A 72,089-nucleotide genomic window follows, 5' to 3' on the forward strand; every position below is an offset into this window, starting at 1 on the left:
GTTTATGCAACTATATATGCAAGTGATGCAACGCACGTATAGTATATTTTCTGCCAATTTATAGATTTCATTGCAAAGATTTAGTTAATATCAAAAGTTTCATTAAAACTAGCCGCTGTGAAATACCATTGAAAGTCTAATATATATATATACAAAATTTATTATAATATTTAACGCACATACACAGTTTATACGAAATGTCTTACACGCGATACGACGTAAGTGATATTAAAACTTACGAGTTTGGAGCATATAGTCAGAGTATTTCGGATCTATACAAATCAAATAATTTCAGACAAGTAGTTTATTAATTATATGTTTAAATCAAAATTTTAGATGAGTAGGGTAGTGAGCCAATACTTTACGATGGATCCTTTGTGGCCCTGCAGTAGACTGTTTTAATATCACTCCATCCACTCATCTGAACTTCAATTTTTAAATATTCTTAGAAGTTATAACTCATAAACTATGCTCACCAAAATTCAATTTGTATACATCCAAGTACTCAAAAAATATTATACTCTAGAATAAGGAATTAAAAATGAATATTTGAGTTAAATCATTCTCGCTGTAGGTACTTATAATATATAGTTTTCTGCTGATACATATTTCATACTCCAGAGTGCAAACATTTAGTAAAATATTAAAAGTGTTGTTAGCTATGCGTGGTAATTCTATCTATCGAGATTATGTTATATTATAATAACCCACACATTTCTTTCGAAACGCCTTTTACGTGAAATGGATCATTCAGTATAATATACCTACAATTGGAGTGTAAAGAAACACTTAATAAATTTAACAATTTATTGTATTCTAATCAATATTTAAACATTTTTTTTCTTTTAGTAATTGATAGGCGCAATCTCAGTATAACATATTTTTAAACATTAGAAATAAAAACTTTTTATTTTTATTAAATTTCTTATAGAAAAATTTTTAATTCTAATCTAATTAGTAGACAAATTTTGATGGTAGAAATGTTTATCTAAGTCAAATATTTATATTTATATTTTACAATTTAAATGTTTATTATTTATATTAAATTAATTTGAAACGCTGTACATTCTTCCAGAATTTTCATAGTGGGGATTTTCTGACGTAAGTATAATTTTAAATTATTTATTATTCATAAAGTTTTCATTATTTTTGTAAATAGATCGCGTTTAACTATAACTTTTAATTTTTTTTTTTTATTATTATTCAGTAGGTCTTTCTATTACATTCTGTATATAGTTGTCTTATTCTTGTCTGCCTATTTATATTTTTATTAAAAGTGTCATTATAGCTAGCCGCCCTGTAATTCCATGCATCCAGAGTATATATAATAACGCACACAGTTGGTTAAAAAGGTCTCGCACGCGATAGACGATACATTGCATCGTGATGATCGACATCACAGTTGCGTGTGTTATAGTTAGCAGTTACGTGCTTGCAGGGTGATACGAGGCTTTTATTTATGTGCCGTCGACGTTTCGGTGCTAATTTATTACACAGAAAGACCCACCGAACATGCTCAACCCCTCGCCAGATATAATAATTTATTTAAATTCTGAACTTCAATGTTTTTAAATAGGTTATTACAACATTTTCAAATGCTCTAAGAGTGACTGGTGGAGTGATATAAAATTATTTTTTCAAATAAGAATATATGCTTTCCTTTTATATAATGATGTTCGTAATAATTACTAGGTATTAACCTACTGTTAATTTAATAATTTTTTTATTCTCGTTGCACTTAAATTGAAATTTAAACGAATATAGTTTCTGAATCATTAATTTTATATAGGTACTGAGAATAAAAATTATAATCCCTTAAAATGGTTTTACATAATATATAATATGAAATAAAATATTTTTGTGTAATACTTATTTAATCTAGTAGATAGGTATATTGATATGCTATATTGCTGTTAGGTATACAATTTTTATAAATTATAAAACTGTTAATTAATCGATAATTACTATAATTATCCGTTTATCACTGTCTTTCCCGCTTATCTTGTAAACTTATCATTTTTTAGTACCTGGGTACATAAAGTTAAAAAAAAATAGAAACCAATAATTAAAATGTTGATCAATCGTGTAGGTGCTGTACATCAAAATGTGAAATGGAGTCATCTACAATTAATATTATTAATAATAATAAATTTATTGTGGAAAGAGAGATGGTTCTCTGCGATATTGAAACATTTGAAATAAACATTTTTATCGCTATAGCACTTAAATAGCCTTTTAAAAAATCTGTGTAAGTACGTATTTGAAAATATATTAAGTCGTTATGGTGTTTAAGTAAATTTAAAAACTTCACGAGTCAGAAATTGAAAAAACGCACGATCAAAGTAAAAATGCAGTTGCAAAGCATGCATTCACCTTAATTTATATTATAATGTGGTAAGTGTAGCGCTGTTTTTTCTCATTACATTATATTATATTATTTACCGCACACAATACATAAAAGTATACAGACTGTAATATTGCTGTAGTTACGGTGTTGTTAAGTGCGAACGAAGTTTATTTATGGTAACACAGAATCATTGCATTATTATGTTGGCCGTGGTATATCTACATTCACTGCAGAATTGAACCGTCGGGGGAAAGGAGTAGTGGAGTTGTATTTAATGTTAAAAACATATTTACACAAAACTATGGAATAATATCATTGTTGTGTAACAACGAAATAATAATTAGGAGGGAAACGACTTGCTCGGGGAAAAAAAAACATAAATCAAGAACAAAATATAATAGTTACTGTAATAAAGTCAACAAATACATAATTTAAATCGATCTAGGTAATAAGTATATGAAATATTAATGTATAATATTTTATAGTGATTACCTGCATCTCGATATCAACAGATTGCTATCGATTACTATGACGATGAAGATGATAAGAATTATATATTAGTTGCAGTATTATATACTTATATAATAATATATACACCATCATAATATCATCGTATTTACGTTACAGCTACCAACTACCACTACCATAGTTATTGAATTATGACGCAGTCGAATCAACGGACGTGGATACTCGATACATTGATGTATTATAATAATAATATAAAGACGTCGTAAACGTTTATTAAATTATGTGATTTCGTTATACTATGAATCGCCTCAAACGTTTTGGAAATCCAATTGTAATTCATGGACAAATCTTGTGGTATATATATTATATTATACATTGGTAAAATATACCTACGTATCAGTATAGACGGGTCGTATATCAATATTATAACACTATTGTCTATTATAATAATAATATGTAGAGCAGCTTTTGATGTTAAACTTGCACTATAGTATTGGTATCGATTAAGTATATAGATGCAAAAGGAGCAGCCTTTAAATGTAAAAGAGGATTAAAAGATATTATTACTAATGCAATGATTCATAAGCGTGCGCAGAATTTAATCGCAGATGCAGCACACTAGAGTTATAAATTTTAAATACTTAAAAATTGAAAACCATATTCTTCTTAAAATATTTCAATGAAGACAATGAAGTTAAAATTTTTTTTTTTGGTTTATCGATAATGATTTATGAATATTTTGTCAACCGAGGCCAATAAATTACTACGTACGTTAATGGTTATAAATTAGGCGTAAATGGTGTTATATTCTCGGTTAATATTAACAATATTAACTATAGTTTTCTGTTGGATATTAATGATATTATAATGACTATTTATTTATTAATAAAAGTATAAAATAACTGAACTATTAAAAATTTTCTCTTACTGTAAATTGATGACTAAGCTTTGAGATATAATACACAGTTTTATTTATTTTTATTTTTCCATTTAATTGACCCAAAAATATTTTGCAGCACATGAAACTTATTGCGCCTTCGGTAATACAACGCTGTGGATACGTATTGCCATCGAAATGATAAAACATGTTCTAAAATGCAACGTATTTTCAAGCGACAGTGTTTTGAAATTCAGCGCATCGAATGCGTTGTTGCATCGAAACATCGTAGTTTCCATCATAACTAAAACCCGATTTGTCTGATGGATATGCGCTTAAAATCACTGATAAGGCCCGTTATTATCACTAACCATTGTCATAATTATTATTATTATTTATTGTATTTATCATGTAATAATTGCCTTGAGTCTTGACGTCTGATATTAGTTTAGTTAAAATAATTTTAATTTCGGAAACAAGCATTCTTCCAACTGTTTTTCTGTTTCAGTCGTTTGAATAAAAGTCGCTATATACTTGTAGCAACAGCAGCTAAAACTTCATTACTTGAGTTCATTCTAACGTTTATTCAACAAATACTAGGTATAACCATAATATAATATACTTAAACGTAAAATAGAAATAGAAAATTTTAAATTTAAATACAATTTTGAAAATAATCGTTATCGCATAAAATTAACTGGTAACCATTTTTACATTGATAACTGATACGAATAAATGAAGGTGTTCTGAAATAAAGCGATTTTTACCGATTTCATGTATCATACAGTATTTCCATCAAGAATTGCAGCGTTGCATTACCGAAGGCGCAATTATACTGCACCCTTGCACACGCGCCTATACTATGTAATGCTTTTCTATTATGGCCTAGGTATATGTAACCGAATCGTAAGTATAGCACGGTGTTGTACACTTGTACGATTGAGAACGTTTTACCTTTTTAGCAACATAATTGAAAACGATTGTCGGCAGATCTAAGAAACAATATTTTTTATCTTTTTTTTTTTTTTTTTTTAGCTATTAGTTGAAACTATGATAGCTCGACAATTACGATATTTTTTATCTTAAAGTCAAAAGATTGAGAACGATTTGAGCGACGTTGTTATTAATCTTAACTTTTAGTAATAATTTTTAGGGCTGGGATTTTGATCCAAGGGCATTTTTTTTTGGTGTTTTGAAATGTTGCTGATTAAAACTGATTTTTTTTACATTTTTTTTTTTGTGTGACTGTCATCACGTTTTAGGGCAGTAAAAGTGCTTAGATTTTTTACTTCAGTACCTCGTTCGATCAGAAAGTGAATCTAGTAAGTACTTTGGGGGGTCATAAGTAAATATTCTCAATATTTTTCAAAATAATCGGGATAAAATTAAGGGGAAAACGGGAAATTTTACACACAATTAGTTTTCAATAAAATCGATTTTGGTTTTTGATATAACTTTAAAACAAATGACCATAGATACATGAAATTTTCACCGAATGTTTATATAAGTATATTCTATCCACCATGCAATTTTATCAAACATTTTCGACTTAAGTTGAAGTATTCATAGCATAGGTTTTTGCAATTTTCGATAATTATTAGTTTTTTTTAAATTAATATCGATAAAAATTTATTTGTTGGGTAGAAAAGCTTGAAAATTTAATAAAAGGCTTCTAACATATTGTTACAATAGCACTTGAAAAATATTAAAAATACATGGGCATGAATTTTTTTTATAAGCATTTAAATTTCAAATTTTGACTAAATACATAAAAATTACAGCAATGTTCAAATTATCTTAGATAGAAATTCAAAAAGTTTTTCTTTTTAATTCTAAGATTTGAAAATTTAATACAAGACTCCTAAAATATTTTTACAATAGCAGTTTAAAGTTAAAAGAAATACATAGTCACCATTTTTTTTTTATAAGCATTCAAATTTTGAATTTTGACAATATATGTAAAAATCACGAAAATTGGGTAAATTATTTTATGCTAGAAATTCATTAAAAATTTTCCTTTTATATCTAAGATTTGCAAATTTTTAATAGTCTATATTAATTCTATATTATATCTTAGACAGATAAACCGTCTTCGCTAAGAATCGTTTTTCGTATACAATGATATAATATCATTGGATTCAAATTTAATTCCATCCATTACAGTAACCCGCTTGTACCTACTTTACAGCAGAGCGACATCCACGACTTACCCGCTTTTTTGTGATTAAAAATTAGATTTTCGTGTATTTTATAATCATTGTAATTTTTGACTAATTTATAATAACTTGAGATTTTGTACTGACTAATGAAAATAACAAAGGAAGTAACAATAATTTTAAGCTATTTAAAATCATACCTTGGATTTACTGACAACGTTTTCTTACTTAACAGTATTTAAGACTCCCAAATTCCGTGGATTAATTCCTAGCCTCTTTCGGATATAATTATTTCTATATCTAATATAATGAACGAACACGACACGAATGAATCACAAATTTTAGTGCACGTCTTTTTGGTGGAGTACAGACTATACGAATTAAGTTGGTTTTACATAAAATTTATATAAATTTAGGATAAATATTATAGATAAACATGTAATTATATATTTTATTCTATATCGTATATTTGTATCTTGCCCGGCACTGGCGTAATAGAAAAAAACCACTGATGTTGACCTTATATGATTTGAATTGAAAATAAAACAAAATTTTGTCAAATATTACTCAACATTATTAATGTTTTTGAAATATTATTTTACATAGTTTCAAGTTGTTAAAAAACCAACGTTTTTATTAAAAAATTATATTTTTAAATGTTTTTTATCCTTATAATTTTTTAAGTTTTTTACTTTTACGACAACATACAGTTTTAATTTCATATTCCAAAGCAGAATATTTTTCTAAGTATTTTGATTCATAAAAATCGAATTTAGGACGACTAGTTTATGAGTTATAAGTATTTAAAGTTTAGATTGGCAGAGTGGAGTGGTACGGGGTTACCCCTGCAAAATGTTTGTCCACTACTCCGCTTGTCTAAACTTTAAATACTTATAACTCATAAACTACTCGTCCTAAATTCGATTTTTATGAGTCAAAATATTAAGAAACATATTCTGCTTTGGAATCTTTGGAATATGAAATTAAAACTCTATGTTGTCATTCAAAAAAGTAAAAAACTTAAAAAATTATAAGGATAAATAATATTTAAAAATATAATTTATTAATAAAAACGTTGGTTTTTTAACAACTTTAAAAGTTTAAACTATGTAAAATAATATTTTCAAAAACATTAATAATTTTTGAAATAATGAGTGTTCAATGATAAAAGAATCACCCGGTATACAATGAAATGTTTTATACAAATTATAAAATATTAATTTATTACTATTAATTACTAAAACTTTCAAATCAAGTCATTATATTGTATCACCATATCCAATATTTCCGCAATATCATGAACTATAAATTATCAATAGAGTAGGTACTTAATGTTTGATAACTACTATTGCTCGAATTGCAATTAAATACATCATAATTTCTAAAATAAAAACCATCTGTCAAATAATTTACAGTAAGCTTATACAGGGAAAAAATATAATCCACAATCAAATAGTTCCAGAATATTTTGATTGGACAGTATTTTCAATATTTTTTGTTTATGCATTGATAATTACTGGTTATATTTATACGTGCATATTTTATATTCATAAATTATAATTCTAGTAATCATTCAAGTTTTTAAGCATTTTACGAGTTTTTTAAGCCCTCTTTGCTATCCAATAATTAATTTCCAAATAAGTATTTGTAGTATAATATATTTATTTAATGTTGACTAATGCGATTCAATTAAAAACATAAATGTTTCTCACGAAACTAGAATTGTAGATTTGACTGATTTGAGATGTGGTTCTGATCATATTAATACAATATATATTTATTGATGCGAATCAAAAATTCTAGAATTCGTTTCCCGTGACCATTCAGCCGAATATTTATTTTAGTTCTCATCATTGCAAAACCAACGTCGTTTCAAATATCGAATCATTCAGCAATAATAAATAATAATTGTTCATAAATCATTGTATGTAATCTATTCTGTCATATTATATAAGTGGACATCAACTTCGTGAAAAGTCTGAAAAGTATCCATATCATGAATAATGCATATCTTTCAAGATATATATGGATGATCGCTTTTTCCTTTTGTCTAATCACGAAACAGATTGTATAAAAAACATACTTTCGCACAATTTAATGCGTATAATATAAGATATAATCTTTCATGAAAGGGATAGTTTTTTTTTCAATGTCGTAAACTTGTAAAATTATTTTCAACATAATTCGGATTTCAATGTTAGCGAGCAGGTAAGGTACTTGTATTTAATTTATCATGTTGATTATTATTAAAATACATTGGGTTGAGATTACATTGACAACTATATTATTTTACAAATTTCATATTTTATTTTGTAGTTCTGCCTCTGTGATGAACTTGATGGTAGCTGAAAGTGAAGAACTGTTTTGACCGAGTGACTCCGATAAATGTTCTTGAAGGTTTGAGGCCAGCCTTGATTCGGAATTAAAATAAATTATTTTTACAAGATTGTATATTTTATCCAAATCGTTTAGATAATTTACATCATGTAATAAAAACGTATAAGGTATAATAATATTCCAATACATCACAATATTTCATAAATTTAATTTACATTTGATATAAAATATTATTTTATAGGTAACATAATATAGTGGGGTACTATATTCCTAACTTGAGATAAAATAAAATAAATAAGGGGGACGAGGTGGCCGAATGGTCTACCGCGTCGGCTGTGGCTCAGCCAGACCGGGTTCGATCCTCGACCATCGGGCGGCATTTTTCTCCGGGCAAGTCACGGTGTCCGGAGAACAAGTGCCGCCATCCCCCACTCAGGGTCATGGCAGAAACCTACGGGTGCCCCAATAGAAATTCTGCCAAAACTCTCACCCACGTGTAAAACCAACCTACAGTTCCATAAGAACCTACAGTACTATCCCCTTCCCAATGGCCTTAGTTGCCGCGGGATAATTAAAAAAAAATAATAATAATAAATAGATTTATGGTTTGCAAGAAAAAAGTAAAAAATCTAATTAACCATATTTTATTGTAGACTGTCTTTATTCAGAAATTTAACTAAAAATATTAAAAACAAAATAAGGTAACAGTTAAAGGTAATTTAGTTTATGTTAGTAAAAATAATAAAAATAAAAATATTTATTTTATTTATTTCGATCACACCGTGAAATAATAAATGTCGCCCTAATTAATTATAGGTAGTGCCGACAGAACCAACAATGGAAAGTGTGTTTCAATTTTACTATACATTTTAGGCACATTACAATAATACTACTAACATTATATTATATAAGTGAATTGATGCTTTAGAAATTTCACACTAGGCATTTCGTCGAGTCATAATATATTGCAAGGTCATTATTTTTGAACTTTCTTACTATATGTTTCCGCTCTATTTTATTGACTGCTATACGTATGCAAAAAGGTAATTTAGATCAAATAGGGCAATTTGGCAATTACCATACTCAAAACTCGACCTCTACCCATGCCACCACAAGAGAGTTTAATAATAATTTTACTAAGAGTAATTTTGAGATTTATGGAATTTAATATTTTAATTCAAAAATTAGCCATTAAGCATTGATAGTGCGTCAAAATTTGTAGTACCTTAAATTATAGAAAACAAAAAAATTGTTATTGATAAATGTTTAGCACATTCAAATGTTTGATTAAGTCATTATTTTTGTAAAAAAAATAATTCAAAACATTTCATATATATTTGATAACATTTAATTTATATATGATAATTTAAAAAAATATATTTGACGAACGTTCAATTTATAATATAATTTCAATTGCCATGAAATATGTGTACGTAGAATTTTATGCACTATATACAGTGAAAATCGTGAAAGCATATAAGTCAAGTATGCAAAAAAACAGTTTAAAATTTTAAATAATTTAAAATAAATTATCAGCTAAATTAGTTACATAATGGCTATTTCAAAGAAAATTATTTGTTTTGTGTAATTGATTAACAAGCATTGTTAGCATTGTAAACATGCGAATCTTCACTTCCTGTTAAAAATGATAAAATTTGTATTAATTATTAGTTTACCGAAAAAAATTGGTTCGTAGTCAACAGAATTTTCTACTGGGCCAAATATTATTTTAAGCTTTTATTAGAATATTTTGAAAAGCATGAACATACAATTTAATTTCATTTAATATATAATAATAATATTCAATGTTTTTAAGTATCGTTACACTAATGACAATACCACGTATCTACATTTTACCAATTGTTCAGGAGAGTGAAAAAACTGAATAAATATCAACATATATTATATACCTATTTTTTTTTTCAAGTTTAAATTTAAGTTATGATTTTTTGACATTATTTTTAATAAAATTCTTCAAATTTGGTTACTGTTTAAAATTTAGTGTAGTTACGTGGTATTTACTAAAGTTTTTGTGAGATACGTGTTATTGAGCAGTGCTTTTATATGGTTGAAATTTATAAAAATACTAATAGTAGGTTCCTAGCATAATATTATTAAATAAATAATACAATATTATTTATTAATGTTTATACTCATTTTAAAAATATGGATAAATAAAAAAAACATTTATATAATCAACATAATATCAATGTGTAGCTTCTTGCTTACTTTTATTTAAAATAGATTTATTTTTATTGCACATTAGTTACCAAATTACTTGGTATAATATAAAACTTTAACACTTAAAAGTTTTAATAATTCAACATTGGTAAGGATCTTAACATTAGACAGTCTTACTGTTTCAAATTAAAAATTAAAAAATTAAAATAAATAAAAATAACTTTGAAACAAAATAAAAAATAAACAATAGTTAACAATAGTATTTAAGTATTTAATTTTAACAATAAATTAACAGTCTTTTGTATTCTTATGTTATTTAAAATATTATGTACAAAATATCAAATATTAACTAAAATCACATTTTCTGTTTTTTCATCTTCTTGTATTTTCTTCAGTTGTTTTTCTTTTAACCTCTGTTACCAAAGCTGTTCCTAATACAAATGTTTCTTTTTCTTCCCATGAAGCGTTCCAAAAATTATCAAAAATAGTTTGTCTTTGTTCCTCAGTAAAATCACTACAAAATCGTTTTTTGGATTTTAAGCAAACATTAGATGAGCAAGTATCTAATAAAGAACGTTCAGACCTAGATATATTTTGTTGTACAACATTTCCTGTACGACTGAACCCTATATATGCCTCTCCTTTCATTCTTAATTTTTTATTTGTTTCTCTTTTCCATTTAGTACTGTCTGGATATACATTTCGTTTTCTTTTAATTTTACCTGAATTGGAATTAATTTCAGCACAATGATCTAAATTACTATTTTCTTGAACATCAGAAAAATCATTTGTAATAAGTTCATTGATATTAGTTTCTATATCATTAAGACAAATTATTTCACTTTCTAATGATAATGTATTTTCAGAACTCTGGATTTCAATATTGTTATAATATGGTTCTACAGGTACGTTTTCAATAAACGTATTGCCATCATATTCTATGGATTCATTTTCATTATTATTTTGTACAGTAGTTACTTCTAAAGATATATAATTATCTTCAAATACAACTTCAGCAGAATTTATTAAATCTTCATAACTAATAGGCTCAGGGTCTTTCAAACTTGTGTTATTATGAATTGCAAGATTAACTAATTTTTTAATTCTTGATTTTGATGTCATGTTTAATAGTTATATTTAAAATAAAACAACAGCTAACTAATATTATAGTAAAAATAATTTAATAATAATTAAAAAAATATTTTTTACTTTAGTATAAGGTACAACAACACGTAACTGCAAATGTATTTGTTTTTTTTTAATTTTGCAATACCACGTATCTGAAACAGTATTAAAGAAGTGATTTTATTTAATGGATTTCATAGTTTTGACAAAATAATTTATTTATAATCTAAATAGGAACAACTATGTATCGTGTTTATATATTTGAATGTAATAATTACCTGTTGTAGTGGAAGGATTCCGTACGCAAATCCGTTCTCAAATCCTTCACACGGTAAACTGTGTAGATACGTGTTGTCACAGATACAATTTGGATACGTGTTATCACTTAAATTCAATTTGGAGGGAAAATAATTTTTTTAGGTTATTGTACCAGAAAATAATTTTGTGCGCAAGGAGATTACAAATATTTTGATACCAAAAACTCATTTTGTGTAAAATGTCAGATACGTGGTATTGTCATTAGTGTAACGGTATACAGAAATATGCAACAATAATCATTATACTCAGAAATATTTTTAGAAATGTTTTTTTATTACCTCGAAAATTTAATATATGAATCGTAAACATTATTGACTTAAATTCTAGTATAAAATTAAATAAATAAAAAAGTTATAATATACAAGTGCATATATGGTATTATACATATGATAAGATAATTTTTTCTCAGTGTCACTAGAATATTATACAAAAAAAAAAAAAAAATACTACTTTACTATGAAATTTAAAAAATATTATTAATTGTTACTTTCAACCACTTCACAAACAAAGGCGTTATTTTTTAAGTAAATTATTGTAATACAATAATAATATATCCTAAATAATTAAGGACATATTATATATAGCTAGCTATTGTCATAGATTTTTTATCCTATTCGTTTTAAAAACACAAATACCATAATATTTTTCATAAATAATAGCAATTTAAAAATTTAATATAAAAACATAAAATACTGAACACCATCGGTTAATTTCCACAAATACTAAATAGTATAGATATAAATTTTGAATTAATAATTTGCATTTTTCAACTATAATAATCACCTAAAACTCCAAATTTCTAATTATTGATAACACAACAATTTCAATATTTCATTATATCATTTTTACTAACGTTTAAGTTATGATGTTTTATGAATTTAATTACAAAATCGAAATATTGAAACAATCCAAGACCACTCGTTTATTCACTTTTATGAGAAACACAATAATATCATTCATTAGATGTATACTCGACTTAAATTCAAATTGCAAAGTAAATATTATCTTAAGTAGATGGATTCGGTAGGTATAACAAAATTTAAATACAGCAAACAATCGTATATTTTAAATGAACAACTGTGTCTGCGTTTATGTTGAGTATTTGATCAATTCAAAATCATTACAATGGCACCTATCTAGTTTACAATGTATAATTAAAAAACGATTATCCAGTATTTACTGAATACACATCTTATATTTGATTCTTGTTGAACCATTGTAAATATACAAGTTTGTAAATAATCTTCTAAGCTCAGAGATATATTTAATGATACATTTCACACGATGACTCACGTAAAAATATGTACAAAATACATAATATGTCGTGATCAAGCGCGTACTTGTCCATGGGGATACTGAGAAAATCACAATAGACAATCTTAGAAATTACAAGACCTGCCCTCCCCCCCTAAATAAGTGCCAGTTACAGTTAAATTCAGCAATTTTTAAATTTTTAACAAAATTTAATACGTTTTTAACGTAATTGCTGTTATATAAAATAAAATAATAATATTGACTGTTAAAACAGAACTTTGAAATATTAGTTAATTAGTACAAATAAAACTAAATGTGAAAGTTTCAACTATTGGCACAATATAACTACTATTTTACATTTTTAAATAATTATTGTTCGTGTTTTATACAAAGAAAAGTGGAAACCTATTATGAATTTCGTATAATATGATACGAGTATATACTATTTGGTTAAAAACTATTAGCTACTCATAGTAGTCATAGTCTATTACAGTGGTCCTCAACTTGGGGGTAATTATCCCCCACCCCCTAAGGAGTTATATAGGATTTTTTTGAGAGATAAAAACTAGACTAATTTTTTTCTTGCTTGATGTACTTTATACCTATTGTCATAATAATAATTATTATTATAATTTTATTATCTTCAATTAATATTTATACAGTTTACTGTCAATTTTCCATGGTTTTCTGCGGAACGAACAATGAGTTGTCTTACAACTGTAATTGCAAAGTTCGATATTAACCAGTTAAAAAATTAAAGCACAATCTAAAAGTTATTTTTTAAAACTTTTTTAAGTAACTAAGTAGCTAATTTTCTAATTGACTATTGACTTATTAATAACTAAAGTTTATTAGTTGTCTTTATATCTATTGTCATACGTTCTATAACATTTTTCAATTAATTTAATAAATAATACCTGTGCAGTAAGTTAAAATCAAATTTATACGTATCTATTATCTTTAAGTTTTACCTAACTTGTATTGTAGTATTTCTTGATATTTATCTTATAATTTAGTTGACTAAATGTGTTTATAATTTATAAATATATTATGATTAACTAATAACACATGATATTTAGAATTAATAGACGAAGGATAAAATACTGGTTTAATTCTTGAATAAGTTTGGTGATTAGCTAACCTTAAAATTAAATCGTTGTTCATCAAGGCGTTCAATAAAATTATGTAATAATTTAAACAAAAACTAAATAATATTATTAAAGTTTAAAAAATCGGGACATGAAATCCGCTTTTCTATAGTTAAAACCGTGTTTCATTATCATACCATTGTTGTTTTTAATTATATAATTTATAAAAATATAATAACCATAGATATATAAAATATATATTTACACATAATATGTGATACTAATATCATTGATTAAATATATATATATATTTTGTGTATTTAATCAATGCTAATATATTTTTTCGGACATCTGACTATGTACAAACATAGAGTGGGTAATTAAAACATATATATAATCATATTATTATACGAACAAAATCGTTATTAACAAAATATCACGAATAAAATATTTTTATGCTCTTTGTGAAAACTGTTTTCATTTAAATTATCCAATCAAAATATTTAAGTTACATAAAAAAATTTTGTAATTTTATAAAAAAAACAACGTTTACTACTCATCTAAATTTGTATTATAATTATGATGCGTTCGTGAATCGATATGCGATTTACCGTGTGGTATATTATATTATATTATTTGACATATATTATGCATGTGGATCTGTCACGTTACAAATTGTGGTTAATTTTATTCACCAGATAGGGTTTATAGATTAGACATACTACCATAACACGATGGGATTTATTAAAAGTATAAGTATATATTACACATTTACAACCGATTTATGTGTACACAATATATCTCATAATCTGTATATTATACGAATTACAGAGACATATTTCACTGGACGTGTTGACTGGATGTCACATAAGCGCTCGAGAGTGTGGCTTTTAGGCTTCTGTCTGGTTATCGCCTATCCTGATATTTTTTTTTCAATTCTAGACACCAATTCGTTGGCCTGAAAAATACTATCTCTAAAGTCTTTTCTGAAAACTGCTTCAAATTTGGAAGTATCATTTCATTAAAACGCATTTTATTTTCTGTTTGAGTATATTATATTATTTATGCATTTTTTAGTTGGTATAATTTTTTGGGAAAAGAGTGGGAGAAATGTGAATGAATAAGTATTCAAGTTAATTAAATTTCGAGTGAAATACGTGAAACCGGGAACATATTTTAATAAGGTACGTAAAAAAAGATACCAGACATTTCGGTGTGTTTATTGTTGGAATTTTTTGTAAAGAGTTAAAATATTATGAGTCATGAGATCATATTTTTAAAGAAATTTACAAACTATTACACATATATTTTATACTATTTACATTTAATTTATTATAAATTATTGTGTATAAGCATTAGCATAATTTTAGAATCGATGACGCAAAAAAATCAGAGAAAAAATTTGTTATAAACAATATTTCCATTGTATAAATAGCTAGGTCACTTACAAAATGGTTAGCTAATCATGTAAAATACGTATACCTACTTAATACTGAAGGTGATCAAAATAGGTTAATTGGCGAGTCCTGAAAGTTCAAATACTATATGCGTACCTATATATATTATATAAATAATATTATATATTATGTAAAATACGTATACTTACTTAATACTGAAGGTGATCAAAATAGGTTAATTGGCGAGTCCTGAAAGTTCAAATACTATATGCGTACCTATATAGTCAAATAAACCTTGTGTTATAAACATACATCATGTTTAAAACGGTTTAAAAAACATTTTGTTTTATCAACTTCGATATCAAAATACGCGTCAACATTACTGTGTCAATTACATAGGTTAGGTTAGGTATAGTTTATTATAACGTCGTTTGCGATGACCAATGAGTGGAGCTGAGTTTACTGAGTAAAAACCGTGTTCTTCGCTTTTGTTGTACAAATAAAAATAGACGGTGTGTAAAATAATTTAATTTCTATTTCTATTGAACTCACTGTTGCAGACGAATTTAAACGAGCGAAGAGTCTCTCCATGTTATTGAAAATCATCCGCACTTACGCATTTCAACGTAGGATACCAACACCTGTGCACGTCTTCCATTACAGCTTAACCTAACCTAACCTCGAATCAGGTACTTACATACGTTTATCGTAAAAATGTGAATGGTGTGAATTGTGCGCTTATTAATATTATACAAACAGTAGCCAGCTAGTATAGGTATTGAAAAGCAGCGTTGATATCGACACCAGTCTAAAGGAAATTGTTGGAAATGTAATACAGATAACTTGAATCATCGAAAATGTGAAAATTATTAGTTTATAACGTTATTGTAATTCGCGATCGTCAAGAATAATATTATACTACGACAAGTATATCACATTGATGATTGATACTTAAAGAGAATGCTACCGTCTTACGAACGTATAAAACGTGGCAAATTTTCGTTCACTGGTTCCAATAGTGTACCATTAGTTTTGATATTAGAATAAATTAAATTGACCTACTATCACACTTTTACTTAAGAACATAATTATCCGTGCTCACGCGTTGAATTTCATTCAATAATTTAATTTTCAAGCGAGATATGAGCATTTATATAATTTATTATATTTCGCATACTCAAATATTGATCGAAAATAGTTATAACGCTTAACGTCAAATCAATTTTGTATAAAACCTTTTTTTTTTTTTAGATTGTGTCATCGGAAACCAGTGGTGGGACTTAAACGTTAGCTATTTCACCCCCTGGCCCCTGGCAGCATAGTCCATCGTTAATTGCAAAAATAAGCATTACATTCATGTAGATTTTTAACTTAACTATGAACTATGAAAATAAATGGGAGGTCTCTAACCTCCCCTGCTTTGGCCGTTCGGCCTACATGAGTAAACTTAACTAGATCTTTTTTAGTTAGCCTGACCTAACATATGTAGATTTGACGTCTCGTCTGAGTTAAAATGCGTAGGTGGCTGTTTTTAGTTTTGCTCACCGCGTTAATAATGCGATTCACTTATACCGTAGGAAGAAGAAGAATTAAAGAATAAAAAATTATTATTTTTATACTATACATGTTACATGTAGTGCAAGTTACTATGAATTATATATATACCAAATATTGATTGAATAAAAGTTATTTCATCTGTCAAGTATTTCTGTTGCATACTGCATATTACAAAATTATTATAATACTATTAAAATATAAGATCAAACGTACTATACACTCGTTCAATACTTGTGATGTATAGAATATAGCGTTTGGTTGTTGTTAGTGTTTGGCGTTGGATGCCAGGAGATCCATAAAGACAGTTCGGCCGTCAGTTTTTGGTAAATCTTTAACTGTCTTTGACGTTTATCGAGGTATACTGCGTGGGAGCAATTTTCTTTCACAGCCCTTTACACCCACCGTTGAGTGAGGTAAAATTTTAATTTTAGTCACAGCGACTTTTGCGTCAACCGTAGTGGAAATATCGTGACGTGGTGATGAATATATTATAGGACTTTTGACACCCACTGGTAGAATTTTTGTTATTTAAACTCATATTTTATAAAGTTAGCACTTATAATTATAACTATTAAATAATTAACTCACAAAAGCGATAATTATGACAATGCAACGTCAGACCTATTATATAAAATACGCACGATCGTCACTCCGCCAGTCACCACACAAAGTGTAATAACTGTCCCCGTGTTCTAAAAACATTATATGTGGAGAGTTCAATATTAATAAAAATTGTTAAATGACAGATGTCTCGGGTAGTCGTACTATAGTCGGGTGTCAAAAATCTGAATACCGTGATGCATATCTCAATGGGAACTTCTCTATTATCCGGTTTCTTTAACCCTTTGAGGATTTTATCAGTGGTGTCATTTCGGTGAGATACAATTGAGAACGCTACAGTATAGCGCCGCTAATATTGAGAACGTTATTTTTTGGTGAGACGATTGAGAACACTCAATTTTTTTTTTTCCAACGTTGCCTAATTTAATCGAACGATAATTTGAACCCGATAATCTGTTGATATTTATCGGATTAACCGGATGTTATTACTTATTGGTAACTCAAATCCAGATACGAGATAATGACGGTTAGGCGTAGTAGTCGTCCCTGCAGTCATCACACAAACTATTCTTTATCCATCTATTAATGTATTCATTACATTTTTTTATACATATATATTATATATTTTACATATTTGTATAAGTTCTAAATATTTTAAAATTGTTATACATATATAGGTAAGTAACTTGGTTGTTTATACACAATATTATATTATATAACTATAGGGATTTCCTTCCTCCTTGTCATTAGCTGGTCGCTATCAGTCCTGGTATGAGCTGGTATCGAGCCAGTTTTGGGCTGTAAGCCTGCAAATAGTGCAAATATGATTTATATTATTGCTAAATTAAATTTAACAATGATTCATTGCTCGTAAATAATTATAGAGTATTGATATATTATATACTAATATACTTCTAACTTATTTATATATTAGATTAAAAAAATATTGTCTGTAACACGATTATAGATACCTATAGTAGATTACCTCGATTAGATTGGCCATTGTTTGACGTTTACATTTTATACATTAGATTAGGGCTATTTGTATAATGTAAAGTAGCTGTAATTGTTATCGCGAGTAGTTCATTCAGTAAATACGCCTGATATTACATAGTATATAGCTAATAAAATCGTCGAAGGGCGAGGAGAAGGTGATGGCTGATGGGACGATCTACTCATTTCACTCATCTAAAGAAATACCGGCTATTATATTATATACTGTACTGTCTGTACTAGAGATAAGTTATTGAGTGGGTATAATGATTATGTTTTGAAGTTTAGGACGAGCAATCGGCAAAAAAAGGTCTGGATGACACAGGCCTATGTGCACAGAATCGTATCGTGTAGCTTATTAATTTCAAATTTGCATACTAACAGTTTTATAAAAATACGCCAGAAAGTTTCAAACACTTTCATATTTACCGAAGGACACGTCGGGAATTTCAAGTCGACGTACGTCAGAAACACTGTTTGCTTAATAAAAAGTTTGATCGCCCACGCAGTTATAAAATATAAGCTATATTAAAACATCGTTTGTGCTTTGTCGGCGCGTATTTTATTACCTATCTAAACACTTTATTTACGTGCGAACATTTCAATATTCATAATATTATAATATTTAACAGAATTCCATAAACATTGACCCGACGTTTTGTACATATACTCGTATAGTGAACTTATTTAAAAAAAGAAAATTTAAAGTCGATAACATACATATTCCTATATAAAAAATATAAATAAATATGTAGGTACACACGCAAATATACGCACACACATAAACTATAATATGGTTGTTAAGAAGACTTATTATAGTGGTAGATATTGCATATACATTTAAAATTGTAAAAACAAATATTATGTTAAAACGATTAAAATTTAATAAATTTAAATAAAAGTATATACATTTCATAATGGATTTATATGTAAGTACTCATAACTGATATTATATAATGTATATAATGTAATATTTTGAGATGACTATATTGGCCTATTGCAGTTCATTTAATTTTTAAATAATATAGAAAAATATAAAAGTTATCGTGAAGTATACATATATATAAAAATTAAACTGCGTATTGTGCATTATATATAAATTATATATAATTAATTATATACACATCGTGTACTGCCGTGTTTGTTAGCGTTGATAGTTTTTTCTTAACTCATTATTATTTTTTAAATTACTCTACGTTCATTAATTTTATTTTTCGTGTAATCGTGTTAATCAAGAAAGCATAATAATATAATAAAATATAAGTTATTGCAGTAATCATCCAAAACCATTGTCACGTCTCACGCAGTAGTAATTTTTAACAAAACTAACAAAAAAATATGTCGACATTCGCTTCTGTATTTTTGTTTTACAACTAAAAAAGGCGACATAGCGCACTATCGCTGAATAGTTTTCCTCGTTTGTGTCAAATTTAATTTGAAAAACAGAACGTTATCAAATCCATTAGGTATATTTAATAATATTTCTGACTACCTGTATAGATGGGTTTTAGGTATTTTTGTAACATATAGACACCCTGTGGCCTGTATGTGCACGAGCATAATGTCTGTATTCGTTCCTACACGGTTTTAAAAATGCAAAAAACACAACCAGAAAATGTATGCCATAAAGATTTGAAAAGATCAAAAGAGAAAAAGATTTTTAACGAAAACACCTTTACATACATTAACAATACAAATGGGAAGATATTATCCGGCTTAGTAAAAGTATCTCAAAGAAATCTCGGGGGAGAGGAAGGGGAAACTTTCAAATGGTTTTTTTTCTTTTTGTTATTATTATTTTCTGTTTGTCGGAACTTTTTATTTGTTTGTATTTATTTTCATTCTAATTTGTCCTCAAGAGTCATATTAAGCTTCAAGTATTGTGTCTTAGCATAAAACTCGAATGGAACGAAACGTAATCAACAATAATATATGTATACATATATATACTTATGGTATTTTATCGTGTGTGCACGGATCCGTATTTATAATGATAAAAATTAAATATTTTTGTTTCGTTTGAGTTGAACATGCCCAGTACTTAGCCCTGCTCATAAAGGTAATCAAAATCCCTTCTGCAAGATACTATCCAAACTATAATATACTAATAAATTTTACACAAATCCCGAGATCTATCAATACATAACAATAAAAATAAAAAAATTTTGGCTTTAGTTTTGGATACCATACACATAGGCACCTAACCTAACCTATTATTTTTTTAGATTCTTATAATATTAATTTTTTAACTATAAATATAAATATGAATATAAAATATATTTTTTTTGCCTACCCCATATCATGAAATATTTTTAAAACGTTTTATTTTCATTAATATAGACTTGTATGGTCCTTGCGATGCTCGTTGCACTGAGATTTTTCACTCATATCATATTTTACATCACCCGGTGCAGTGCCACGGTACAAGTATTATAATATTTCGTTGGATTTGTAATTATTCATAAAATGTTATAATAATTAATAATGGTCATTTATCGTGTATGTTATATACGTCATGTACCTACGTAGATATTATTATGTACATAACGAATATAAAGCATTACGCAGCGGCGGCTCACAACAATATTGAATATTTAGGACGGTCAATTATTCAGCGCGTATAGCACCGCAATGAGTAGCAATGCATTCGTGTGTGCACTACATTATGTACGGTCTACGACGTAATTCGTGCAGTACGTCATGTATATATAAACAGGGTGTAACAGAGAAATCTGACGAACAAAAAATGAAAATTCACACTATAATTAAACGTATGAGAAAATATAAAATATAAAAAAATAATTGTTTAATATAATAAACCTATGTCTGAAAATTCCTAAAAATAATATTTTGAAAAAAGATATTATTATGATTCAAATTGGCTATTTCAATTTTTTCCAAAATGTTGAATTGAATTTTTAATTCTTATTTTAGGCATTAAAAAAAATATATGCTGTACTTTTAGGGTAAAGTATATTGATTCCTTGTATATAAAAAAAATGTAGCTAATATATTTTATTACTTAGATCGGATATTATTTAGGTAATTTGTTTATCTGTTAAACCACGCATATACGAAAACAAAGATAATATTGCAATGGTCTGTGCATCGTACATTGCGGTGTCTGTCAGAGGTACATAATATATTATATTATTAAAATATCTGTTTACAACAAAAACACATTTAAATAAAATAACTGTAATAATTAATGACCGTTGTCGCCGATGTTTATAAGAACAATAAAAAAAAAAACACATTTAAAATGTTTATAAATATTATAATAACAATACCTGATACAACTGGTTATGTTGTGGAGATCTAAATCTTTTAAGGGTGGTTGATGTGGACATGTGATGGTAGGTGTCTTTTGAGTAGCAAATAATAATTATGTGATAAAATAAAGAATTTTCTTATGGTGATATAACTTTATGGTATAACTTTTTGACTACGCTTATCGTATATATATATTATATACTTATTATACCTACTAGGCTACTGTAGAAGTAAAATCAACTGGCGAATGGAGCTAATATTGATATTAAGGTGGCCGAAAGTAGTAATGCTATATCTTCATATAACACTCTTACCACACAGATATTCGAAAAGTCTACTCGAGATCGACTTTCCTTCATCCTTTTTTTTCTATACAAATTGAAATAATATGACATTATGACAAATTCCTCGGTCAGAAAATCACTCTATCTTGCACTACCGATGATGCGACGTCGACGTCAACCATTTCATCCTCCTCGTCGTATCGCAAATACAGTATCTAGTTACCTAAAGCCATTCCTTTTTCGGATTCGATGTGCTGTATTAGCGTAGATTGGACGACAACGATTCGGAAATGGCATAAGTACAGCGGACTGTCCCCGAACATGTCGACGACATCGATCACCCGTCTGTCATAAGAATCGGTGGCTGTGGGTTGTCATTTTTCATCAAATTACATGACGATTACGTTTTCGAGCACCTCCGCCACGGTCGTGTCGATTTCGTCGACATCGGACCGCCGCAATGCTTCTTGCAGTGAATTCGGTGTTTAATCTTTAAATAAGTAATTGGAAATTAACTATAAAATATTCTGATTTCGTTCTACACCGTTGTGGAGCAATTCAAATATCTGTCAGACGACCGCGTGACGCAACATTGTTAATTGTTACCAGCTCTTGCAAGACTCAAACCAACCAGCCAGTAATCAGTATCAGCTAAGTATTTCAGGTCCGTTTATTTTTGTAAGGACCATTTTTGTTATTGATAGTGTATAGTACACCTATATGTGCAGTTGGTATGATATAATTATAAGCCTGGAAGTATATAATATATTAATATAAACTAAAAAACTAACTATATATGGAAATATACATGCATTTATGCGCTTATATATAGAAACACTGAAATATTCCATTAAATTGTTTCTATACTTATTAAATAAATACTCTATATGTCGTATAGATGGTTATAAAAACCCTTTATTTATTTTTAAAATATTTATTTCAATTTAATTTTTCAATAATACAAAAGTAATTTGTGATAATATGCATTTATAACTTAAATCAGCCCATCTGCAGATACGAGGAGTCGAGGACAACTACTTTTATATTATAATTATTGTCATGAATCCGCTCCGTGTGATACTATTTATTGTAAACAATAGAAATTCACCTAGGATTATTCACAAATTCACCTTAATATGTTTAATCTAATATTTAATATTATATATATATATATATATATTAATATTTAATATTTAATATGTTGTCCCCTACATTATTTAACATAGCCCTAGAGTCAGTAGTGAGAGAAGTACTTGATGATGCCACGGGTCTAAGAATAGGAGAAGGACATCATATTACACTAGCTGCATATGCTGATGACATAATAATTATAGGAGAAACCGAAGAAGACTTAAAACGGTCGGCAGAATAACTAATAAGTAAGGGAAAAGAGATTGGACTACAAGTTAATGAGGAAAAAACAAAATATCTAATAGTGTCACGTAGAGAACAAGTACAAAATTCGTTAGTAGTCGGAGGATTTACTTTCGAAAGGGTATCAAACTTTAAATACCCGGGAGTAGATGTTAACCAACATGCAAACAGCCATGGAGAAATTAAAAGGAGAATAACTGCAGAAAATAAGAGCTATTTTGCGCTTGTACTTGCGTTTAAATCAAGATTAATCTCCAAAAATACAAAAATAAGACTATATAAAGTACTCATTAGGCCTATAGTCTTGTATGCCTGTGAAGCATGGGCGTCAACAAAGTCGGACGAGAAAAGATCACTACTATTTGAAAGAAAAATACTGCGTAGAATCTATGGGCCCAAAAGAAACGAGGAAAATTTATATGAACGAAGAACTAATGCAGAACTGAGGACAATATTCAATGAACCAAACATAGTGGGAATTCTTAAAAGCAGACGATTAAGCTGGGCCGGGCATGTCTGGAGAGCGGAGGGCATGATGTCACAATGTGGAAATCAAATAAAAAACGACCGATAGGGAAACCAAGACAGCGATGGACTGACCGAGTCAAAGAAGACCTCAAGCTTATGGATATTAGAGAGGGAGAACAACTGGCGAAGAACAGAGAGTTGTAGAGAGGAGTAGTAGAGATGGACTTTCAAGGCCCGGAGTAAGCAAAAAAAAAAAAAAAAAATGTTTAATCTATCGTGCAGTTCTTCAGTTGTCAAATAATAAATATTGAAGCAAAAAATATAATTTTTATCGAGTGCAAAAACCCGTATAAACGCAGGACATCATATGTGTTTTTTCAATCACTAGACTTTCGGTTACTAGATTTTCGGCCAGATAACCCCCACCCACCTAGAGGTACGTCAGTACTAATCCAATAGATACCACAGTAATAACACTAAATATATGTTTAAATTAACGCTAGAGCTACATAATCACACACAACTCAAATTTTTAAGAAAATTTAAAATTTTAAGGACATTTTAAAAATAATTTTTTTTTAATGTTCCTTCAAAGAAACTTATAAATTATAGTATTATAATTGTTGTGAGTTTTGAGTTTCATATTTATATATACTATACAATAATATCTTAATTGCATTATTGTAACATATTATAATCAAGCATTTTACTTATTTAAAAAAATGTGTCTCTATATGTTAGTATGAGATTTTACATTGATTAATTATAATTTCGGGATATATTTTACTATTTTAGTGTAATAGTTAGTAGTATAGTAGTAATTAAATGAACATAATTTTTTCGTCAATTGAAAAGTGAGTAACTCCGATTATGACTCGCAAAAGGTCAAAAGAAAGATTGAGTAAAATAAAAATAGATTCAGTAAAAAAAAACATTTTACAGTGTCATGTTAAAATTTAAGCTTTATAATATAATAATGCATATACGAGGTGTGTTCAATAAATACCCAGACTAAAATTATTAAAAATTATATTTCAAACTTACAAATTATTTAAATGGATCACCTTCAAAATAGTGTCCTTTAGCATCAATACAATGCTCCCAACGATCTTGCCATTTTTTGAAACACCTTTGAATTTCCTCTATAGGTATAGCCTTTAGCTCTTGTATCGCGTTATGAATAGTTTCGTTAACGTTTTCAAATCTGTGGCCTTTGAGAGTACTTTTCAGTCTCGGAAACAAAAAAAATCAGATTTTAGACGTAATAAACCATTACAAAATAATAGAGACCCAAATTTTGGGCCAGTGAACATGTAAATGGGCCGCTTAGAAGTGAAAATCTCGATGGGCTGATATATACCCAGAGTCCAACTTAGGGGGGGGGGGCTGCAGCCCCGGGCCCCGATATTATTTGGGGCCCCGAGCCTCTGTTGATATTTAATTATTAAAGTGGCATTTTGAAATAATTGTATGGTATTATTGGTTACGTAGTTTCGTTAGTCACGTAGGTATCGTAATGGAATTTATAATAAATTATTTTCTAATTGATAACATAAGCTAATAAGTTTTATGATAAAGTTGGTCAAAAGCACTTTATTACATTTCTTTATTTATATTCATATTTTTAATTTCATCGTTTCATTTTTATTAATATTTATTAAGTAATTAAGGTACGTTTTCCTTACAGCGTCCGGACCTTGCGGTTAGTCGACACTAGACGCGGCATTCAAACGCTGCGTCAAAACGGTTTTACAAACAGCGTCTAAACGTCGCGACCGTTCCAAATTTTTTACAAATATTCAATCGAAAATAACCAAAACCAAATGTATTGTCAACTTTTTTTCTAAATTGTTAAAAAACTTTTACAAATCAAAATCAGGAATTAAGAAGCGTCACCAATCAGTCGATCTTTATTGGACTGTTGGTCGATCGCGATAAAAGTGTAGTATACACGATACATTATATTGTATGAACTTTATGTTCTAGTATAAAAAAATGCAAATAAATAAATATATGTCGATCTTCAGTTTTAAAATTAGGAATATATTATTATTATGGTATAATTGATTTATAATCTTAAATAAATTGAATATAACAAATCTATATAGCATAAAGACTACATTTATAATTTAAGTTGATTATTTAAAATTTAGATAATAATTAATTTTGGGGCCCCATTAAAAAATTTGACCCGGGCCCCAAAATTCCTAAATTGGGCTCTGTATATACCAATCCGGCCCTGTGTGCTATCACTGGAAATAATGTAAAAACGATTCCATCAAAATCCAAGAACGCATACAAACACTTTAATATCCCAAATGTCCACCACCCTCCCAAAAAGACAAAAACTCAACACGTAGTATAAATGGTGTAGGTAGTCATAACCTATTCAATTAGTAAAAGAGGTATGACCAATGGGTTTTTTACTCTACACATTACTCATGTTATTATTTTAATCTTAATTGTAAACATGAAATTTTTTTATTATAATAATTGTACACAGATTTTAAATTGTCTTAAAAAGAAAAAAAAAGTGGGACTGTTTACATACTCTTTAAATTCGACTCCGATCGTTATTCCGGAGCGCATACAGCCATCTATATAAAAAAAAAGTGTGCACTTGGTAAATAATGATTTTTTCATAAATACTTATAATATAGAACGTTCATTAGAGATCCAGATGTTTGCCGCTAGTCGTTTCCCTTTATACAATTAGGTATTATTAGTTTCCGAAAAAAACGTAAAAAGGCCCGATTGTCATTCGGTGAAAGATCATAAAAACATTAAAAAGATAGAAAGATGGTCCTACAATAAAAATTATATACTTACATATTTCAAAGGCATAATTTTTATTAAAAACAAATATTTACAGTATTTTAGATTCTGAGCGGATCGATGAACATATTGATTGTAACAATGATGTGTGTGCAAAGGCGTAACTTGGCGGGGGCGAATGGGGACAATTGCCCCCACAGCCTAAAATTGGTGGGTGCATTGCCCCCACAAACTGAACTATAATATTAGTTAATTTCAGGCTGTTTTGAGGCCTATAATAAATAATAATACCTAAAATGACGTATATAATAGCAGCTGGTATGTAAAGGTTCTTTGGCTACAATCACATATACTATATAATAATATAGTCTATAATAGTTTAGTGGTATATACTTAATATGTGATTAGACTATGATGTTCACTATATTATCAGTTATTCACATTATCATTGCACATTTGCACATGTCATAGAGTAATATTACTCTATGGCACATGTAAGAATTTTAAAGCGATAACTGATAACGGTCGTATAGAATATGTCATAGGTTCGGTTCGGTTATTCGTATAGAATATATAGAACTATGATAGACGTTTTTACAACTTTTTTTTAACTTCTGAAATGAAAATGTGTAGAGGTTTGCAAAAATTGTTTTTGCCCCCACGTGAAAAGAGCCCAAGTTACGCCTATGTGTGTGTGTGTTTAAAAAAAAAATAACGTTTTTTAAAAAAAAACTTTAAGGGAACAAGGGAAGTAAAAATGCTACGATATTTTACTTTGACATCTTATCTAGTAATAAAGTGAATCTAGTAGGTAATTTTGGGAGTCGTAACTAAAAAATCCCTAGTGATTACCTAACGGGAACCCGACGGGAAAAACAGAAAATTAAAGAAAAACTGAGATACCTATACCATTGATTTTATAATATATTATAAAATCAATGCCTATACTTTCAATTAACCTTTGAATTAATATTAAATAATAATTTATAACGTAATATGTTTTCTATAATAAATATTGGAAAACTCTTCTTTTTTTTTTTGTATCAATCCTATTCCCTGACAGCGTGTAACGACTGAGTATGATATTGTAACATACTAACATAACTACATAAACATTCTGCAAATTGTTGTTCGACAAAACTAAACTAGTTTACCATGCCTAGGTATATTTAATATGTTACAACTTACAACAATGTATATTTTTCATTGCAATAACAATTCCATCATTATAACCACGCACACGTTCAGTAGGTATAGATAATTATACTAATTACACTAATTAGCGTTATAAGCAACGTAAAACGTTATATGTGTAGAGTGTACTTATATATAATTGCTATATAGATCAACTACGTATCAATATTATAATTATATCACACTTACATACCTATTAAATTGTTCACATTATTTGCATATCATAATATGACGCATTGCAACGTGCATTAGTTCTATTGAAATGTATTCATGTATCGACGCAATACCTGCAGACATTTTATTTAATTACTTTAATGTTTAATGTATAAAGATTAAAATACTGTACTCTTTCAAATATCGACACTGGTGTCTTACGTCAATCGAATTTCTCTATTAATTATATCTTAAAATAACAAGCAATAAATAGTTTTATATCATAATAAATTATGCATTATTTATGATATTATATCTATACAACATAAAAATATTTTTCGACCACAAAATCATATTTATTAGCACAGGAACTATCGAGACGTATCAACTTATACTTAGACTAGACAGTTAAGCTATGTCACCGCCTCGGAGCAAATTAAAATATGCCGCCCTTAATTTTTTAATTTATGTTGATCCTCAAACATTTTCCACCCCATCAAACACCAAAAATTTGCCACCTCGGAGCAGCCCCCCCCCCCCCCATTAAATGTGGCTCTGAGACCAGACAGTTCGAATGTCTGAAAACATAGGTAAGTACATTTTAAACGACTATTAGTTTCCTTTTGATTTCAAATTATTGAGAAGAATTAACTGACGACTATGTTAAACGGGTCCGATTGGAATTTTTAAATTAATTTCACATGAGTCATCGTTTTTACAACAATAAAAAGTGCATTCATCAATATGCCCGCATAATGATAATTATTAATGTTGTATTATTATGATTTCGTCAAACGATTAAAATAAATAATTACATCGTTTTCATAATCACCGACCACACATAGTTAGCATGTTGAATTATGCTTTTGAACAGTAGTTGTAGGAAGGTACCTAACTGTATTATCTGTATGAATAAATAATAGTTATGCATTATACAACGTGATATATGTGTGATTGTGCGCACTTCGAAGGGACTCAACTTGAGGATAGCATTGGTTAAACGTATAGCACACGTTTTATAGTAAAAATAATTATTATTCTTTCCTAACCCGTTTATTAGGTCATATACATAGGGTTTTTTATTCAATCGACATAATTACGATGATAAATTCTGGTATATTAACATAATTTACAACGAGTTTGTTAGGTTTTAGGTAATTGTTTATGTATATTATAATATACAGTATATGTACACTATGCACAAAAAAAGATAAAGAAAAATATACCTCAACAAAACAATCATTATAAATAGAAAAAAAATTTACAAAAAACTAACCCAGCATACAATAATAATAATTATCATTATAAACGTAGGGTATATAATATTAAATACATATTACTATTATTATCATTATAATTATTATTATTATTATTATTATTAATTTTATCTTAAAAACATTTGCGTTTCCAAAAATAAAAATAAACATATAATTAATACTATACAACTTTGTACAAACTAAAATCGCATTACCCTGATTCGTTTTATAAAGGACACTAAATATAACATTGTGTTCTGACATAAATTTACAAGTATAACTTGCATACATATACAATTTTTATCAAACCGAATATAGCACCCATAAAAAAATAACAATTATTATTACCAAGGCGTGATTCATTCAGCATAATATGAAACCTTAATTCGGTTAATGTTTTATAACTTTTAGTCACAGCCAAAAATGTAAATTATTGAATTCCTATTTCTCCATAATACTAATAGAAAATGGGATCTTTGTACATAAAATTAAAAAGTAATTTGAAACCACCTTGGTGGTTAGAACAAAAAAATTATAAAATTAATTATCAGATCTAAAATTGATTTGTATTATACACAATATCATCATTAATATTAAATTATGGCAAATCGCAATATTTAAATACTTAAATTTAAACTACTTATTTAAAATCTATAAATTAAGGCACATACAAAATATTATTCTTTGTTCTTTTTTAAAACTTTTAACAATAATAATAATAATAATAATATAATAAGAAAATAACAATAAATAAAATTTATCTAAAAAATTAAAACAATAATGTAACATTGATTACATTACAACAATATGTAATAAATCAAAACATTTTCACTTTTTATTTATTTATTATATATTATGTACAAATCATAGTCTTTGAATAACGGCAGGTGGGATTTTTTTGTGTTAGTTTACTAATAACAAAAATAGAATTAAACCTCTACTCCGTATACCCTGTCCACAGTGTATTGATACCGTGTTTCTGTAGACTTTGGGTCTTGGAAAGCTTTGGTTGGGGGAACAGGTACTGAAACGCCAGGTCGAGTAAAGAAAGCCATTTTTTCTCTATAAAACAAAAGATAAAAAATATTGTTTAAAAAGCATAATCTTCAAAAAGAATGTTTAAGTCAGCACTTAAGTGTACTACAGAGGTTTTTTTTATCATAGTTTTAAACGTTTACTCACTTGAATGAAATAATGTCAGGTTTTCCTTGGCCAGCTTTACTTTTTCTTAAATTGTACAATTTTTGTGACGCCCTTTTCAACCGTCGTTCTACTTTCTTTTCATCAAGAGTCTTATCTCCAGCCTTTTCAATATCAAATAATTTATTATTAACATGACCACAATCAAAATATAATAGAAAAAAAAACCATTAAAGTACCTCTTTAACGAGATTTTGGAATTCTTCATCTTCCAAAACCCAAGCTGCCACGTCTGTGTCACCTGTTTCTTTGGCTATTTCAAGTGTATTTTTCAGTTGTCTTAGCCTAGATATTTCATCATTTAGCGATAACAACCTAGCATGCTGTGCTTGTCTATCAAGCTCTAGATCGATAGACGTCCTTGGTGGACGGCACCAAGAAGTACCATTCAAAGCAGGCATACATCTACTAGGCGATGTGCCAGGTGCTCGTCCTAGTCTCAATGAACGACGTTCCAAGCAATTTCGACGGAACGCTATATCAGCATTACTGCCACCAATGCCTTTCATACTAGCACTAGATGATATGTGTCGTCTGTACAGGTTCATGGCACTATCACTATCACTTCGATTTAGCTAGAAAATAATAGATATAGCATTATAGAATAAATTTATTTTTCATAGTGTCACAGTTTTGATGGGTAGCATTTAACTTACTTTACAGATATATTGGTTTTTGGCTGTGGGTGAAAATGTCTGTGATCTTTTTATGACTATAGTTGGTACTCTGGTATTTTCCCCATTACTACCACTAAAAGCACATTCTGTATTGGTTTCTTTATCTTCTGTATCGTTTTCCTTGTTCTGCATAAATTTTAAATTATTTATTTAATTTAAATTAACAAATATACTTTTGCAAAATTCAAATAAAAAAATCTATACTATTGTTAATTTCTGCCTGAAATTGTGTTAAATGTAACAATAAAAAATATTCTAAAATTTTATTTTCCTTGAACTAAGAAATTTTAAGAATAATTTCATTGAATTTCCAATTTAGATAAAATAAAATGTAATACTTAATACTTACAGGAATTTCCAATACTTGTTCTAATTCTTTCTTTTCATTAACCAGCTGATAAACTTCAATATCATCATCTTCTTCATCATCATCATCATCGTCGTCGTCACTTACACTGTCATCTGAATCACCATCATCGTATTCAACTTCATTCTCATTTAAATTATCTACATTAATAAATTTTGCTTCGTTTTCTTCACAGCAACCTGATACATACATAATTGCATAAGACAATATTTTTTTTTTTATCATTAAATCAAATATGATAAACAAAATTTACCTTGATTGCGTGTAAGTGTTGACGTTTGAGATGAAATTATAGTAGAATCGTCAGAGCCACCACCATCATCCTTGATCAATATGGAAGGTAGAGAACCACCGCTATGCATGCATTTCAGACTCAACAGGTTATACCATTTGCACCAAGAGTTGTTCTCAGTCTCATTAAATTCAGCCAAGCTCACTTGAGCACATGCCTACGAATTACAACAACCATTATTAAATGTCAAATAAATGAACCAATGAGCAACAACGTTTATCACAATAAAACTTACCAAACACTCAGTAATGTCATCAGGACCTAATCCCCAGACGTTGACTTGTAGAGTTTTTGTACACAACTTGTTGGATGGCAAATTAAATGCAAAACTATCACCAAATCTTGGTTTTGACAGATCCGATATAGGCTTTGTGCAACCACTTAGTGAAGGATTTGAACCGCTCGGCAACAGTACAATTTTAATGTATCTAAACAAAAGTAACATTGAAGAAAACGAAACAAAACTCATTTTATAATATTTATTTATGATATTTACAATTGCCATGATTCCGCTATCGACAGTGCTACTACATTGCGTAATCTCTCGATACAAACATGTAACACTTGCTCAGCAATTGAGTACCTGCAAGAAACAAAAAAGAACTAAAATTAGCATCTCTATACATAATTAGAATACAATTTTATAAAAGTACCTTAGCCTGATTTGAACTTGTGAAGTTTCTGCACTGAAATTAGATTTGTGACTGGCTTCGAACACACCCGAATCACCGGCGACCGACTCATCACTAACCGCAGCCGACACGCTTCTAGGCGGCGTCTCAGATATGGGTGAGAGCGGAGGGCTTGCAGGTCGACAGCTCCTGGAGTAGGTCACACTACCACCAACATTGGGAATAGAACCGGACGATTCGCCAGGGTTCTCATAAGCCGGCGGTTGAATGTCATTTTGCAAAAGCCTCTCGACTCTATAAAATCGTCAATGTTAACCAACGATACATCCAAATCTATTTAATTGAGAGAGAGCGCGAGGTATCGATTTCGCTTTTACCTCTTATGCAAGTCAGCCATGTCGATGGGTCGGTCGTACGTAGCCGGAGCCAGACATTGGGGCCCACCATAGATGTCGGTGAAACTGAGACCACTGCTCAAGGAACCCTTGCTGCTGGTCGTGGACAATGATCCTAGACTCGAGCTTGAACTCACCGACAGGGTAGACGCCGACAGCGTTTTCAGTTGCGATTCCAGTTGTGTCATCGACCGCAACGCTTCCTTGAGTTGTTGCAACAGCAATTGTTTTTCCTCGTGCAATCTCAATCTGCAAAGCGCACGCAACGCAGATATGATTAGCAATAAAATTATGATTGTTAAGATGGCTTATATACGAATGGCATCAAGTCTGCATCCTTACCTGTCGGTGATTGCTCTGTTGGACATTTCCAATGCGTTATTCAGGTCTTGTTCAAGTTTCTTGATCTCCCCTTGAATGTCGTCCATCTCTCGGTGACTTCTCGAACGGGGTGTTATACTCCTGAGCTCCCTCAGCAGCTGTTCCTTTTCCTGGAACAGTAACAATCGGTCCTTGTCCGACTCCTCTTGACCGGGCATCACTTTTTCCTCGAGGTCAGCCAACTGTTGTTGTATATTTTGTATGCGCTTTCGCGCCTCGTCGTATTCCAGGCGCATGCGCGCCATTTCGGCGAGTCTCGTGCCCATAGGCATCAACTGTAAAGATACAACAATCGTGGTATAAATATATAAACAATAAAACAAATTATAGGCATCAACACCCGATGTCACCTATGATATGTACCCACATATATGTTTAATATATTTGCATCCTTATCATGAGCAACAATTGAATTTGAAATCCGGTGCGAAAAATAAACAGCATCGGCATTATAATGCCATTATTAAATAAAATAATCTCTAACCGTTGCATTGCCCGTAACAGCAACAAAAACAACAACAATAATAATAATAGTGGCCTCTATCCCCTGTGATCTATGACGTAAATCACCGGTTCTAGATCGTTAACCACGTGAACTCGATATAATATTATCTAATAGAATAATAAGTAGTTTTCAGTAATATGACACAGGTATATTGCCATTAGCGTGGAATTAACAAAACGAAACTTCGAAATTTAGATTGTTTGAAACACACATTTGTTGAAACACGCCTATAAAATACAACAATAAAGGTGTGTTTTTTAGTTTATATCGAGCAATAGTTTTCAATAGCAACTTCGCTGGGCATACAATATTGTGCTAGAAATTTTAACATCTATACAGGCCATAACAAAATAAAAACTTGGAGTGTCGAATATATAGGGCCACGGAACAGAAAAAAAAATTAAACGCGAGGGAAAGTATATGGCGACTTAAAATAGTATTATAATAATATCATGCCTCTCTCCCGACCAACTACAACTCCGTAAATACGCCACATGGGATAGTAATTAATATTATAATAGGCGTATATGCAGATAATAACATGTTAGTCAAATACACAAAAGTGCACACATACCTCGCCGGACAAATCGGTCTGGGAAGCGGTGCTGAGCTTGTCGCTGAGCTGCGTGGAAGACGAATTCTGTGTCTGCAGATCGGGATCGTCAGTTGCAGAACACAGCTGCAGTCGCGTCAGATCGTCTTTTAACTTAGCCAGCGAATGCATCAGGCCGGTGCGCTCGCGTTGTCCAGAACTCAGTGAATGTTGGATTTCTCGCAGCTCGGTAACAATCGCTTGAGCTTCGACCACGTTGTAACGGCTTCCGTCGTTCGACAGTTTTTGTTCCACGCTGCAACGATCAAAAAACGATTATCAATACATCATAATATACAGCACATCGATGTAATGATATCATCACTAAGTGATGACACCTGTTGGCTCATAACCAAAATTTAATTTTAATATTATAAAAAAACAACGAAACTCGACATTTAACTGACACCTGTATGTAACCAACACTTCTCTTGGTGGACAAAATAATTAAGTCTCGGCAAAAAATATATAGGTACCTAATATTTTCCTATGCATATATTTTATTTATGAATTATACCAATCCTCATGTACGTACTTCGAACCACCTATAAGAATCTTTCAATATTATATAGACACGGACAATTATATTTATCAACTTCCGAAGATGGACTACAATCTTAGTCCAAACACAAATTTTATTTCATACTTATTCATATAATATATACTACGCAAAAGTGTCACTGGTCGTGTTGTCAAACCACGGATCACGACCGATTACATACTTCCAGGAGTAATAAATAACAAATAATAAATTTACATTTTTTTAGATATTTATTATTACTCATTACTACCCCATATACATCGCTGATAACGATATGATTAATTGCACATGTTTAAATTGTTATACGCGCATGTAAGTATGTAGGAGTCTGGTATATGTACCTATATTTTTTAATATGAATTAATATTAACCAACGGCTTTTAGTTCATATAAAAGCACAATATTTTCATTAATAGATACGCACGTATATGAGTGAGTTTGACTTAAATAATTTTAAAGCCTATACCAACAACGGACATATTTGAAGGTTTCGCGACTATCTGTTATACACAGATCAAACTGTATATTATATGTAGCTATTATCTTATACATACATTTGTATCCTTCGATGACGAACAAATCGGAACTTTCGATTGTTTATATTTATTTATTGTATGCGTATATCGCAAAACTAGTTAGAATAATATTATATGTATTACAAATACATACTTTGAGAGGGTCTCCACTCCGCGTCGCGTGCACGACATCTCGACGCCAATCTGTTCCAATTCGCGTTTCAACCTGGTAACTCTTTCCCGGGCATGAGCGACGTCTGACTTGAGCAAATCGGGATCATATTTTGTACTTATATTACTGGTGCTCGAACAGACTATAATACAGCCAATGCACACGAAATTATCGTTAGAACTTAAAATCATAATTTCCGTCCGGTAGGTAACCATATATTATACGAATACCCAACTGGTATTGTATATTATAATATATAGATACGCAATTAGAAAATTTAATTTAATATTATAAGCATATACTATATACAATATACATATATATTATATAGAAGATATAATACTCACGACTTGTTCTAGACGTGTTTAATGTCGATAGAGCATTGTTGAGGTGATTGTATTCGTCTTGAGCTAAATATAACCGTTGCTGTTTTATGTCATAAATTTCTTTTTTCGCCTGAAAAACACAATTAATCACGAATTAGAATTTTTACAACTAGTATATATGTATAGACAATATTATAGGCCTAAATATGATATCATATAATTTATATTATTACTACATATTATACCTAGGTACAGTTTTTTTTTTTTTAACTTAAATCTTATTTAATTCAAGGGTAAATATCATAATATAATTAATATCTTACACGGGCTTACAAAGAGCCTAGTTTAGTCATATTTATACATTATACTTTCATTCAGCAAGTGAATACATTTTGATACGAGTACTTATAGGTAATGATTGCGTTTCATTACACTAATAACACGAATCAATTCCGATTATTTTAGTTAAAAATTATATAATATCGGTAATAACCGAAAACTTATGTTGATTTAATATTGTGCAATGTGCAGTATCAGTATGATGACGCCTTAAAGAATTAGCCATGAGGCGTAAATATGGCGCGTCTTAAAAGTCTGTAGGTAGGACCGCAAACGGAGCGAAAATTTTGAACTGAAAAATATTTGGATACCTACTTCAATAAATAATTATCATGGAACAAATTTACGAATGGATCTGAAAAGAGTTCAAAATAGGAGATAAAGCTTTATACAAAAGGTGTTTTATCAAATATAAGGTATACGTACAGCAGTTCGTGAATTGTCTACCTATAATATGTTTATTTTGAAAAATCATAATTAAGTGCATTGCAATTACGAGTAAAGAATGAGAAAATCGTCTAGACGTAAAACGATGATATATAATATAATATATTAAGGAGATATAAAATATTATAATATATTTTCGTAATTTGTCAAACGATCCAATATATTTAAACATAATTTACCATTTAGATGCATCGTATAATATACAAGTATTATTTGTTTAGACTTTGTATACAAAGACACGTGCGTTATAATATCGTAAACAAAGTAATGAGATTGAATAACATTAACTAAAATAATAATATAATGGTGGAAGTGCAGACATAATATATCCATTAAATAAATAGGTGATATCGTTCACACCGCTTTATACGAACGTATATTATATAACAAATAATAAACGATAAAAATTATTTTTATTTCGACAATATATTCACGCGTGTATAACAAAATCATTTTTATATAATATGAGACTAACGATCGTCCGAAGCGTGTATATGCGATTGAATTTTATAAATGTGTATTAGTAATTATAGTATAATATTATATTTTATAGATACTTTAATTTACGTATAAACAAAAATGAGAATAATATTCAGTCGGTTCGAGGCAGTTACAGAGTAGTATAAAAATTAAATGTTTTCCTTCGAAATAATTATAAATTGTAAATATGGAAGTAATATACAACTTGTACATTGTTTTTTTTTTTTTTTTTTGTAATCATTTTTTAATGACGATTTTCGTTTATTTCTAGGTCACTTACAGTACATATTTCTAAGGGCATTTTCAAAATATGAGACATTTTTTAAGGCGCTGATGACAGAGAACCCTATTTACAAACAAAAATTTAACCAATTATTTTAAAACCGTCCAAGCCATTGCATGCCACGATGCATCCTGCGCTGCTGCAACATAATTTAATATAACCGCGGTCCGCCCACCTATGACCTGCAGCAACCGCTTCTATATCTACAACAACTGTTTTTACATCACCCTTATAACGATTTAGAAACTTGGATACATTTGCCTGATTCTATATTAATTGTGGTATGCGATATACATGCGGTGGGAGATGCAGATATAATATGATATATCGCTAGAAAAATTTCAGTTTTCGTAGAACTGCTGCAGCAGTTTTGTCTTTTGAGTCATTACATACATTAGACACACGTACTTATATGTGGACGAACGGTATATGGTGTATAATATTAAATAGTAATATTTCAAACCACTGCAGCTACGTCATTTGTCGTGTGGCTATTATCGTGTTCCAATTTGACGTTATGTCATTCAATATATAACTGCGATCTACTTAAAAGTTTCCAGTTAGCCTCAGCTTAAGTTTTGTACGTAACATGCCAGACCACGTATAATTGTCAACCATATACTTTAATTAAGATGGTAGTTTTAGACCGCAAGAGTGGTATATGGTTCTGCCACCCGGAAAAGCTATACGACAGACGAACGATGGACAGTACACTGTGAATCGGGAGGATAGCAACAATATTATTATTTTTATATTATCGTCATTGCGACAACAATAATAATTTAATGATAAAATATTACCAGTGACGACAACAAAAATACGAAAAAAAGACTTTAAACGCGAAAATACAACAAAACTTCCATAATATAAAACTTCACGTACACCAAAAAATTTCGTAAATAGAATTTAATAAATGTGATCCTAATTTGGTATTTGGTCCTCGAAAATATTTCGTTAAACAAAAACTGTTGATAGTTAGAAGTCCTTCATAATAAGGAAGTTTCGATGTACTCGTTACTATAAAAAATGATTGGCAAACGGGTGTGCGTATATACAACAACTGTAGTGTAGTACAACTGTTATCATATAATATCCGAGGTTATGTTATCTATTTGGTATAGCGTGTGGCTTACGTAAACGCAGTAAATGCGTCCGTCGTTGTCCCGGTACAGCTGTACGTCAAGCAGTTGATCGTAGGACGTGTAATCGCAGCGCGGCGGCCAAGTGTCGCAACAATAATGCGAAAACATAGTCGTACACGCGGCGGCCGAGGCGGCGGCGCACATCACAACCCGCTGACACGCGCGAATGAGGACGAGACGCGACGACCAAACAAAGTAAGTCGAAACAAAATTTAATAAAATCGCGATCGTTTGCCACACGTCAAAAACCCGATCACTGTGCGCGGTATATTATACGCGGCAAACGCAGTAACGAAAGCGGACACGAACGGACGAACGCGGAAATGCGCGACCGCAATACAAATAATACAATTATTGTAAATATTATATTATACCAATAACCGACGGACGGGACAGACCGCGGAGACGAAGTTTTATAGGCAAACACACAACGCACACGCACGACAACGACGCGGGACTCGTGAGCCGCAGGAAGAGACTGAGGTCATACGCGCGCACAGAATCCCGGGACCGGAATTTGACCCAAGGGGTTAGTTTTTCGGTTGCCCATCCGTCGGAGCCGGCGGCGGCTGCGGCGTGCAACCGTTAGTGGTGGGGGGCGCACTGCATGACTTGACGGGACGAGCGTGCGGAGGAGAACGCGACGAAGAGGAGGAGGAGGAGGAGGAGGATGACGACGAGGCGACGCGAGGACGGGTGTCTACCTTGGAGGAATTCGGCCTTGCGCGCTCAGGAATCCCAACTATTCGGTACATACGTGTGGCGGCGGGCCGCGGGTGAGGGAACGTCGGCGAGCCGAACGCGCGCTGCAGCAGCAGCACAGCGGGACCATCGTAAATATCACACACACTCACACCACATTATAAGTACAATAATATACCTATTTATACAATATTATTATTAAACCTGTGCATGTATGCATGGGCGTACCTATTATTGTACGAATGAGATAAATTTGTATGCCTATATATCATAGTATATTATTATATATTTTTAAAATATGATATTATAGGTTCGCGTTTGAAGTACGCGTTTCGCAGCCATTCCGCAGCTCCAGATCCCGCGGTTTTCATTATTTACGAGATTCATAACAAAAATGTTTTTTGATTTATTCCCCGCCGTTGACGTTTTACCATTTCAAAGATTTCCCCCTCCCCTCTTTGTGGTTGAAAAACACGCGTTGTTGCACAGTGAACACGGAGGAAACTTAATACAGTCAATCGTCGTTTTTACCTTTATATACGAGTTATAACGGTCAATTAAAAATATTAGAATTAAATTAAATTTTTTTATCTTGTAACATTAACTATCGCACCTTTCCACACTCCCCACCAATACGCCATCCGTTTGAAAACCATGATCAAACCTATTAAAACACGCTCGGTGCAATACATATAAGTAATATATAAAACACAACGTTTGCAAACCATTTAATATTATACGCGTCATATCGTTTGCAAACACATACAAAAATGCAACTCTTCGTGAGAATTCACACCCAGAGATTTTTCTATATACATATTGGTGCCTACTATAGTATACTAGGTATCCCGGTGTCGGATCGAAACTAACTCATTGTATTCAGCCACATAATATAACCTCCTTATACCAAATGCATTGCGAAACAGTGGCACACACTCGTTTTATGTAAAGATTGCCAGATTTTTTTACAATTTTAAATTTTGATAGGTGTATTGAGCGACAATCTTGTTGGGTTAAACTAGGTAATCTAAATCTTCGTGTACTCCGCTGATGCGATGCATTCAAAATTCGAGAAGCCAATGTAATGATAAAATATATTCATGTTTTGAGAAATTCAAACAGTCCTGCGATTTTTTTTTTTTTTTGATAACGTTGACGTTGCAAACTTAATATGCTAAGCATAAATTCAGACCGATTTTACAATAAAAACGCGATAATATGTCTACGGGAAAACGTATGATTTTAAAATGTGCGGTATAGGTACTATAACTATACAGTAAGCGTGTCTACATTTACATACTTTTTACAATTATCAGGCGGCTAAACTGCGAGCTTAACTACGCGGATAGAATAAGTGTAAAACGTTGGAGTATAGATAAACTCATGAAAACATAAACCAGAGTTTTAAATTTTAATAAAGAATGTAGTTTTTGAAAAAAATGAGAATTGTGTGCATCATTGATTTTAACTTTTAATTTTACATGAATATTAATATAATCTTGCATCTAGTGAAAATAACTCCGCATACGGTTAACCGAAGGTTAAATTACAACTATGTAACATTAAAAATTGATAAATTCCAATATCCAGATTAATCAGTTAAATTTATCAACACTAACAAATTAAAACGATGTGTTATTGATGTTAAAAACAATAAAAAGGAAAACTAGAAATATAACAGTTGTTGAAATTAATGCTCAGTCATAATTAATAATGCAAACACTGTCTGTCATTAATACCTTTATTGTTTTAATTAAATAAGCGAGATATTATATTTTCAGTTATTAGAATATTATAATGACCCATATTGCATTTTAAATTACAACCGTATAATACACTTATTAAATTTAATCATTGGCTAATCACCGAGTTTTTTGCCCAACACTTTATACTCAACCTATACGTGAAAATTGTATGTTATGATACGAATTCCTAGAACTCGGTTGTTATATAATATTATTATGACACATTTATAACTTGTTTTTCACAAATTATAATATTTAAACACTCACAATAATTGTTTATACGGTTTCGTTTGTGGTTTTTTGTTTTATAACTACGAAATTCCTTAGCGCAACGATGATATACACCGAATAAACACATTTTTATCTCGACCAGATTTAATCTAACAACATATTATACATGAATACCATTGAATACTATCTCGGAATAAGTCATAATCCACAACAATTTTTTTTTTACAGATTTTATTATTTATTCAATAGGTAGGTATACTGACGTACCGTCACGTCGACACATTATATTATATTATACTCGTATAGTGTCACGCGGTGATGAGATCGACACATCAGAATAGTTTGATAAATGATAATAATTAATGTCGGCGCAACATAATATTTTGTTATATCAAATCAAACGAGAAACCTTGACACGAAACAATTATCGATAGAAATAATTAATTACTATTTTAAAATTTCACGTATAATTTACACGAGATTAACATACCGATTTATTTTTTTTTCTTGGCTCAATCAACAAACGCGAGTTTATATACCATAATGTGTACCTGTAACCTATAACCAATGTCCAATATATACCTTAATCATGTATGACAGTGCTGATTTCCTTTTCGAATAATTTGTAGGAATACATCGTGTGTTATATATTTATATAACATTTACAAATTTATTACAACCAACGGTTTACTTTATCGATAGGCAAAGTATATTGAAAAAAAAATACTTGATAAAGAAATTTTAGATATAAACACACAAGCTCACAAATAAATTTCCGAAATGAAATAATGTAGTAAACATAATAATAATTATATGTTCCAGGACATATTAAGTAGGTACACAGGTACACTGAAAAATAATACGTACTATTTCCACGTAATCACCATTTCTAAACCAGCTTAATTTTTTTTTTTTGTAAGTAGGTATATCAAAATAATATATTATAGATCTGCACGCACATACGTTCAACTTATAAGACGTTGGCTATTGTTCAAATTGTGTTGTAAAATAATATTGTAATAATTTTCGGCCAATTTTCAAAGATAAGTTATAGTAAACAAATGATCAAATACAACTAAAAATGTATTAGATATAGAGAAAAAGTTTAAATTTATACCGATATATTAAGCTCGGTAAAACGGCGACCAATGTTAGTATTGCCTATCAAATTAAAAATTCAGAAATTTAGTGATACACAAAATATATATGCATATACATATTCGTGTATTGACGTATCATATATAAACGTAAGTCGTATATGCAATAGACCAATACCGAAAATATAAAAACTATATTTCTTGTTGATTGCGAGGTAGTAGATACAAGTATTCATAATATTACACGATCGCCACGCGGTCTTATAATATTTATGAACGTAAAATATAAATCGTAAATACGTAAGACGTCAATATAACATGGATATATAGGTATTAATTTCATGTTATACGTTTAAAAAATATTAATTTTAACATCTTCTTCATAATATTATCATAGTTGCCGCGGTGATTTTCAACTCAAAAACGTCTAATGTATTTATATTAGAACAATAAATAATTAATATACTATGGCTGAGTATGGCTTGATTTTTGACATCGACTTGTCTCAAAAAACGAATACTATTCAGATCAAATGACTGCTCGTTTTTATAACGAGCCATCGTCTTATCTCTTTGTTATTTAGGTATGTATATTAAAACGATCGCTTCATACATAATTACAATAGAAAAGACATCAAAGATTATTTAATATTATAAAATATTCAATAAACAACTCCGTGAGAACCGCCGGCTGACGATTTTTACAACGAAATACTAACCACCTTCGGTGGTGGTTCGGCGGGTAGATGGTAAGAGGGTGTAATATATTATTATCGTTAGATCGATATTGGCTGACGCGATAAAATATTCATGAGCGTGATTTGTTTGATAATGGGTAAAATAATAATAATAATATTATCATTATGCAGTCGAACGAAAAACACGAAAATGCTTAATCTCTGCTATTGAATCGGAAACCGGTCGAACGCGGTTGGCTAATCGACGACGTACGGAATTTTTTTGTTTTGAAACTGACACATTCCTCGAAATCCTTTTTGGGTTATACATATTATTATAATAATACACGCGTACCTAAAACACATTTTATACGTTTCATATTATAATATTGCGCCAAGTGTCGAAAATTCAGAATCGTGACGATTCCCCTCCATTCTCAAGACACACACTCACATACCCAAATCAATTTGTAGCAAACCCAGAGACCGGCTCAACAGACGAAATTAATTCAAATTTTCAATGACGTGATTACCTTTATACATGCCTTTCATATTATAATCTAAAAAGCCTCTAAAATAATAATGATTATAATTATAATAAAAATATTTATTAACCTAACCCATACCTATATATAATATTATATTATGTATACGTATTCCGAATGGTACAAATCATTTCACCGCGGTGGAGAGCAGATGGTTCATTGTCTTCGATCGTTTTTATTTTATTTTATATATCATATATATGTGTGTGTGTGTGCGTGTGTTATTTTTTTCAGTTTAGAAAACAATCCGATCGTGTTGTGCTCGTAACACTAGTAGCTACCGCCGGTTGCGGCGTTGCCACGGTGGTTTTTTCCTTCTTTCATTTGTTTTACTTTTATTTTGTATTATTTATATATATACGTATATATATTTAGTATTATTATTTTCTTCTTCTCTTCCTTCGCTCTTCAATCGTTTTACAACGAGCCACCGCCACCATCGAGACCCGGCGAGTGTAACACTGGTAGCACACAAAGAGTGGAACCGGTGGAACCACCACCGCCGCAGAGGATTTTTATTTATTATTATGATATTATTATTATTTTTATGTCCACGCTACAATAGCTCATGCACTTATATATATATTATAAACAATAATATATATTGTACGATCGACCATCGCAAGGCGGTATGCAATAATATAATAATAATAATAATAATAATTGACAATGACGATTTCATTTGGTATCGCGCGTATATAGATCATTGCACGAGTAACCTTCCGACCCGTTTAAATTCCAAAGTTATCTTTTCAGTTTCATGGTCGGTCTTTTAAAATTGTATATACAAATATCATACAAATCTAATGGATATTCCTTACCACGGAAGCCAGTGTGATTGCGTTTTCGAATACATACCGAGCGAGAAAACAGAAATGTACACGAGCGGGTGTTTTAAATGTTTTGAACAACGAAAAAAAACCGGACGATTTCTAAACATCAAGCAGACTTGAACGGCAAACCGGGCCGACGAAAAACATCGCGACTAAAATATCTCGAGATAACGATCACACATGGAATTTTATATATATTTATATCGAGTAAAACACAATATCGCCGTCAACGACGTTTGACCCAATTATTATCGTTGTACCGGCAGAATAACATAATAATATTCTACATGTTTAATTCTATAATACTAATAAACATTAATCTCATAAACGACATACGGTTTTGAGACCAAACAGTTTTTTTTTCAAGAAGCTCACGTGTGGATATGTATTATGATAATAATAATGACGATTTCGATCAAAATATTTTAATATTTAAATACAAGTCCCAGGATACCTACTATACGTCATATTAGTAGTGGTCATCTCAAATCCACGTATTAATTATTATAATAATATTGTGATTACAATTACAAGTTTCGTCTTGTCGTCAAAGATGTCAATAAAAACTTATTGATCTTTATGAAATTTGATGAAGCACACTCGTTATTATAATAAGATATTATTTCTGCAGTTTTGTACCAGAGGATCGGTTTCCATGCCTCTGTATTTTTGGCATTCCTCTTCATTTCCTGGTATAAATTAAATTATAGATCTTTCATAACCTGACATAATATGTATAGGAATTGCAATTGCGGTCAGTCTTTGGTTTCTTCTAACCTCCCCAAGTCCGATGATAATATGACCTATCTATTCGTCTCACACTTGTTTTTTGTATCATCCCGTATAGCATTACATTTTGAACGCCGCTATTCACATCTCCTTTCTTATTTTTCTAATAATAATATATATTTTTATTATGGTGAGTTGTGGGTAGGGATGTTTGGACCGATATTCTATAATAACGAATTATTACATAATATGATATTGTTGCGATTGTGTCCGATAAGACGTGGCAGCGGTTGTCTTCTACTTAGCGCGTGCAACTGTGACGTCCGACCACCAAAAAAATTTGTGAAAAAAAATTATACTTAAATGCGCAATGAATGGAATTGAGCAATCAAAATTTATAATACGGGAGAAAGAGAGAGAAAAAATAACGTGTTATAAATTATAATGAGATATATATTCCATCGGGAGGCGGTGAGTAGGTACGTGTTGGTAACAGTGCGCGGAGAGCGCGCGCGAGTTGTGCATTTCACATTCCACATTCTAAGGCGCACGGCCGGCCGCCGACGACTCGGCAACGTTGCAGAGGGACCGCATTCTTTTCGTATCAAACAACGTCGTTGTCGTCGTAGTGGTCGTCGCCGTAGTAATAGTACTAATAGTAGCAGCAGCAGTCGTCGTCGCTGCCGCCGACGATAGGATGCGAGAGAGCCCCGCAGCGCCCACAGAACACGTTGTGCCCTGGGCGAAATATCTCTCCCCCTTCACCTCCGCCACAACGGTGCCACCACCGCAGCCCGTCACATACCAATCACCATCAATCACCCGCCCACCCTCGGGCGATACACGGCGTCGTCACGGAGAACCGGCTCCGGTGGATCGGGGGGTGGGATAAAAAATATAAAATACCGAGCCACGCGACTGCATTGCGCGCGTACGCACTATGCACCACACGCGGACTCCGCCGCGTACCGCGTTCGAGTGCGTCAAGAAGCGAAGGGGTGGGATACAATTATTTTTAATAAAAAATGTAAAAGAAGATATGTTATTATTTTTTTCTCTTACAAGTGCGTGTATCCCAGGGGTAAGGTTTATATTATTTTGAACGAAAACCTATAACATTCGTGTATGCAGTGCAGCGCATCGCTTCAGATATACACATGTAGGTACACACGTACGTAAATCCGATCATCGTAATAATATATTAAAGGCATTGAGGTATATTATATTCGTAAAAATGTAATTATTATTATTGTTGTAACATTGGCTCAAATCTCGTGGTGATCTGTAACTATAAAGTACCTACTAGTAAAATAAAATACGCATGTATAGGCGATATAAATAATTATATTATTATTATATTATTAAAATACAACGCGATATGGGCAGAGGCGATCGGGGATTAAATGATTAATTGAACATCATAATATTATTAACCGTATTATAATGCTGTGATGACGTGCGCAGGGTACTAAAACGCCGCGTTGCGTAGTTTTTGTAAAATCTAACATTGTATTGTCTTATCTGGACGATTTACGTCAGGGATGGGTCAATAAATCGGTTTATCATTAGTTTGGATATTTTTTCTTATTTTCCCTCAGTCACAAGCCGCTGTTGTGCGTGGAAAAAATGCACTGTCGAAGTTCGAACAGCAGCTGAAAACTGTTCAGACATTATTTTGTACGTCATTCCAAACGCCCCACCAACACCAAATCAGAGCTCAACCACGTTATTATTATTATTATTATTATTTTCATGCATCGCGTTCAGCTGTTATATTATTATCATCAAAGGAATTACAACGATCTCATAACACACGACAAACGTCATTCAATCATCATGATAATAAAATGCAACGAGATGAATAAAATAATTTTCTTTCACCGGAAAGAAGGTGTAGCACTGACGGACATCACCCTGTATGTACGATCGTTGTGGAATTCGAAAAATTACGTATAGGTAACACGGCTGCGGTGTTAACGTTTTATGACCAGTCAGGTTAGTCCGGTGGAATTTGTCATTGAACTAAAAGTGGGGCAGAACTATCACTAAATAATGAATAGGCCACTACATAATGTTATATGTATAGTAGTACGCGAAAAGTAACTGCATACCATATCCATAAAAAAATATATATATTATTTTTATTTTCCTCTCACGATATCAATAAATTACTGTCATCCGTCATTCTAATTTTAATTTTAATTTTCATACTATAGCAAAATTATTCCTTTTAACAATATCATGACTCATTATTATAATGTATAGTGTATAAATTATTTATTTATTTTTCAATATCGTGCATTTCTCCAAAATAATACAACGATACTATTAATTTGAGATTGTTTGTTATCTCTCGATATTACATTATACAAAAATATTAGTACGATCAAAATATATTTTAACTCCGTGACACAATATTTTTAGTGTATCCTTATAACAAACAACCACGATTATATTATATTAGCACCGTAAATAACAATGTCAAGCTACTTACTTCTAAGACGTCTTGGGCTGTATGAAGGTAATCTCTCAACATAGCTTCCTGGATAGCTCTCCATTCCAACCTTGGATCTTCCAATTGGGTGCACTCTAGAACACGAGAGCGTACATTGAATATGTAGAGATTGAATTATTTTTTTAAATAATTGATAACAATGCGTTGATTTATGTTTTAAATATACATACGGTTGAAATGGTTGATATAATAGACTCCGATAACTGGATCGATGGCCTCTTCCCATCCAAGAGGCAATTCATTACCAATACAATCAGCAAACGATTGTGGTTTGGTGTACCTAAAAAAATAAATATATATATAATTAAAAATAGATTCAGCGTTCCGACGTGCACAATATAGTCTAAAATGTTGAGTAAAAAATTATTAAATTAAATTTATAATAATGCATGATTAAAAACGATCTCATTAATTTAAAATATTGGAAATACACCGTCATAAATAAAATATAATCATTAATCTAATGCATTCACAGTTCAATCTAATATAATATTGAATATAAATACGTACTATATACACGTATCTAATACGTTTTGTTACGTATCTGGATATATATACAATATCGAATACATAATACACTATTTCAATGTATGTTTCAATGTTTAATAAATAGTATGGTTATGAAAAAAAAATGTTACACAGCGGCGTAAAATCTAACAAAAATGTCAACAAAATATATTACTGACATAAATTAAATAAATTTTTATTTCAAATCAACAAATCAACATAATTATTGTACAAATAGTATCTAATTGAACTGAAATATTTTCAGTTGAGTAATATATAATTAATTAATCAATAATAATTATGCACATAATATATATTGTACATAACTTCATTGTTTAGAAATCTACATCAATTTTTTAAATAATTTTCTATTAGTCATTATTAACCTTTCGTATACCCATTATATACATTTAATTATAATTTTAAATAATAAATAAACGCTTTATAAAAATGTGAATGTTACCGTGTGTACTACTAAGTAGACGTCTGCATGTAAGTAATAATGAACATACTACTATAACTATCAACACTGTATACAAATCTATAGATTTAAATTGCATACAATGTAAGATCCTTACCAAAAAAAAAAAATGTTTCTAAATAATAACCTTTATGACCAAGACGTGATTACTATTAATAATATTAATTAATGGTATTCTCGTTTAAAAATATTAAAAATTCCTAAACACACACAGTCCTTATTTCTTCCTCCTTCTTTCGTTTTCAATAAAATCAGGAATTTCCTGTCCACAATACACTTATTCTAATGAGATTCACCTATAACTTCTACTGCCATTATTATAATATGATTTATGACTAATGCTCAATTAACATTGTCAATAATCGATTTCTATTAAACATTAAGACATATTATAATAACAATTGATAGTTGAAATCGTAGATAACATGGCTGACAAATCTATAAACATCAATGTCTACACGGATCAGAAAAATTCATTGAAATTTCATTCACCTACCTAACTACTTTAATTTTAACAGATGTGCTAAATTATGAAGTTGACATTCAAATTGTTTATATAGTAATTTTCACGCCACCAGAAGTCCAGACATAACAAATTAAGTATGTAAACATTTCAAAAAGCTTTACATACCCAAACTGTATACACGTAAAATAACTTTTAGTAGTACTATAATTTTCACATGGCATTGAGCAATATTGAAAGATCAACACAAATATATTGGTAACTTTAATTTCCTATATTTTTCATTTTATTTTTAAATCGAAATAACATAATTTTAGTTGCTTATAGAATTTTATACTTAGTTGATTTCAAAATATAATTTACAAATACATACCTACCTATCTACGTTGAAAAGTGTTAGTAAAAAATAAAAAAGCTATAAATATTATAATAAATTATAAGTTTATGCATACGTACATGTTTACTAATATATTATGATCTAAGTATGACAATTAATTGATTAATAATCAATTAAATTAAATTATCATGAAACCATATATTATTAGGCATTGAAAATGTTGGTTTTATAAAAATTTTTATATATAAACTCACTAAATATCTATTGTGTATATTTTCGTAAATTAATTAAAAATTACATTATTATTTTGTCTAATATACAATTAATATTTAGTAAATAAAAATAATCGAAAAAATATAAAAATGATTAAATCTTTAGGAAAAAACCTCAAAACTAGAATTAAAAGTACCATCAAACATTAACTGCGATAAGAGAAAGTAAATCATTGAATAAGTTACCGATATCTGTCACATCGTCACATGGCATTATTGTATTGTTACACAATTTTCAAATTAATTAAACATTAGTCGAAAACCACTAGCAAGTACTTGGTATTCTATGTGTATAGATTACCAAATCAGTTGGCAGCATAAACACAAATATATTCTATTGCAAATTGCAATCTATAATTCAATTAACTATTATACAATTACTTTTTAAAGACTTTTAATAATAAAATAACTATTGTACTATTGTATTATAGCCTATACCTACTTTGCAACAGATTATTTCACTGTTTAACTATAATATTAATTATTAGAATTAAAATGAAACTTTATACCATTTTAACCGACTAAGATATAGGTAGAAAGCAGGGCCATAGTTACGGGGATGGTTTAAGGGGTTAAAACTCCCGCCTTTAACAAAGTTGAAAGTAGAAAATGTAAAAATGTCTAGTATATTATTCTAAAATTAATAATATTTATTTTTTTAACTGAATAAATACTTAATATTATAATACTATAGTAAATTTATAGTATAGTGCCCAAGGTGTATTGATAGTGCTTGTAGTGCATTATGATAATTAATAAGAGTTTAAAAAATAAAACAAAATAGAGACAAATTAATTCCAATCATTGAATGCATTTTAGTAGTGATTACCAGGAAATTCATTTAAGATGCAGTATGAAAGAGTTATGCACCCTTCCCATAGAAAATTCCTGATAAAAAGTTAAAATAGTTTTTAAAAAAAAAATTAAATAATTCCACAACTGTTAAATAACTAGGTGCCTAAATGGCTAAATGATATAACTATTGGCTATTAAACACAGTTTCGTTTAATAACCGAAAAGAAAAACTATTTTAAATTTTACATGATGTATTGGAACAATATTCGTCCTATAAGACAATTAGAACATTTAAAACGATACGAAAATTTCTTTCCGTTTTATATATTATTAAGAGGGCGCTACACACGTATGTGTTGTCTACTTGTCTTCGTCTTACTAACGTACAACATAGCAAAAACTGTTTTGTGCGGGATAGAACCACTCAAGCTATGGTCCGCCTCCGCTGTAGTCCAAACTAAGCAACCAAATGTCCACACTATACAAAGGAAAACATTTACAGTACAAGTTTTTATTTTTTTGATATTGCAAATACAAAAAAAGTTAGTCAAGTTTGAAATATGAATTTTTAAACAAAAAGAACTTTTTCGAATTTGTGATATCGAAAAATCAAAAACAATGTTGTATAGCAGGTAAATTTTTTACTCTTTATAGTCTGAAAATCTGGTTTCTAAGCTTGGACTACAACTTAAGACATAAGTGATTCTACCCAACCCAAAACCGTTTTCAAAATGTAATGGCGTCCTCTTAAGATCCAATAAGTAAAAGAAAAATAATACACTTATATAATATAATACATTAGTATTTAAATGTAATTAGCAAGATTGGGTAGTGTTTTGATTGTTTACTGACATCATCATCGCAATAACATTTTGGGACGAATTCAGAAATTCAGATGTTCAAATGTCGGTACGATCTTGTAGACAGCATGGCGACACAACTTGGAGAGGGTGTGGCTACTGGGATATTTATTTTTAACATAACATTACAATATTATGTCAACATACACTCGTGTGACATATTATGTGAACATGCAAAGTTAATATGTATATCTGCCCTCTGAACAAGATTCAATATAAAAAAAAATTGTTAAGGTATTTTCAATAAATGTAAAAAGGAACCGTAAAAAGAAATCTAAGGATATAGTTATATATTTTAAATTAACTGAAATTTGAACATCATATCATTAATATACATATTATACAACCGATATAATATTTAATTAAGATACCCAGGATATTCAAACATTAGGTATATTTTGTATAACAACAAAATACAAATACGGGGCAATCAAACGGTTGGTACTTTTTAAGATAAGAACGCGTTCTTTGGTAAATGGGTAACTTTATATTTTTTCGATTTTCTATGTGCCTACCTTAAAAATTTTTGATTATTACTTGGTTGGGTATATACAAATTACAAATAAATTATAATAAATTATATAAACACTGACTCCGTATTTATTTTAAAATGTAAGTTCATGTCAGAAGATTAGGTGTCTACAGGTGTATAGTACGACGCAATAACGTGATCACTGATCATAGTATTATAATGAAGCGTCGTTACTTTGAAACTAAGTGTTAAATTAAAACTGTTGATCTTTAGAACCTTAAAAGTATAACGAAAATTTAAAGATCAAATTAATAAGTATAATTCCGGTATAATTAGATATTGAAACATTTAATCGCACGTTGTTCATAATTAGATATTTAATAATATACCTAGAAAATAACAATATATATATACATATCGCGAATAATCTCAAACGTGATATAGGTATAAGTCATATCAATTGACAAATATCATTGAGTGCATTTTTAAATTGCATTCTAGTTAGGTATTAAAGAATAGTTTTAGACATTATAAATATAATATGTACCTAAACATGTTAAAAGTAAAAAAAATTTAGCATAATTTGGAATTTTGCGATTTGGATTCAATAATAAATTTATAAATTATGAAATGTAAAAAAAAAAAGAACCTCGAAAAGCCTAGAAGTTTTTACTTACACAAAAAGCAAATAAAATACACGGTATATAAACCACACAGTAAATCGTTTAAAAAACTAAAACTATAATAGGGATGTTTTGTGATTCGATTTTGAACCCATGTTTTGGTTTTTAAAAATCAAGTGATCGTCTCTAATAAATATTTAAAATATCGTCCACGAGTAAACCGAGGAGTAAACGTTTCTAATCTAATATTAAGTATAACACATATACGATATGCTACATAGATGACCTTATTGCGGGACGTGAATATTATTTTAAGATATTATAACTATATCGTATAAGTATATCGACAAAGCTACTAAAAACTGAAATCGAACGTCTACAGTATATATTTTATAGACTCTACACAATTTACTAAATAACATTTTAAAAAATACGAAAAAGTTCCCCTTGTACTGGTTTGTATCTATCATTGATTTTGTTGTTGTTTTCTATCGTAATTGTTATTATTACATTACTTAGGTGCCTATAACCACCGCTATTTAGTCACATACATTGATTTATTTTCATTATTACAACGGTGTACATAATAATAATAATAATAATATAGTTGTAAGACAACACACACGCCACACGGTTGTTTGGATAAATTTCGTGTATATTCACCAACTCGGAATGCGGTGCTACGCGGGAGGGTGGGACAGCAGGGGGGCAGAAGAGGGGGGCGGATAGTAGTGGGTTTGGCATATTTCAATATAGATGGCACTGACGACGGTTCAGGAAAAAGGAAAAAAAAATAATAATAATAAAACCGTGATGTTCCAGCCGGATTTCTGTCGAAGGAATGCGAGTGTGTGCGCATTTCACAATTTCGACCAAGAGTCGAACACGCGCGCGCATGCATAAAAGACACGCATTTGGGGATAGGGTTGAAAACTAATAATATTAGTAGTTATTATAAGAAAAATGCAAAACATTTTCAAAATACGTTCAAAATGGTTTCGGCATTTTTATTATTCAGCATAATATCATGGCCCATGGGATATACGATTATATTAATAATAATATTATTATTATTATTATTATTATCATTATCAATCTAACGATGGGCCACGGCGGTATCGTTTATAATCATTAGCCTAGGTGTAGGCGCCTATGTCTCAATGTCTGTGTTTATATTTAGTAATAATATTATCAATATCGGAGCTATACCTGTCTCTGGGATCAATCCAAGTGGTCTTTTTGGAGTTGTGGTCGATGAAGTACACTTTGCCGTCATAGTCTCTCGCGAAATCCCAACCGTCGGGCAACGGTATCTCTCCGTTCCGTCGTCTCGGCATCGTGTTTGAAGTATTGTATCCATCAAAGTCGGACTCACGAAATCGAATCCATTACATGGGCCAAACACCGCGTAGCCGCGTAGGTACGACGACGACGACGATAATAATAATAATAATAATAATAATAATAACGATAACGATAACGATAACGATAACAGCGTTTGTGGCGGCGGCAGCGGTAGATATTCTTAGTATACACTGCGGAGAACGGCGACGACGGCGAGACGATCTAATATTAAATATTATAAAAATATATTATCATGTGTACAGTAAGAAAAGACGTCGTAAAAATTAAAAATCGGACGAGATCATATTATGAACTACCTACGACACGAGTGGAGAGTAAAAAAATCGCGTTTGTTCGGTACATACGACGACTGCAGCGGGGACCGACCGACGACCGTAGATGTCACGCGCGCTTCGCCATCTTGGAAATGGTCGGACCGAGTAACGCTGCGGCGTTGCCCCCCCGTCATAAAGAAAAACGACCGTGCGCGCGCGTATATACAGAGCGTTCGCGGTGTGGCCTGCGCTCGCGCGCGCCCGCCGGCCGATCGGGCCAGCCAGCCTGCCCTCGCGCGCACCAGCGGCCGGTTCTATTATCAATCGCATGACATCACCGAAACGGTAGCCAATCAGGCCGCGGATCCTCTGGAATGCGGCTATTACCATAACACGGACCGAGTTTTGTGTGTGTCAGCGTGTGTGTGTGCGCGCATGCCGGTTTACACGTTTTGCCTCGTCTAGTTTATTTTTTTTCTCCTCTCATTTCTCCTCCGCCGTTTCCTTTTTCCACTAATATTACTTACTATTATTTTTATTAACATTATTATTATTATTATCATCATCATCTTCTTCATCTACTTCTTCTTAACTTATTTTCTTCTCCTCCTCGTCCTCTCTTTTTCGTTTCCGACGACGAACAGCTATACGGAATAATTCCTATCCTAGGTTTTTAGACAGTCACCGTCGTAGTCCGTCGCCACTCGTCGTTTTTTAAAAACAATGAATACGGCGCGCGCGCTACAGGTATAATACTACATAACAGGCCTACAAGTGCCCATCACCGTCACATCGCTTTAATAATACTATTAATAGCTACAACTGCCTACATAACCGCACAACGTTTTGTTTATTATTATTATTATTATTATACGTTTGTTTATTATTATGTATCGTATTAGGCACTGGTCTGTGATCGTCCCGCCAAGGGGCGTAATTAAGGGTGATGAGCGGGATAAATCCCCCAAAACTTTTATTCAAGTGCTTATATTTTATATTTTACTGTATGAGGCTTACCAATTTTGCTAAAAACATATAATTCCCAGCCCCCAAATCAAATTTCTAATTACAACACTGGTCCCGCCGTGCCATACGATAAGTATAGACTACCGTTAATGATGATTACCATACATCTTTAAAATTATGAAAAAATTACAACAACAAAATTGATCAAATAACTATTTATTTTTTTTAATGTGCTTAATTTAGTATTATACTAAATAAATATTAATATGGTAACATGATGGAGGCCAAAATTCTAAAGTATCCGATAAAATGTACACAAATAAGGATCGTTTTCAAGAAACTTTGACCGCCACATGTTCACATGACTATTATTGTACGTTTTCAGCAGTTTAAAAATATTATTAACCCCGATCTAATATAATAATTTACATCATTGAGTCAATGGTAGATAAAAGGTGTTTTGAGGACCAATCAAGCACATGCACAATAAAACACTTTTCACTTACGGCATCCCACCAAATAACCCGTTTAGGGAGCAGACAATAACCAACCGGACCAGCAATGTTTTTTCTACTTATAAATATCCACAATCCAATTAAAGCCACCAATTACTTTATTATTTGTTTTAGTTTCCAAGTGCACACTTGACAGCCCTTAAAAACACGTGCAGTGGTGTACCCCATATTATTACGTTTATTTTTTTGTTATATTATTATTAGCAATCGTGTTGTTTTTACATCCCGAATATTCGTATGGCAACTTCGAAACAGAGACACGAAGTACGAAAATAAAACTATCCCATTCAAAACGTATGGTCACCCTTAAATATATATACATCGACTATATTATAGATGTTATTTTTAGTTATTATGATCTAACATACACTTTTTTCGCTTTTTAAATTTGGATTGAGTATTTTGAATTGTATTAATTTGTATTGACTATAGATAGGGAAAAACAAATTTATTATATAAAATCAAAATTATAATCTTTTTTTTTTTACTAGTATTTGATACGCCAACTTGGACTTATGGCTTATTATTTTAATTCCTTATGCTATGAGATGTACCTATTTTGGAATTATAGCATCTTTTTTAGAAAATTTCATAAATCATAAGCTTTAATTTCATAATGTAATATCGTATTGTTTCGTACGACGAATCGTGATTTTAAGAATCAACTATCAACAGTTGATACATTTAATTTTATATTCTAAATTCTATTTATTTTTTTTATAAAAAAGAAAATAATATTTCGAAAATTTAAATTATACGTATTACAGCATGCCGCGCAAGTAGCAACTTACGATTATTTTATAAAAATAATAATTTTAAAATCTTAAAAATACATTATGCCTCAATTATAATTAATTAATGAACAACTTAAAATATTTATCTATTTTAAAATTATTATTTGACTACTTAACTATTACTTAATTTGACTTTTTATTTTTTTACTTGATAATGACACTGATTCTCATGAATTTTAGTTATTTTTACTTTTAAACTATAATACATTACATTTATACACATATTATTAACTATAATTTATAAAAACGAGAGCAAACAAAAGTAATGGCAACATTGAATAAAAAAATCACATGATATATTATACCTATGTGTAAATGAAATTTGCGGAATCGTGTAATGTGTACATTGTTTTGTATATTCACAGTTATTAAAACAAAACTATTCCGCAAATTTCCGGAATCGTTCTCTACCGACGATATAAAGGACCTTTTATTTTACCGCTGCTGCAGTTGCATAACTATCGCAAATTTTTAAGATATGACTAGTAAACGAATACCTGATAATGACCTTAATAGTTAATATGATATAATATTATGCAGGTACATTGTACATGTAGGATGTAGAATTTGTAGAACGATATATAGGCTGTAAACATACTATCATATAGACATATCATCGGTATGATCAGTCTAAATAATGATAGGCGCTACCTAAATGAACCTAAAAAATCCCAATACACCCAACTCTGAACTTTTTTAAAGATATTGTGCCCCTCTTCTCCGATGCAATATTTATATACTTTAAAAATTCTGTATAATATATATTTACAATTAATAATGTACAGTAATATCGGTATCTTTAAAATTTAAATTTAATTCTAGAAATATTATTCACCTACAGCCTCGGATTACAGGACCAGCTATAAATTAAAAAATAATACATCAATATCCAAAAATAGATGCGAATCGTACCTCATCTTTTTTAAGGCTGGTATCACACTTGCGTTTATTTAACGGCAAAATATCTGCAAGTATAACACCAGCCTATAAGTCTATATATTATATAGTACCTACTAACTACAGTATAAAACTACTAACTGTGCGAAAATATATATTTCCAAAAGAAATACATTTTCGATTACCCGCACCAGTATGTATATTGTATAGGTTATACTAGGTGTATAGACTATAATAAAAATACCTCTATAGTCTAAATGCATAATCAATATTACGGACAGCAATTATTATTGATTAATCTCTTGCCAGCAATATAATATCGGTACTATAAGTAAACCTAACCTGTATATAGTTACAACTTACAAGCGTCTGCTATAATATTTTATACCTACTAACCTTCTCCTGTAATTATTTAGATATTATAATATCTTTGAGCATTTACTTATCATTAGCTGATTAAACTTGGGACAAATTTATACATATTTATGTTTATTAGTTATTACTATAAATGCATGGTCTAAAAATAATCAATATAATACCAAAACAATACAACAATTAGATGGTAATGATATTTTATTTAAAATATATTATATATGAAATTATGTTTAACAATAAAATGCACCAATATATTTTTGTATGTTGTGATTATAACGATTAAAGTTCATCAACGGGTAGATTATATTATACCTTCATAAAAACATTATTCAAAAGGTGGTACCTATATATTATACAGGACGATTCAGTTAGAATTGGATCACTCCAATTTTTTCATTTAATAATGTGTTTCATAAAATTCATACTGATATTTTTAAGTATACTTAAAGAATAAGGGCAATATTTAAAAAAGATGAATTTTGCAGTGCCTATATAATATAATGGCTATACTAGATTACATAACTTATCTATTAAATTTAAATCTTATTAATTTTTTTTTTTTTAAACCAGTTGGCAGTTATTATCATTAAATGCTTAATACTCATTACGAACATACATTTTAGTAACTTAAAAACTAAACTCGTTTGAATTATGATTTAAATATCAATATCGACAGTAAAAAATGTTGGTTCTCATATTTAAAAAAAAAATTAAGTTTGATCCAATATAAAACACTACATACACAAGTGGTATACAAATTCTTAGTAGGCATTCGAAAACATGATAGTCCCTATACATAAAAACACGAAAAATCAGAATTTTAATAAGTGCATTAATATTAGAAAAATAGAGGTGGTTATGCTTGCCAATTACTTGGCAAATTAATTTGCAGGATATATTATTATTATATATTATATTTTTAGTGTATATTATAGTTTAATTGTGTAATTTTAATGTACCTAACTCGAATGTAAAACAAAAATCTACAATAGGTAGGTTTAATGGCCATAATAGGTATACTATTTAAACTATAAAATATGTAGGAAAACCGCATGAAACAATCAACCGTTACCTATTTATGCTATGAAAACGATAATTTTGATATGATAACACACACGAAATAAAATAATTTAATTAAAAACAATAACCGAGTGTTATATAGCTACAGGCATTCTAAAGAATCAAGTGAATACAGTATTCGAATGAGAAATGATATGCCTTACACGGTTACACGCAATTATTATAATAATGTTTCAACGTACACAGTTTACACATATGTATATATATAATAATTTAACAATTATTACCAAATGTATTTTTTTTATTACATTTTAAAATTCTAATAGTCGTGTAAATTATATGTTCAATACTATACACCACGATAACTGCAGCGTGTGCGAATAATTTTAATGCTAATTGTTTTATAAATTCAAAAGAAAATGCTTCATGTTATATATTTTTAGTTTGCAAAAAAATGTAGAACCGAGTTTTTGGTTTAGGAATGGTATTTGTTCTACATGTTTCGAACAATATTATATTATCAACGAAAAAACACGCGGGATAAACATTTATGTATACCTAATACATATAAAAATATACAAATGTTGTTTCTGCAGAAATAACATCTAGATTGTAGGTATATTTTATTTTAATAATCAGTTAGTACTTAATATAATATAATTATTTACTCAAGAAATTATATAAATAATTGTACAACCATTTACTTTAAATTGTTATTTATATTATTCTATTAGTTATTTTTAATGTATGAAGTATATATAGATTAACAAAGTATTCTAGTTAATACCAAGGTTATATCTAAAGATAATTTTGAGATCAGAACGACAATTTCTAAAAAATTTAAATACCATGTTTGTTTTTCGAAATCGTCTAAAAATTAAAAATGTTTAGACTAATGATAGCGATAATTGTTGAATAATACATCATATATAGTTATAAATATAATATAATATATATAGATACACAAAAATAAGGTTTAATTAATTTAATAATTCTAATACTTCGTAATATATTTCACAACCCCATCATTACAATTATTGTTATTGTATTTGTGCAATATTTATTATGTAACCATGTCAATAAATATTAATTTCAAAAAATAAAAATACATAGTAATCCAATCAATTATGTGCACCTGTTAACATTGAGCCTGGCAACATAATACACACTGCTACCAGAAGCTATGTGGTTTCAAAATGTATTATTAAGATTACAGACTCTAACACATGTTTATACTTTATACCTATAATAATGGTTTATTTATGAGTAGATAATCATTAATCATATTTAACGGAAATTAAAATTCTTAATTTAAAACCAATATATTTTAAAACAGCTATCGGTTATAATAAATAATTATAATTTATATTATCTATACCTATCTAGTAGGTATGTAGGTACTAGCATTGATTAAACATAGTATATTTAATCAATGGTACTAGTATAATGTATAAAATATATTCTATATAATATACTGAAGACTGAAACATTAAGTCAAAATTTCATTTAGAAATTAATAATTACTACAGGGATGAATTAAAAATGTACACATGCATTTCAAAAATAATTGCAACACATTTAATAACATATTACCTACTATGTAATACAATTTATTTAAACAAACATTTTTCGATTTATTTGTAAAGCAGGATAATACAACATAATATTATAGAGTAACTAATTTCTCATTTCTATAAACAATGTTAATTGAAGTAGGCAATATCAGGTACCTACCTATTATTTTTCAAACAAATTGGAAATAGTCATTATTGAGTTGATTGGAAAATTAACTAACTTGCAAAGTTAACATTTTTAAGACTTTTAATAATTCAGCTTTAATTGTTTAACTAGTTATTACCCACTTTTGCTTTTTAATAGGTAAATAGTAGTAATTACACACATGGACATATAGGAGTGTTTACAGGTATGATCTGATGAAATATGACCATGGCCATACACGCAAAATCAGCTTCTTATGGAATTTTAAGTTAATATATTAATAACATTAGTATGACGCAGATAAAAATAGTAAAATAACTATCGTATGTAGCGTCGACAAGTCAATTTTTTTAGGTTCAGATTTCAGGCCACTATAGACATCTTATCGTAGTATCATTCGACTCTATTATATTATAAGTTATTCGGCAAATTGTCCATAATACTATTGTATTCTTAAAAAGAGTTCAGGAATTATCATGCATTAAGGGATTTTTTGAGAGAAAGTCATTATAATCATTATATACATGTAACTTTGTAAGAGGTATAGGCAAAAAATTATAAAACATATTTTAGGTTTTTTTAACGGAGACTGATTCATAGGTTATTTACTTATTAATAGTTTAATTTTTGGTGCCATATGTGGCAAATTTTAGACACATGTATGCATAATTCATATATGAATATTTATCATATCGTAACTCGTAAATACCGAAAAAATTAGTGTTTCTTATATACATATATAGGCAGAGGACTTGTAGCTCTAAATATGCAAGCACTTATGCACTTAAAAACCCCATAATATGCACTTAAAATTTTTTTAACACGAATGTACATTCCGCAGAACTGACTGAGACTAAATACTAAAATATTTATTATTGTCATGTCTAGAAACATTTTATAAATAAATCCTAATCGAATAAAAGCTCACGTGGTGCACACAAAGCTGTGGTGGTGATGTCGTAGGTATTATAGTGTACGACGTTAGATCGTTATAGCTTCTACGAAAAATGTGTGCCTGTGCCCTGTGGACAGTCAAAAACCATATTATACGACAAAAAATTAAAAATAAATACATTTTTATCTAAACATTTTGGCTGTATTGTTTGAAATAAAAATGTCACAGTGGAAAAAATCGATTTAAGTTAAATATGTCTCAAGAAGTATAAAATAGCCTATAAAAGTGTATAATATGCCTTAAAAACCAAAAAAACGCAAAATATGCACATTAAAATTTCAAAACTAGCTTTGTGAAGTCATGAAATGTATTTAATTAATATTTTTTTTAGTAGTATTTTCGGTAGTAATTTTCGGACGTTCTATATTACATTCTACCACTACTGTGGTCATCCATAAACATGATTTATTGTTCCATTGATGGAGTCAACATGAGTATGCATGATATCTAAGACTTAAATATAATCATATTTTTGCCACGTAATTGTTAACTAGAGAGACAACTATCCCCATTTTATAGTGCGTAGATAGTGCGCTGAATAAATTATATTTTATGTATATTAAAACATATATTTTGAAAGTATATATTCGAATACCTATTCTGAATAACATTCATATTTATAATACATATGTGTGTGTGTGAGAGAGAGAGAGGGAGAGAGTTGCGATTCCCACCTAAGTCTATCGCTCTCGTGGTTCTGAAATTTGATATAAGAGTAATCCTTACCTGAGCTCAAAATTTTACTTTTTACAAAGGAATTTGTTGACCCACGAAAAACAAATATGTATATATTTTTTGATTATATAGGATTGCCATTGTTACAGAAAATAAAATGTAAAATTATTATAAATGAATACAAGATATGACATTAGATTTATATTTTAAACTTGATTAAACCATAATTAATATACCTAATGTGTTAAAAATATAGCTTACATTTAACGAAGTCTGAGAACACTAACCCACGTACATTTAATTCATCACGAACTACACTGTGCAAGATCACTCTTGTATTTAATATTTTATACTATAAAAAAATATTTATATATTTCAAAACTTAACATAACTCAATACTCATCAACAACATTATAATTGCGACCAATATAATTTGGGAACTTCTGCTTTATAGGACTGTAGATATAATTACTACAGAGTGCAGGGACTACTGGGAGATTATTAGTGCTTATATTGCTACATACAGTAGAACTTTGATTATCCGAACTAATTGGGACCGCACCTAGTTCGGATACGCAAAAGTTCGAATGTTGGAAATATAAAATTAAAAAAATTTATAATTATGGTATTGATTATTAATTATTTTTATAGTAAAATATTCATTATTATTATTAATATTTTATAAGAATTACATACATTAGATTATCAGAAATACATTACATTATTAGAAATCATCAAATTACATTTCCATTGCTTTGTTGTTTAATTAAAATTATTATATGTTGTATAAAATGTTATGAAATTAAATATAGAAAATTATTTAAAATATAAAAATAATTAACATTATTTTTATATTAATATTATACTTAATAATCATTGACAAAAATTGTATATCATTATTTTAATATTTTAAATTTATTATATAAATTTTTGTTTTAGTCGAAAAGGGAATCGGCCTATAAGGGAACGGTACGGTTTTGGTTGAAAACGAACTCGCCCCTAATAATAAGCCAAAAGCGAGAGCTATAATAAATTCGGGCTGCATACGAATTGCGACCCAAAATACGAAAATATACATCGTGATATCCGAATTGCGTCCGTGGTTTTTATACAACACATATCTGAGTTGCGTCCGCGATTTTTTCGCGACATGTATACAAGTTGCGTCCTGGTTAATAATCAATTAATTGCAGGTTAATAGACATCAATAGAATACATATTTTCCTTCCAATTTTTACAGACTGAGAACTGTCATTTGTATAAATGGTGTGGTTAAAAATACATTGTAATTAGTAATTATATATTATAAATTATTTATTTTTCTAAAACGAAATGTTAATTTTTATTTTTATGGAATGGTGTAGTTAAATATTGTAATTGTATATTATTTTATAAAATGGGTAAATTTTGTATGCCAATTTTTGAACGAACTAAAACATGTTAAATTTGTGTTGCTTTGTCGAACATGGAATGTCGAAGTGTGACTGATGCCGTCTGATGGCTAACATGAACAAAATTAATTTCCAACAATAAATGGTAAGGGGGTATTTACAGATAAAATATCGATAATTGAGATATCTACAACTTTTATCACTTAACATTATTCTCAGTCGCTGAAAAACCTGTGGATTCAACTCGTACATGAGACGAGAAAACCGCGGACGCAACTAAGACATGCATTAGACAAAATATAATTTACTACTTAGGGACGCAATTCGAATGCGCCGATAAATTCGATAAACCATCCGGATACGAGTTTTCACATTTGAATAATAAAGGGTTCGTATAACGGAGGTTCGGATAATTGAGATTCTACTGTATTTATATTATTTATGTACTTATGACCTATATATACTTATAATATATATTATGAGCTATGATGGAAAAATAACATATAGCGTGTACCTATAGCATACTCTACAATAGTGTATGACTATATTATAATAACAGTATCATCTTAGTGAGATTAATGACTAGTTATGTTATATATAGAAGGTATTACTAGTTTTAGTGGTTTAGAGTCTATTTTTCAATGCCAAGATTTGGTAGTAAATATTATAAACGTAATAGTTGCAGATGTAATTCATCAACAATACTCTCATATGAGTTAAAATGCATGGAATAATGTATTTTGTAATACAATAGTTGGCATTCGAAGACGTATAGTATTATAGAGAGTTATGAGTTTATGACCATTTTCCCGTTTTTCTACCACAAATATTTTCTTATGAACTGTGTACCGATCGGGTAAGACCCCGTTCGCCCAAAAATGACCCTTCGCTTTTCGCCCACGTCTCTTTTCGCCCAAATATTTTAAAACTACTTTCCCTTTTCGCCCAAGAATATTATATAGCACTTTTCGACCAAATTTTTATAATACACACTTTGAGAAACACTTACTTTAAATTATTTATATCTTACATAATAATAATAAATTTGTTATATTTAAATTATTAATTTGTGTTAATTAATTTTATAAAGCCATTTAGCATTACCCAGAGAGTACCATGAGGAGGCGGCTTCTACTACTCTCCAAAAATGTATTGTGTTTTTGTACATTAATATAATTTTTATATAATATAAGAGTAAGTTTTTATCAAAAGTATAAATCGTCAACATTTTAAATAAAATAATATTAAATAGAATAGTTAAATGACATTGATTTAATAAAATCATACCGTTCCTGCTTATATTTTTGTGTTTTTAACTAACGCGTGTAAATCTTTTCATTCTTTTTTTAACAAAATTTTTATTCATATTTCTCCACCTATAAGTGCCTGGTTAAGTGTTACTAATAAAATTCAAACTGAAGTCTACATTAAATTAAATAGTGTGCATTTACAAAGGTGTCCCAAAGATAAAAAAAAATGAAGAAAAAATATAAAGCAGGAACAATATTAATCGGTATTATTTTATTAAATCAATGTCATTTAACTATTCTATTTGATATTATTTTATTTAAAATTTTGACGATTTATACTTTTGATAAAAACTTACTCTTATATTATATAAAAATTAAATTAATGTACAAAAACTGTACAAAAACACAATACATTTTTGGAGAGTATAATAGAAGCCGCCTCCTCGTGGTACTATCTGGGTAATGCTAAATGGCTTTATAAAATTAATAATTTAAATATAACAAATTTATTATTATGTTAGATATAAATAATTTAAAGTAAGTGTTTCCCAAAGTGTGTATTATAAAAATTTGATCGAAAAGTGCTATATAATATTCTTGGGCGAAAAGAGACGTGGGCGAAAAGCGAAGGGTCATTTTTGGGTGAAAAGAGTACCTATATTACCGTACCGATCATCACCGAGATGTGCAGAACCTGTTATACTATAATTATATATCGATCCTCTAAATGCATAGCCTGAACTTATCTATAACACCCATCTTTATTCCTAATAAAATGTTGAATTTTTATGATATAAATATATACTTGATAATAAACAGATAAATCAGTAGTTCCCAAACTTGTTTGGCTCGCGGCGCCTATTTTTTAAATAAGGGATTTACACGGTACCTCTCCCTAAAAAAATACAAAAACCAGAAAAATTTTGTAATAGGTATTATATATGAAAATATTTATTTAATTAAAATTAAACATAAATCATAAAACATATTAAGTTAATGTTATATTAAATTGTAGATGTACATATTATTTTATTTGTTCATATATTAAATTAATGAGATGGACGATAATACATTCTACAGCAGTGCGGCGCCTTTATAAAGACACAACGGCAAACCGGGGCTCAACTGATAAATCATACATTTAAGTTTTCATACAATATAAAATCACATCAAAACACAAATCCATGGAAGAAGGTGATTGCTTCATCATCAACACCCATTTGACCTCATCAAATATTTCGAAGCACACGAATTATTAAAAATATATTATAATTTTGTACTTTTATATATAATACGTAATATTATATAGTTATACTATTATAATGGATATCATTATCATATAACTATAGTTACTATGTAAAGGGAATAAGAAAAGTTTTTTAAATATCGTACTTTTGACATGTTATTTTGAATTTTTGTACTAAAAAAATATATGATTTCACTCTAGGAAATTTTATTTTTTTGATTTTGCGAATGTGTATTGAAGCACTTATGTGTTTAAAATTATTTTGTTCGTGACTCAGCTAGTCAACTGCTTGCTGTATAATGTGGTATTTCTCATACTGCGTACTATTAAGTGCTTATACACCTGCCGTTGCTCGTATATGTATAATATATTTATGTATAATTGTATATATATATAATTCGGTATGACGTATTGACGTGGTAAATCATCTTAATACTTTATCACTTGCGCCGTCTGACAACCACCGACTAGTATATAGTGGCAGAAGACTGTACAATATAGCCAATTGCCAATAGATATATAATATATATATGCATACCTAAGTAATATTATAAAACTGCCATATCTCCATACCTAAGCTAATAACTAATATTACAATTCATTACATATATGATATACAGAGTGACTCTTGTCTCTTTTAAGTGGGTACACTAATTATTTCGAAAAGTATTTACTTTTTTCAAAATATTTTTTTACATGGCTTCAAGTTGTTAAAAACCAACGTTTTTATTAAAAAATTATATTTTAAAATATTTTTTATCCTTATCATTTTATAAGTTTTTTACTTTTTTGAATGTCAACATAGAGTTTTAATTTCATATTCCAAAGCAGAATATTTTTCAAAGTATTTTGATTCATAAAAATCGAATTTAGGGCTAGTAGTTTTTTAGTTATAAGCATTGGCGGATATCCGGGGGGGCTTGGGGGGGCTTTGCCCCCCCACCGATAGCCGCAAAGCCCCCTCTAAAATGTTTGCCATATTATAAAAATATTGTACAGTTCAGTAAAAAATATTAAGAAACATTTTTTTAAATATATATTGTACATTTCAGTTAAAAATGTTGAGACAATTTTCATTATATTATATACCTATACAAGGTGACACCCGTTAGATCACTCTGTATAGTATTACATTTTAAATATGAAAAAAATTATTAGACAGTCATTTCATTCAAAATATTTCGTTCAGTTGTTCAGTATAATTATTTCAATGTTAAATTAAAATTTTGTTTAAAATTATTAACGAGGGGGTGTGGGGGCGTAGTCTCCACCCCCGCGGCTTTGGTTCATAAAAAAAAATTGTAGCCCCCCACATTTTTCGATGGATATCCGCCAATGGTTATAAGTATTTAAAGTTTAGATTGGCAGAGTGGAGTGGTACGGAGTTACCCCGCAAAATGTTTGTCCACTAGCCAATTTGTAAATCTGATTTTTAGAAAAATGTATATGGTAAAAACACTAAAAACACTTATTTAAGTCAAAAAGCTGATTTTTTACAATTTTTTTAAATGTCAATATTTTCGTTAGGTGAATTATAGTAATTTATAGTTAATACATCACATATTATTAAAATAAATACAATAAAAAAAATAATTAGATTTTAACATGCACTTATTTAAAAATGTTCTTATAAAATATTTTTAAAAAAACTTTATTATTATTTGAAATTACAAGGTTTCTAACATAAACTAGATCGTAATTGACTTAATGAAAATATTGATATTTAAAAAAATCAGCCATTTGACTTAAATAAGTATTTTTAGCATATAAATTTTTCTAAAAATCAGATTTACAAATTGGCTATATTGAATATTTCGAAAACATTTTTTATCAATTTTTAAGTTTTTTATTTTCAGTATTAAAAATAAAAAATGTAGCGCAAGTGTCTATGAATTATATTTAAAAGAAATTTTTTAAAAATATTGATTAGAACAAAAGTTATTTCATTTGTCAGAATGTCAGATCTCTGTGGGACACCCTGTATAACGTACCTTCAATTTTCATACTATTTTTTTAGAATTCAAAACAAACTCCATAAAGTAAAAAATATATTAATATTTTATTTTTCATAGTGTAATGTGTCATAAATAAAATATTTATAATGATCAGAGCAATAAAATTGTTTTGATCATTATTGTCACTTATTACAGTAGCGTATTTGAGATGGGAGGGAGGGAGGTCCAAGGGTACTGGACCACCCCCCTCTAAAAACAAAAAAAATAGATACATGTTCCTGCGGTATATAGTTTTAAGTATTAAGTATAGAAATTATAAATTTATAGTAATGTTATTCTGAGTTCTGACAACGGTTTCCAGGTTGCAGCTTTAATACAAAGTGCGATAGAGGCAATATAGGTATTAGGTATCTATCCATATCTTTGAGATATTAATTTTATCGCCAGAATAACTAATGATTGATGGATCTGAGTGTATAGAAATTATATTAATATGTTTATAAATAATAATATTTCATATTATGTAGTGTGAAATATAATATATTATATACTCGTATATAATATTAAACATAATAGTATAAATGTATAATACATACGACTTTAATATGAGTACATATTTAATTGAACCCCTTCCAAAAACTGTATAGATACGTAATTATTAAAATATGTTAGAGTTTATATTGTATGATGTATGAACTGTGCATCGCCCTTAGAAAAAATTGAAAAATATTTATACTGAAAAAGACGTCTATACCATAGAAAAAATTGTTAGTAGCATTGATTATATAATCAATGTTAGCATATTATGTTCCGGTCGTTCCGGATAACCACGCATTTTAGCAATACGTCATTGAGTACTGACTGTACACGGAATACCTACACTAAGTATTTATAGAATAATATGGTTTTATTACTCATTATTCATAAGTACTAATCGCTTATAGACGATAGACGATAATAATTTAATATAAAATATAAACTCGTATATTTAGAATTATATATTATTTATATACTAAGATTACATATCATGTGTATCTATATATTATTTGTATGCTTATACTTATATTATATATTATTTTATTATGCTACGTTGATGGATATGATAAGCATGAAATTTATCTAACCCTATTGCAACTGACTTGCTATATTGACAAGCGTGTAATAAGAAGGAATAGTCTACCAGTTACTAGGTGTCTAAGTAGAATATTAAGTTATATTTTCAACAAAATAGCAATTATTAGAGAAATTGAATGCTGTGCAATTATTACTAGGTAACTAAATGTGACCCAGTTGGCCAGTTATGGTCCACTCTGTTATAGTAATTATAAAAATAAGAGGATATCAGTGTACTATTTTTTTCTCTCTGTGACCCATGCGCAACAACCCTGTGTGGCTGTGTTATTTCTTTGATTCTTTCATATTAGAAATAAAACGAATTCTTTTACTATAAAGCTTTAAGTTAAGAACATAGTCTGTGTCCCTGTATTTGGAAAATTCCTTTAAAAGGGGGAATAAGTTCACGACGTTCAGGTTCATGTTTATCTAGTTACAAAGGAAGTAAATCGTTTCTCGTTTCTGGAGAACTCCCTTTATCGTTTCTAAATAAAGAACAATTTTCATTATTCAATAATTTTAAAATTATATTACCTAATTTAATTTGTACTATTTGTAGGTTGAAATAAATTGTTTAACTAAGTAATAGTTAGTTGATTTGCTCTTAAAATGTTTAATTTCTTTATTTCATACAAGTTAAGGTTGATTAAGAGCCACGTTATGATTGTCTTTAGTACTTTATACATTTTGTAAATTAATATTATCAATATTATTAGTATTGTCGTAACTTAGGTTTGATAGACTAAACTTATATGACAAAACTTTTGTTCTAAAAATGATTTAAATCCTCTATATTTAAGAATAAATGAACAAAAAAATAAAAAATAAAATCGTTCGTGTCATTTTCAAAAATGAACGAAATTCCAATATATTGTTCCTTAAAACGAAAAATTAACTACGTTTCCGTTAAGTTCTTGAAAATTGAACGAAATCATTGTAACATTTGTAACAGCCCTGTTGTATTGTCCACGCGTTGGCTATTTTAATTTGATGATAGGTATTTTAAATTTAATTTTTATGAAAATTATGAGTGTGTAAATATTACAATTTAAAAATAATGATTATAAATTTTGTATGAAAATTAAAATCTAATAAAAATGTGTTATAGTGTTAAAGATTTTCACACAATACAGGATGATTCTTTTATCAAACAACACTCATATGGTGGTGTACCATCTAACATACACCTATAACACACAAACATCACCCCAAACCACCCAACTTTGGGTGGATATATCTTGTAAACGGATTAACAAAAAATGAAAATTTAAACGTGAAAATTCATTGAAAAAATAGCCTTTTTAGTTTATGAAATTTTAAGTATAGGTTGTCATTTGAAAACCAAAAGTTGACAATGGTTTACCTGATAAATATAAGGGTGAAAATATTTAAAAAATATTTAGTTCTAGAACTGCACGATAGATCTAAAATAAAAATTAGAAAAAAGTCAATAGTTTTTGAAATAATGAGTGTTGTTTGATAAAAGAATCACCCTGTAAAAGTACCTACGACACGTACTATTTTGAATATTAATCAAATAGCGGTCTTATAAAAAAAAAATCTTAACTAACGCTTTTTACAAAATACTTGCCGTAAGATGTGCCATAGTTTGTAGTTTACATATAATGTGTATACATTTATTTTATTTTTATAATCAAAAAAATATTTATTAATTCATGTCATAAAAATATTTTCAGATTATTCCATTTCTGGTAGATCTTTGACAACGCAAACGTCTCAAATAATCGTAAAGAAAACTAATTTAAAGCTTTTAAAATATATTATAGAATAATATTCTTATTGCCCATCAGCGGTGTGTACAATATTGGGGGAAGGGGTGCTGAGATGGCTATAGCCTCTTCCTAACAGTTTTAAACTTAGTTTTTGTAAACGCTTACCTAATTCTATAGTAATTATGATTTAGTGTAACTTTTTAATGTTAATATTGTAATTATAACTGATCAGCCTTCCCCTCCTCCCCAGAAATAAATAAATATCTGGATACGCCACTGAGTGCACTGATATACATTACCCAATACCCAATATCACATAATTATAGCAACAAAATTTATTTTCGAATTTCGATATTATAATATTATGTGGCAATAGCGAATGCAAATGCATTGCGGATAACCATAATATTATTGTATTGCACGTATTGAGTTGATTCCAATTCAAGTGTATGTCGTATTGGCTGCACTGATCGAAAAGATGATGGATTTTATGGCAACTAGTTAAGGTGGGGATAAAAGATAGAACCGATCGGATGTGCAAAATTGTTTTTTTTTTTCGTTGTTTCGTTCTTCAAATGATTTGGCGATATAATCTGTAGATTATTTTTCATAATATTATCATGTTGAGCGTCAACGCCGTCAACGCTTTTAATTACACCGGACAAAATAGTCTACAATAGTTGAAAATTACATTTCAGAGTGAATTATGTTAGTCGTGGCATTTTAATGCCAATTTTAATGATGGCACCAAAACTTGTGATAATGGTAAGACATTTCGAACGAACTCGAATCAATTACTTAATTTATGTTATATTGTAATATTGAGTGGGCATTCCACGACTAAACTGATGTCTTTTTAGCAGTAAATTAATTAACAATAAATTACGTTACATCATCCAATGAGTTAGATTTTATATCATGGATGAAGTGTAATATTTTATTTTTTATTTTTAAATGAAATTAAATGTTGACTTACAATTTTTTCATGTATTTGTTTTATTTATTTTAATTATTATTATTTTTTTTTGTGTGTAGGATGTTCTCTGCTAGAACAAAATAGTTGTGCTTCACAATAATGGACGAGAAGTTATTAAACGATTTGCTTGAGTGTTCAGTATGCTTAGAACGCTTGGATACATCAAGCAAAGTGCTATCTTGTCAGCATACATTTTGCAAAAAATGCCTAGATGAAATTGTAGCTACTCATAAAGAGCTACGATGTCCAGAATGTCGAACACTTGTTGAGTGTCGGGTGGATGAA

General features: G+C 29.6%; 3 protein-coding genes and 1 long non-coding RNA gene across 8 annotated transcripts in view; 1 reads left to right on the forward strand and 3 right to left on the reverse strand.

The window, feature by feature from the left end:
• Positions 1-10,402: 10,402 nt before the first annotated feature.
• On the reverse strand, positions 10,403-11,858 carry LOC149055902 (uncharacterized). Its single transcript, XM_089226645.1, has 2 exons — positions 11,770-11,858; positions 10,403-11,646 (listed from the first exon to the last, which is right to left on the reverse strand). Exon 2 carries the CDS (start codon positions 11,486-11,488, stop codon positions 10,739-10,741), a length of 750 nt encoding a protein of 249 aa, XP_089082771.1. The 5' UTR covers positions 11,489-11,646; positions 11,770-11,858; the 3' UTR covers positions 10,403-10,738.
• A 6,391-nt stretch (positions 11,859-18,249) lies between these two features.
• LOC149055903 (uncharacterized) lies at positions 18,250-28,613 on the reverse strand. Of its 3 annotated transcripts, XR_016191727.1 has the most exons (4): positions 28,221-28,613; positions 25,103-26,655; positions 22,440-22,966; positions 18,250-18,472 (listed from the first exon to the last, which is right to left on the reverse strand). It is a non-coding gene; the product is annotated as an uncharacterized LOC149055903 (long non-coding RNA). The 3 variants fall into 3 exon arrangements; XR_016191728.1 differs by lacking the exons at positions 22,440-22,966; positions 28,221-28,613 and adding an exon at positions 28,022-28,161; XR_016191729.1 differs by lacking the exons at positions 18,250-18,472; positions 22,440-22,966; positions 28,221-28,613 and adding exons at positions 23,136-23,324; positions 28,022-28,161.
• Positions 28,614-29,276: 663 nt separating this feature from the next.
• Positions 29,277-54,376, reverse strand: kibra (WW and C2 domain containing protein kibra). Of its 2 annotated transcripts, XM_015511452.2 has the most exons (17): positions 53,815-54,376; positions 47,966-48,075; positions 47,775-47,869; positions 36,053-36,161; positions 35,688-35,847; positions 34,460-34,733; positions 33,342-33,655; positions 32,982-33,248; positions 32,626-32,898; positions 32,469-32,555; positions 32,208-32,400; positions 31,934-32,129; positions 31,663-31,859; positions 31,293-31,439; positions 30,816-31,211; positions 30,619-30,740; positions 29,277-30,498 (listed from the first exon to the last, which is right to left on the reverse strand). In XM_015511452.2, the coding sequence occupies exons 1-17, from the start codon at positions 53,940-53,942 to the stop codon at positions 30,366-30,368; spliced, it is 3,201 nt and encodes a 1,066-aa protein (XP_015366938.1). In that variant the 5' UTR covers positions 53,943-54,376; the 3' UTR covers positions 29,277-30,365. The 2 variants fall into 2 exon arrangements, with proteins under 2 accessions (XP_015366938.1, XP_015366939.1); XM_015511453.2 differs by lacking the exons at positions 47,775-47,869; positions 47,966-48,075; positions 53,815-54,376 and adding an exon at positions 38,714-39,179.
• Positions 54,377-71,347: 16,971 nt separating this feature from the next.
• The window catches only part of POSH (SH3 domain containing ring finger posh), a 14,885-nt gene continuing 14,143 nt past the window's right edge, over positions 71,348-72,089 (forward strand). For both annotated transcript variants that reach the window (XM_015511429.2, XM_015511430.2), the window contains exons 1-2: positions 71,348-71,593; positions 71,864-72,089. The exon at positions 71,864-72,089 is cut by the window's right edge and continues 123 nt beyond it. In XM_015511429.2, coding sequence (XP_015366915.1) covers positions 71,904-72,089 — 186 coding nt within the window. In that variant the 5' untranslated portion in view covers positions 71,348-71,593; positions 71,864-71,903. The remainder of the gene's footprint in view (positions 71,594-71,863) is intronic.

This window comes from Diuraphis noxia, unplaced genomic scaffold (genome assembly GCF_037042655.1).
Source record: "Diuraphis noxia isolate RWA-SAM2 unplaced genomic scaffold, SU_Dnox_SAM2 contig0004, whole genome shotgun sequence".
In the NCBI taxonomy this organism is placed as follows: Eukaryota; Metazoa; Arthropoda; class Insecta; order Hemiptera; family Aphididae; genus Diuraphis; species Diuraphis noxia.

What these genes read in the sequence shown, in the direction of transcription:
- kibra (XM_015511452.2), bottom strand. Translation starts at nt 53,942, where the DNA reads ATGCCGAGACGACGGAACGGAGAGATACCGTTGCCCGACGGTTGGGAT. An exon ending in GGAGTGGAGACCCTCTCAAA is followed by an intron (nt 34,734 to 35,687) that starts GTATGTATTTGT and finishes TGATCGTTGCAG; the next exon opens with CGTGGAACAAAAACTGTCGA. An exon ending in ATGGCTGACTTGCATAAGAG is followed by an intron (nt 32,899 to 32,981) that starts GTAAAAGCGAAA and finishes ACGATTTTATAG; the next exon opens with AGTCGAGAGGCTTTTGCAAA.
- LOC149055902 (XM_089226645.1), bottom strand. Translation starts at nt 11,488, where the DNA reads ATGACATCAAAATCAAGAATTAAAAAATTAGTTAATCTTGCAATTCAT.